Source organism: Lissotriton helveticus, chromosome 1_2 (assembly GCF_964261635.1).
Source record: "Lissotriton helveticus chromosome 1_2, aLisHel1.1, whole genome shotgun sequence".
Lineage (NCBI taxonomy): Eukaryota > Metazoa > Chordata > Amphibia > Caudata > Salamandridae > Lissotriton > Lissotriton helveticus.
Window position 1 is genome coordinate 380,174,131 of NC_136058.1, and position 72,089 is coordinate 380,246,219.

The 72,089-nt window shown below is 49.3% G+C and overlaps 1 long non-coding RNA gene across 1 annotated transcript; it reads left to right on the plus strand.

Moving 5' to 3' along the window:
- The first annotated feature begins 13,582 nt into the window (after nucleotides 1-13,582).
- Nucleotides 13,583-33,782, plus strand: LOC144807942 (uncharacterized). Its single transcript, XR_013606530.1, has 3 exons — nucleotides 13,583-13,717; nucleotides 30,541-30,810; nucleotides 32,634-33,782. It is a non-coding gene; the product is annotated as an uncharacterized LOC144807942 (long non-coding RNA).
- The last annotated feature ends 38,307 nt before the right edge of the window (nucleotides 33,783-72,089 follow it).

A 72,089-nucleotide genomic window follows, 5' to 3' on the forward strand; every position in this document is an offset into this window, starting at 1 on the left:
AGCACAGGGATGCCAGTCTACGGAGAGGTTGTGGGAAGTTAGCTACATAGCCTAATAATGCAATTTCGGGGGTGGGATGTAGTGTCATGCCCAGTATTTCACCCAAGACCCGGTGGACCTCTAGCCAATAGGCGTGTATCTTCGGGCATGTCCACGACAAGTGGGAAAAGTCAGCATGAGGAGAGGCGCACCTGGAGCAACTGTGTGGTCTGGTAGCGTCTATTCTATGGGCAAGCGCGGGGGTGTGATACATCCTCCGTAGAAACTTGAAATGGAGAAGTTTGTGCCTACTATTCATGGACACCGTTTTGGTAACAGCGCTGCATGCCTCCCACTGGTCATCAGTAATCTGGTGTCCCAAGTCCCTCTCCCACGCAGCGCGCACCGCGGTGTCAAAGGAGGGAAGAGATGTCATGCATAGCTTGTATAATCGCGACACTACGTGAGCGCTTGTTTGAGTCTGTATGATGAACGTGAGTGCCGGGTCCTCGGGCGGTGACAATGGGAACGTAGGGAATTCAGCGCGCAGCATGGATCGGAGCCTGGCCAGGGTGAACGCATCCATAAACGAGCGGTCTTCGAAGCGGGGGTCCTCCGTCAATGAAAAGGCATGTCCCTCAGGGAACAGGTCGCCAATAGTGTGCAGTTGAAACTTGGACAGCGTGCGGTCAACTATCGCCTCTCCAGTGATGGGGAGCCAGTGAGGGTTGGGGAGGGGGAGCGAAGGAGAGTACAACTTGTCCATGCGGAGTAGTCTCCGTAACTTATCCCAGGCCGAGCTAGTAGTGGAAACCGGCTGTATGTCCTGTGGATCACGGGGAAGTCCCTTGGGAAGTATGGAACAAAGCGGCACCGGAAGCGCCGTATCGGCCTCAGGTCGCAAGAAGGGAATCCTGGCATCCGGGTGGAACCAGGAGTGCGCGTATGAGCATTGCGCAACCAGGTAGTAAAGGTGAAAATCCGGCACCCCGAATCCTCCTCGTTCATAAGGTAATGTCAATGTGCGCCAAGCCACACGAGGGTTCTTGCCGCCCCATATCAGGCGCAGCAGGGCAGAGCGAAGTTGTATAAAGAAAACCTTAGTCAGAGGGATCGGAATATTGTTGAACAAGTATAAAAAACGAGGGAGGACAACCATTTTGACAATGGCAATCCTTCCAGCCATGGACAGAGGAAGACGGAGCCAACGCTCCGTATTCTCCTCCAAAAAATCCAGGGCGCGCCCATAATTCAGTCTCACAATGGATACCGCATCCAGCTGGATGTGTATTCCAAGGTATTTAACGGAGTCGGTGCACCACTCCAAAGGGAAGGGACAATCCCATTGCGCCGTGGAGGGCGTCAAGGGAAAAATGAGCGACTTGTGCCAATTAATCTTCAGGCCAGAGTATGAGCCGAATCGTGCGATCTCGTGGATCAAGGGCTCCAAGTTTGTACTAGGGGTGCGGACATACAGGACCGTGTCGTCCGCATATAAAGAGACAAGTAGAGGACCTGTGCGGAATTGTAGACCTCTGTGGAGGTGCTTCTCTTGAAAATGACGGACTAAAGGGTCCATTGCCAGAATATATAGGAGTGGGGACAGTGGACAGCCCTGCCTGGTACCTCGGGAAAGCGCAAAGTTTTCAGTTATGGTGCCGTTCAAACGGATACGTGCCGTAGGCGCAGTGTATAGCAATTCTACCGTGGCCACATACATTGCAGGCATTCCCATTCTGCGCATGATGGATAAAAAAAAGGGCCATTCCAGTGTATCGAACGCTTTCTCAGCGTCTAGGAAGACCGCAGCAGCAGGGACGGAGGGGTCAATTTTATGTAGAACCGAGAACAGCGTACGGAGGTTGAGGGAGGTGGACCTGTGTGGGACAAAGCCGGATTGAGCCGGCGCGACCAGGGAATCTACAAGAAGCGCCAAGCGAATAGCCAGGACCTTCGCTAGGATTTTATAGTCAAGGTTAAGGAGGGACAGAGGGCGGTAAGAGCTACAGAGGGAGGGATCACGGCCCGACTTGGGAAGCAGAACTATGACTGCCTCACGGAGGGTGGGGGGGAGCACGCCCGTCTCCAATGCCTCCGCATAGACCTCCATCAGGTGTGGCACCAGTTCGTCTTTGTACTCCTTATAAAAATCGGCAGTAAACCCATCCAGGCCAGGCGCAGAGGAGCTCTTCATCGAGTCTATAGCCTCAATTATGTTGTCTGGGGTGATGGGATCCGCCAGAAAGCCTTGCATATACTTCTCGAGGTAGACCATGGCTATTTCGTTAAGATAGGGCCCTGGGTCGCAGTTGGCATCATTTAGTGTCGAAGTGTAAAGACGGGTGTAGTAGGACAGAAAGGCATCGCAAACGTCGGGAGTGGAGTAGTGCCTAGTGCCCTGAGCGTCGTGGATGTCAGTTATGTATGCCGCTTGATGTGGCGGGCGGAGCATCTGCGCTAGCAACTTGCCCGGTCTCTCCCCCTCCCCATACTGCCGCACTGTGTAGTGCTTACCCAGGAATCGGAGCTCCCTATCCGCAGCGTCCCTAAACTCCAGCAGGAGTTCTAGGCGCCTGGCCTCCCGGTCTGGGGAGGGATCTCCAAGTATCTCCCTATCCAGTGCAGAGAGGTCGGCCTCTATGCGGGTTAGAGTGGTACGAGTGTCACGAAGGGCCCCAACGTGTTTGGCGATACAGACCCCTCGGATGGTAGCCTTAAAACCCTCCCACAGTGTGGCCCAGGAGGCCACCAAGCCCGTGTTGGTTTCGAAATAGTCATCAATGGCTGTGCGGACCTCTTCTGTAAAAGTCGGGTCAAGCAAGGCCTTGCCGGGGAAACGCCACTGCCTCTCATACCCTCCCAGTCTCGGGACTGCCAGTGTCAGCACTACCGGGGAGTGATCGGACAGAGTGCGCGGGGGCGTGGAAAGAGCGCGCATCCAACCAGCCACTCCTGGAGAGAGCAGCCAGTAGTCTATTCTGGTGCTGGTGTTATGGTAGCCCGAGTGGTGTGTGTACGCAGGGGATTGCGGGTGCGCCCTGGCCTCTACATCGATGAGGGAAAAGTGGGAGCAGATGTCTGCCATCACTGAGCGGGAAAGCGGTTTGCAATCCGGGGAAAGGGAGGTGCTGTCCCTGCCGGGGGTCATCAAGAGGTTAAAGTCACCCCCCATCGCCAGTAAGTCAACGTCAGAGCGAAGCAGCAGAAGCTGTATGTGTTGGAAAAAGGCAGGGGAGTCAACATTAGGGCCGTAGACACACACCATGGCTATTTTATACCCATGCAGCATTCCAGAGACAAGCACATACCTACCCTCTTCGTCAGTCTTGCTATCGAGCAACACAAAGGGAACACGATTATGTACCAGAATCGCCACCCCTCTTGCGTATCTACTATAACATGAAAACACTCTATGCGCACCCCATCCCTTAGCCAGAGAATGAGTGTCCGAAGGCATCAAATGGGTTTCCTGCAGGAACAGCACATCCACCCTGTGGCGCATAGCATAGTTCAGAACCTGTCTGCGCTTCCGCGTGGTGTTCAGACCACGAACATTCCAAGTCATCATCGTTAGCATGGAGGGGCCAGCCCTAAGACCTATCCCGGCCATAGCATCATATCATGAACAATCAAAGAAAGCTGCGTATCCGGCAAGCCCGGCCAGTGAGTCTCGCAATAAGATGCAACCAAAAAAAACCACAAAAACAACACACAACCGATCCCCCACCCGCCACCCAGCCTCCCGACATCCCCAGAGAGGCAGTCCCCTATCAAAGGGAAAAACATAGCAAAAGTTGACATGTATGAAAACCACAATTGCAGTAAGTATATATTCGAAACAAAAAACATCAAACCCTGAAAGAAGGTTAACAAGCAGGCGTACACCATGGGGGGTAGCAACGCCTCGCCACGCGGGCTATCCGGCAAAGCGAACACTATGGCAATGGTCGTGCAACAAACCAGAAAGGAAGAACCATTAATTCCATATCAGATAGCATACAAAGAGGAGAAGAGTCAGGCGAATCAGCCCCTGTCCGTATCGGCAAAAAGGTCGGCGCTGGACTGCGTGTCAGTGCGTGGCGGAGAATGCACGCCAGAGCCAGAGGGGGACGAGGAGTTTCGCCGCTTGTAGCCGGCACAAAAGTCCTGCGCCTCAGCCGGGGAGTCAAAAATGCGGAATCTGCCGTCTGCCTCCACCTTCAATCTCGCTGGATAGAGCATGGCGTACTTTAGGCCAAGGTTACGGAGAGCAGACTTGACGCTAGTGTACTTGCGACATGCCTCCTGCACCATGAGCGTGTGATCCGGGAAAAAAGACAACTTGCTGCCCTGCCACTGCACGTCTCCCGCCTCACGTGCAGCGCGGAGTGCGGCGTCACGATCGCGAAAGTTCATGATGCGAGCTATTATGGGCCTGGGTGGAAGACCTGTGCGGGGCCTGGGCCCCAGGGATCTGTGGGCTCGCTCAACGACAAAGCCAGCAGTGAAGGTGTCCTTTCCAAAGAGCTCTATGAGTAGGTGTTCCACAAAAGTGTCAAACCGGCCAGTAGCAGTCGTCTCCGCAATGCCCAAGATGCGAATATTATTGCGCCGGCTACGCGCTTCCAAGTCCTCATTTTTGATGGCTACGTTTTTAAGGATGGTTTCGACCCTCTCCAGCCGCTTCAGAGACTTCGCAGCCCCATCCTCAATGTCCGAAATTCTGGACTCCGCCAAATCAAGCCTACGGTCATGGGCCTGTACTGCAGTGTTCATGTCTGAAAGTCGCTGGTCCAGTGCGTCAAAGCGATTGTCCAGTGCCTTGAAGCCAGCGCGCATCTCCCCCATCAAGGCGGCCATCATCGCTGTCGCGTCCCCCGCCTCCGCTGTGCCAGCGGCCCCAGAGGCCGGTCCCGGCGGGGGATTTGTGTCGGGAAGAGGGGTCTTGTCAAAAGTGAGCTTCCGTTGGTTTGGGTCTTTCTTCACCATCTTCAAGACCGAGAGGGAGATGCGGTGGTAGCAGAAATCGACTGCAGTGCCAACACACAGGGCAGGCGGTAACAAGAGAGTGGCAGGCTCGAGCCTCGGTGAGCCCCAGAGGAGAGTGTAATGGTTGAGAGCGGCAAGTGAGGGCTACAGAGGGTCTGTCCTCAAAGATGGCGCCGTGGAGCCTGGCAGCAGTCAACAGCAGCGTGCAGGGAGCAGGAGAATTGCAGCGAAAGTCAGGAATCAGCAGCGTCGCATGTCAAACTCAGCGGCCTGCAGGGCAGGGAGCGACCCTCTCCTGAAGTGAGGTCAGGAGGAAGGGGGGGGGAACAGCCGTTCCGCCAGGCGCGAGTGGGGCAGGATCGCCGGAAGCTACCGGCGGGCGCCGCCGGTAATCACGGCCGCCTAGAGCCCCGAGTCCCACCGCCCCCAGTCAAGCGCTCCCGCCAGCCGCCCAAAGAACCCCCGCACCAGGCCACCAATCGAGGCCCCGGTCACAGCGCGCTCACAGGCCCAGGGCTCCGGAGCGCGACAGGAAGCAGGCGCCCCAACCGGGGAGAGGGCACGGAGGTAGGGGAGCTCGGCAGGAGGCCCAGCGGGTGCAGCAGAGATCACGAGGCCCGGCGGGCGAGACCCGAGCCGCGCCCTCCAAGAGTACCGGCCCCGAGGGGAAGATGGCGCCGAGGTCCGGAGGCCTCGTTTCCCCTTCGCCCCACTCACCGCCGAGGTCGCTCCCGACGAAGGTGTAAGGCTCCAAAGGCACCAGGCGGCATCAGGAGGCTCCGCAGGTAAGTTGCAGCAGGATAGGTGGGCGGATCATGCCGTGTTCTTCTCCGCCGGGAGCCCGCCTGGAGGAGCTTCACCAAAGAGCGGCCATTCCGCTCTCCGCCGTGGCCACGCCCCCAAACACTCCCCACCCTTTGTTGAGCTTTCACCACGACACTGCTGAGGTTGTTTCCTTTCGTTGCTGCAAACCCCCAACTCCCTTTCGAACAAACTAAAGCATCAAGGATTTGAACTCTCGAGTACTCCAATTTATCCACAAGGGAAAAGGGGAAGTGGAATGAGAAACAAAAAGATAAACACAGGAGCTCTTCTGATCCAGCGTTGTTTCTCAGATAAGTGTGCCGGACCTTCTAGACATTAACTGCAGTGAGAATTATGATAAATATCAATACAATTGCTTGTCACTTAACATTAGCCAGTTATTATAAATTATTCATGTTAAACATACCTTTTTTGTTTTCAGCCCTGGCTTACACTTTAACAACAATTATAAACTCTTCTTTTCTTGAAAAGCCTTAATTCAAAATAAACATTCATGAAGCATAGTTCCAATAATTGTTATTTGTATCTTCTAAAACTAGTGTATTAGTAATAACTTTCAACTGTTTTTCAACAACTTGCGATACCTGAATTGTTGTTGTTTTATTCTGGAATTGGGGGTCTGATCTGTAAGAAAATAAATAAAGAAAACAAACAAGAAAAATATCTTGCACCCTAAAGATGCCTAATCACTTCAATGACTCTTGTACTTATCAATGATTGCTGTTTATCTCACAACACTGATTCTTATTAGACGATATTGACATTCATTTCTTTAAATGTACCAATGCTTATTGTCCGTTTTTGCATAAACCAAACTTTAGCTTTCAAGGGTTAAGTCCAAGTCATTTTACCCTTCAGTCGTTTTTTAAAATGTCAAAAATGTCAAATGTTTTCCTCACTGTGAAATAACCTCTTTCTAGGTGAGCGATTCAAAGTTAACTATGTTCTTTTGTTTCCACAGGAGCTGAGGGGTAAAGGAAACCTTACTTGAATCAAGGCCGGAGATGACGCACTGGATTGCGAAGCGGAGATGAAGGAATTGGGAAGCGGAGATGACGCGCTCTGTGCAGGAAGATGAGCCGTCCAAGAATCACCGGGAAAGGCAGAAGCTAAAAACGCCGTCCGGAGTCTTCAAGAAATCAGGTAAGTTGTTAGGAAGGGAAGAGGGAGGCAGGAAACTGTTCTGGGAGGGATTTTCTGATACAGGAGCTCAGGCAGCAAGATGCGGCAGGATCCGGAGTTCAGGAACCAAGACGCAGGCAATAGATCTTCTCGGTGATGTTCGTGTTGACGCTCTGATGAAGCGAAGCGTCGTCTCGAACGCCGAGCCGGCTTTTATACCTGCTGATAAATAAAGAAGCACATGCTGCACGCGTAAAGCCCCTAAAAGTTTACACGTGTTGTAAACCAACGTGTTCTTATGAAACCTTCTTCTTACAATAGTTTCTTCAGCAAGCAAATCAACAAGCATTGGTAAATGCACAATTATAAATAATAAGAAACCACTGTATTTCTACAATTTTCATAAGACTGTAAACATTCATTAGTTTCATGATTTATACAAATTGTAGCCTTCATCTGTTCAAGCCTTCTGCTGCATACCATGAACCCCTAACCATACATTAACCCTTAACAGTTCTCCCTCCCAAAGGTCGTCTAATTGGTCTAGGTTTTTCAGGATGCAAAGCATGGAATCTTTTAATCAAACGTGAAGCATGAACATTTGCTTCAGGCTCCCAAGATCTTTCACTAGAATCATAACCCTTCCAATCAATCAGATAGTATAGTTTGCCTTTAATTCTTTTAGCATCTAATATCTTGTGTACTTCGTATTCCAAATGATCCCCAATTACAATTGGTGGAGGAGGATTATCTACTCTAGTGGATGGATTAAAGGGTTTTAAGAGGGAAACATGAAACACTGGATGAATAGCATATTCATCTGGAAGTCGCAATTTTACTGAAACTGGATTTAACACTTTTTCTATCGAGAAAGGTCCAATGAATCGTGGTTTCAATTTTCTGGGTCCATCTAATTGAATATTTTTTTGTGGAGAGCCAAACCTGATCTCCTTCCTTATAGGATGTACTAGGTAACCTATGCTTATCAGTGTTCTCTTTCATTTTACTTTTGTTCCTAGCCAAATTTTTCTTAACTTGTTCCTGAATAGATTGTAATTTGGCTAATCTTTCAGCTACTGCTGGCATTTCTTGCTCAATTCTAGGAATTATTTCGGGCAAAGAACGTGGATGTTGACCAGTCATGAAGAAAAAAGGTGAACAACCTAAAGCAGTGTGCAGGGTGTTATTATAAGAGAATTCTGCTAAAGGCAATTTTAATCCCAATTTGATGATACTGTATTAATTAAGCAACGCAGACTCTGTTCTACATGTTGATTTAGTCGTTCTGTTTGTCCGTCAGTTTGAGGATGGAAAGCTGACGAAACACCTAGTTCAATTCCTAAATAATTACTGAGTTTTTTCCAGAATTTAGATACAAATTGAGGTCCTCTGTCTGAAATAATTTTATCTGGTAAACCACGTAATTTTACTACTTGTTGTAAAAATACTTGACTAAATTCTTCTGCAGATGGTATTTTGCGTAATGGAATAAAATGTCCCATTTTAGATAATAAATCTACCACTACCAAGATTGTGGTAAATCCATTTGAGTTAGGCAAATCCGTGATAAAATCTAGACTAATAGTATGCCAAGGGTATGGTGGTATGGTCATTGGTTGTAAATATCCTCTTCTAGGAGCTGAGTGTAATGATTTCTGACGAGAACAAACTGGGCATGTGTCAATAAATTGTTGTACATCAACGAACATATTCTTCCACCAGAAATGTCTCTGACAAAGTTCCAGAGTCTTGTTAATTCCTGGATGTGCAGCTGTTCCTAAATCATGATTCCACTTAATTATTAATTGACGTAGTTCCTTATCTGGAAGAAACAATTTCCTTTTATGAAAGAATAAAGCATTGTCTATGGAATTGTGTTTTTGAGATAACCACTCTTTTTGATCAAGGAAATGCACTTTATTCTTTAAAAGTTCAAGAAAAGTATCAGAGGAAATTTCTGCACAGACTTTGTCCATTGGAATTATGCTCTGAGAGCTTTTGACTGAATCTTTTTGTTTATCACATACTAATCTGGAAAGAGTGTCTGAAAGTAATTGTTTCTCTCCAGGACGATATGTGATTATAAAATCAAATTCACTGAAGAATTGCAACCATCTCATCTGTCTTGGAGTGAAAGCCTTCACTATGGAATAGAATTGTAAATTCTTGTGGTCTGAATACATTGTCACAGTGTGTTTTGCTCCTAAAAGATGATGTCTCCATTCTTGTAAAACTGCTTTAACAGCTAGCAATTCCCGCTCAGCGATAGTATAATTTTGCTCAGCTGGTAATAATTTTCTTGAATAAAAGGCAATTGGATGTAAATGGCCTGTCTTATTATCTTTTTGCATTAGAACTCCCCCGATTGCTGTTTGGGAAGCATCCGCCTCAACAAAGAAAGGCTTATCTGGATCTGGATGAGCCAAAATGGGAGCTGAGTAAATGTCTTTTTTTAAATTAAAAAGGCTTCTTTAGCTTCCGGAGTCCAAAAGAAGGTTTTCCCTTTTCTTAACAAGGAAGTGATTGGTACCACAATTTCAGAAAATGTTGCAATAAAACGTCTATAAAAATTTGCAAATCCTAAAATGCGCTGAACATCTTTTACTGATTTTGGTGAAGGCCAATTAAGAATTGCTTCTACCTTTTTAGGGTCCATTGTGATACCTTCTGGAGATAACCAGTATCTCAAGAATTCCACTTTAGAGGAATTGAATACACATTTCTCTTGTTTAACAAACAGAGCATTGTCTCTGAGTTTTTTCAACACTAACCGTACATGTTCTGTATGTTCTTCTTGTTTTTTTTAGTAAATTAAAATATCATCAATATAGACTGTGACGCAGATGTCTAATAGTTCATGCAACACTTCGTTTATGAAATATTGAAACGCTGCGGGAGTGTTACACAAACCGAAGGGCATGACTGTATACTCAAAAAGCCCAAACTTGGTACGAAAAGCGGTTTTCCACTCGTTGCCCTCTTTTACGCGTATTAGGTGATAGGCACTGCGTAAGCCCAATTTAGTGTATATACTTGAACGTTTCACCTGATTTAGAAGTACAGGGATCAATGGCAAATGATATCAGTTTTTAATGGTTGCCTTGTTAATTGCGCGATAGTCAATGCAAGCGTGCAAATCACGCAATCAGTGCAATCTTTTTCGCCACGAAGAAAAGAGGTGACGAGACTGGTGAGGTAGAATGCCTAATGAAACCTAGTTCCAGTTATTCGTCTAAGTAAGTTCTTAAATACTGATTTTCTGGTTCCGTTAGTGCATATATTCTACTACATGGTAGTTTCGCCCCAGGGATCAGATCGATTCTACAATCGTAGATTCTATGAGGCGGAAGGGTAGTTGCCTTTTCTGGATCAAATACATCACTAAAGTCCTGATACTCAACTGGTAATTCAGGATTAGAGGATTTCAAAGCAGCACAACACAGTGGCATAATCGGATCTTTGGTGTCTTGATAACAGTGTAATCTACAGTGAGCAGAATCTAAAGTCACTGTTTGTTTAACCCAGTCTATCTTGGGGTTATGAAATTCCAACCAAGGAATGCCAAGGATGACTCCAAAAGATGGTGTGTCAATTAAATCAAACACTACATACTCAGAATGACCATTTTCACAACAAATTATAATGGTGTGGTGTTAAACCTTATCAGACCTGAAGACAAAGCCGATCCATCCACTGCCCTTGCCGGTTCTGGTTCTTTTTTAGGTATCTGAGGTAATTGCAGCGTTTTAACTAAGGTTATGTCAAAGAAATTTCCTGTAGCTCCTGAATCAATAAGCACAGGAATACTGTGTCTTTGTTGAGTAGTCAGAATAAGTAATAATCTTACAGTAAAATGTTTAGGAACTTGAGTTAATGCACAGGGTGCATATTGTGGGACCTGATTAAACCGTCTTCTCAAAGAATCGGTTTCAACATTCTCTGAGATGATTAGTTTTCCGATTCACAATCTGTATTGACAACAAGAGCCTTCTTTTTAACAGGCCTTACAGGACAGTCCTTTGCAAAATGACCAGCCTTTCCACAATATAAACAAAGATTTCCTTTCCTACGTCTTTCTTTTTCATCATTTGATAATGGTCTTTTTATTCCTCCAATTTACATTGGTTCTATGGAAGAGGATTTGTTATCTATTTCTTTTCTTTATGATTTAAAATGAAGATTCTTAATATCGTGCTTAGATTTTTTGCCTTTACGTTCACCTAGTCTGTGATCTAACTTGACTACAAACTCCTGAAAATGACTAAAATCATTTGGTAACTCAACGACATGGGCTAACGAATCTTTAATCTCATCTCTCAAACCCCTGTAGAAAAGTGACATTCTCTTGTCAACTGGCCAATGAGTCTCTGCAAGTAATCTGTTGAATGTTGTAATATAAGTAACTAAGGGCCAGATGTAGGTAAATTTCATTTACCGATTCATAAATAAAAAATTTTTACCGATTCGGATTTATGAATCGGTAAATAAGATGTAGGTAAAAATTCGGTATTTTTTACCGAATCGGTAAGATTCGGTATTTACCGATTCGGTAAATACCGAATCGGTATTTGCTATTGAATCCTATGGGCCTTGAAGCCCATAGGATTCAATAGCAAATACCGATTCGGTATTTACAGAATCGGTAAAAATACCGAATTGCAAAGGGGGACAGGGTGTCACTTTGACAGCCTGTTGCACGCCTGTAACTGGCTTGTGCGCCATGTGGCACACATACATGGCCTTAGGGCATGTCTGTGTGCCACATGGCACAGGTGTACATGCACAGATGTGCATGTACACAGGGATTCGGTATTTACCATGCAATTGTATTACATGGTAAATACCGAATCCTGAAAGGCCTGAAGCACTGTTCAAAGTGCTACCTACATCTGAAAATACAGAATCGGTAATTTTACCGATTCGTAAATTTACCAAATCGGTAAAATTTACAGAATCGGAAAATTTACCGATTCTGTAATTTTACCGATTCGGTAAAATTACTGATTCGGTAAAATTACAGATTCTGTATGTTTTTTGAGCCCCTACATCTCTATAGCCCAATACCGGTCGGAAACGGCCATAAATCGGTATTTTCGGCCGTTTCCGACCGGTATTGGGCTACCTATATCTGGCCCACAATCTTTTGATCCGTGTCGCAGGTTTAGTAACTCATTATCTGATGCTTGAAGGAAAACATGTTTAGCAAACAAATTAGTCATAGCTGTTTTGAAATTATTTAAATTATGCAAAAGAGGATCATCATTATCTACGAGGGGCATGGCCCAATCAGCAGCCACCCCACCCAAATATGAAATAATGAATGAAACCTTAGCGGTATCATTAATGAAAATCTGTGGCTTACACAAGAAATGCAGCTGACATTGGCTCATAAAGGTTGAAAACCTGTTTGAGTCTCCAGTGAACCGTTCTGGATTTGCCAAGGGATCTGGGGTGGGAGTTACCACTGTTAATTGTACTGGTTGATCAGAAACTGAAGCTGATTGATTACGAAATGTCTGGGAACCAAAAGCTGTTGTACCAAATTTAGGTGGTGTTAAAACAGGGCGGCGCCCTTCTTCTGTAGAATCTCTCAAAGACGTAAAACCAGATTTAGTCTTGTCTAATTCTTGTCGTAACAACTGATTCTCTGAACGCAATTCCTGAATTTCAGTATTTAACCTTTGCACTAACTGGGTTAATTGATTAACATCCATCTTTGAAAACCTTCTTAGTTTGCAGCAATCAAAGGAAACAGTGTTTGTGGCTTCGCTTTCTGTTGAGCTTTCACCACGACACTGCTGAGGTTGTTTCCTTTCGTTGCTGCAAACCCCCAACTCCCTTTCGAACAAACTAAAGCATCAAGGATTTGAAATCTCGAGTACTCCAATTTATCCGTAAGGGAAAAGGGGAAGTGGAATGAGAAACAAAAAGATAAACACAGGAGCTCTTCTGATTCAGCGTTGTTTCTCAGATAAGTGTGCCGGGTCTTCTAGACATTAACTGCAGTGCGAATTATGATAAATATCAATACAATTGCTTGTCACTTAACATTAGCCAGTTATTATAAATTATTCATGTTAAACATACCTTTTTTGTTTTCAGCCCTGGCTTACACTTCATCAACAATTATAAACTCTTTTTTCTTGAAAAGCCTTAAATTAGAATAAACATTCATGAAGCATAGTTCTAATAATTGTTATTTGTATCTTCTAAAACTAGTGTATTAGTAATAACTTTCAACTGTTTTTCAACAACTTGGCATACCTGAATTGTTGTTGTTTTATTCTGGAATTGGGGGTCTGATCTGTAAGAAAATAAAGAAAGAAAAGAAACAAGAAAAATATCTTGCACCCTAAAGATGCCTAATCACTTCAATGACTCTTGTACTTATCAATGCTTGTTGTTTATCTCACAACACTGATTCTTATTAGACGATATTGACATTCATTTCTTTAAATGTACCAATGCTTATTGTCCGTTTTTGCATAAACCAAACTTTAGCTTTCAAGGGTTAAGTCCAAGTCATTTTACCCTTCAGTCGTTTTTTAAAATGTCAAAAATGTCAAATGTTTTCCTCACCGTGAAATAACCTCTTTCCAGGTGAGCGACTCAAAGTTATCTATGTTCTTTTGTTTCCACAGGAGCTGAGGGGTTAAGGAAACCTTACTTGAATCAAGGCCGGAGATGACGCACTGGATCGGGAAGCGGAGATGAAGGAATCGGGAAGCGGAGATGACGCGCTCTGTGCAGGAAGATGAGCCGTCCAAGAATCACCGGGAAAGGCAGAAGCTGAAAACGCCGTCCGGAGTCTTCAAGAAATCAGGTAAGTTGTTAAGAAGGGAAGCGGGAGGCAGGAAACTGTTCTGGGAGGTATTTTCTGATACAGGAGCTCAGGCAGCAAGATGCGGCAGGACCCGGAGTTCAGGAACCAAGACGCAGGCAATAGATCTTCTCGGTGATGTTCGTGTTGACGCTCTGATGAAGCGAAGCGTCGTCTCGAACGCCGAGCCGGCGTTTATACCTGCTGATATGTAAATAAGCAAATGCTGCATGCGTAAAGCCCCTGACAGTTTACACGTGTTGTAAACCAACGTGTTCTTATGAAACCTTCTTCTTACAATAGTTTCTTCAGCAAGCAAATCAACAAGCATTGGTAAATACACATTTATAAATAATAAGAAACCACTGTATTTCTACAATTTCATAAGACTGTAATCATTCATTAGTTTCATGATTTATACAAATTGTAGCCTTCATCTGTTCAAGCCTTCTGCTGCATACCATGAAAACCTAACCACACATTAACCCTTAACACCCTTATCCCCTATTAACCCAACATCCCGCTCCTAAAAAAATTATAAAAATTCATAATTTTTAATTTAATTGTTAACAATATCATTTCAAAATTTTTAAAAAATGTACATATTTTATAAAATATTACTCATTATTTTAAAACACTCCCCACCCTTATCCCCTATTAACCCAACATCCCGTTCCTAAAAAATTTATAAAAATTCGAAATTTTATATTCAATTTCTAACAATATAATTTCGAAATTTAAAAAAAGTTATATATTTTATAAAATATTACTCATTATTTTAAAACACTCCCCACACTTATCCCCTATTAACCCAACATCCCATTCCTAAAACAAAATGTTAAAATACACAAATAATTAAATTAATAAATTCAAATAAAATAATTATAAATTAAACAAATTAACCAAAATAAGTACACATTTAACAACTAAAAATTATAAACATTATCTATTTAATTTTGATATTTTAAACATTCTGGGCCCGATTCCGATTTGGGATAAAAAACCGGCGTACGATTCGTATTCGCAGCCGTCTCCGTACGAATTAAAAAAGACCGTCCGAATTGCGTAGTACGATCCAAATCCCGAAATTAAGTCCGCATATCAGCGACCCGTACGAACCACAACCGAAGACCCGTACGAAATGTCATCGTAAGCCAAACCGTACGATTTGTAAACATGCCGTACGACCAAACAAGTATGATCCAGGGGCTTGAAGCATGATTCGTACGGAAAACATCGCGTATGAGCGAGCCGCACCAATAAATACGACCCGCACACCCCTCAATCAAGCGTATGCGTACCCCCACCCCAAAAACGGACCGTAACAGCCAGCCGCTCCAACAAATACGAGCCGCACAACACTCAATCAAGCGTACGCGAACCCCTACCCCGAAAACGGACCGTAACAGCCAGCTGCACCAAGAAATACGACCCGGACACCCCTCAATCAAGCGTACGCGAACCCCCACCCCGAAAACGGACCGTGACAGCCAGCCGCACCAACAAATACGAGCCGCACACCCCTCAATTAAGCATATGCGAACCCCCACCCCGAAAACGGATTGTAACAGCCAGCCACGCCAACAAATACGACCCGCACACCCCTCAGTCAAGCGTACACGAACCCCCACCCCGAAAACGGATTGTAACAGCCAGCCGCACCAACAAGTATGACCCGCACACCCCTCAATCAAGCGTACACGTACCCCCACCCCGATAACGGACTGTAACAGCCAGCCGTGCCAACAAATACAACCCGCACACCCCTCAATCAAGCGTACGCGAACCCCCACCCCGAAAACAGACTGTAACAGCCAGCCGTGTAAACAAATACGACCCGCACACCCCTCAATCAAGGGTACACGAACCCCCACCCCAAAAACGGACCGTAACAGCCAGCCGCGCCAACAAATTAGAACCGCACACCTAACAATGATAAAGCGCACGCAAACTCCGAAACCAGCACAAGGAGGGTGCAAACGAGTCGCACAACACCACTAAACATGTCTCCTGTGTACACACCATTGGAAAACAATGTCCTGGTCACATACAAACAGGCAAACAGAGGGCCCAATTCACACCCACCCCATATAACACATCCACTACAAATTCAAAATAAGCCACACCACAAATGGACCGATAAAAGTGTCCACACATACAACCCATCATCCTTTGCAACATACCTATTTGCGCAAAGACACTGACAGTACACCAACAACTGCACCAATTAACCTTCACACATATACCCTATCTCATCCACACCCACACTACCCCCTTCACAATCAGACCCACACACCCTCATCCATACACACCATCACCCCCTCAATCACATACACCCCACACCATGACCACACCAAAGAATCCAAAGTTCACTAACCTGGAGATGGAGATCCTTACAGATGAAGTCATCAGAGTTGAGCCACAGCTGTTTGGTGCATTGGTCAGACAGACCAGCATTGCAGAAAAAATACGCCCGTGGGAGAGGATCGTCGATAAGTTCAATGCTGTTGCCCCCATCAAGCGCACCAGGCAGGAATGCCAGGCCAGGTGGTACGATCTGCGGAGGATGGTCAAGAAGAAGATGGACCAAGACTACGCCAGTGCACACTACACGGGAGGTGGTGGTCCCCGCAGACCTCCACAATACCATCCCTGGGAGGAGAAAGTCATGGCCCTGCTACCACGGGTGGGAGTTTGCGGAATCGAAGGAGCCGTGGAGCCTGGTGAATACACAAACAACTCATGTAACATGGGGGGGACTCCCAGCAGTGCCCAACAGCATGGGGGTGGTGTGGGGGTGGTCTGGCCTTGACTCCCAGCAGTGCCCAACAGCTAAGGGGGTGTGGGGGTGGTATGGCCATGACTCCCAGCAGTGGTCAACAGTATGGGGTGGTGTGGCTATGACTCCCAGCAGTGCCCAACAGCATGGCGGTGGTATGGGGGTGGTGTGGCCTTGACTCCCAGCAGTGCCCAACAGTATGGGGGGTGTGGGGGTGTGTGGCCATGACTCCCAGTAGTGCCTAACAGTAGGGGGAATGGGGGGGTGGACATGACTCCCAGCAGTGCCTAACAGTATGGGTGGGTGGGGGTGTGTGGCCATGACTCCCAGCCGTGCCAAGCAGTATGGGGGGTGTGGGTGTGTGTAGTCATGACTCCCAGCAGTGCCTAACAGTATGGGGGGCGGGGGTGTGTGGCCATGACTCCCAGCAGTGCCTAACAGTAGGTGGGGTGTGGGGGGGTGTGGACATGACTCTCAGCAGTGCCTAACCGTATGGGGGTGTGGGGGTGTGTGGACATGACTCCCAGCAGTGGCCAACAGTACGGGGTGTGTGGCTATGACTCCCAGCAGTGCCTAACAGTATGGGGGGTGTGGGGGTGTGTGGCCGTGACTCCCAACAGTGCCTAACAGTATGGGGGTGTGGGGGGGTGTGGCCATGACTCCCAGCAGTGCCTAACAGTATGGGGGGTGCAGGGGGTATGGGGGTGTGTGGCCATGACTCCCAGCAGTGCCTAACAGTATGGGGGTGTGGGGGGGTGTGGCCATGACTCCCAGCAGTGCCCAACAGTAGGGGGGGTGTGGGGGTGTGTGGACACCCAGCAGTGCCTAACAATATGGTGGTGGGTGCAAGGGGAGTGCCAGAAGGCTGCAAGGGGGAGGGTGAGAGGGTGCAAGGTATAGCGTAGGAGGGGGCACTCAACCCATATGGCCCAGGTCCACACCCATGCACCATGCTCAATGCACATGGACTGTGAAAGTACTGACAAGATAGCTGACACTGGGCCCTGATTTGGCCACACAGAGCACAGCTGGATCTGTGTGGTGCTGGCGACACAAGCCTCAGCAATGGCACTGCCAGTCATCGTAAACAGTACCCAACATGTCAAGCAGCCCTTAGCACATGTCAATCTCATCCCACAACATACCCATACACAAGTGAACAATTACAACAATCCAAAGCAGGTGGAACAGTGCTAACGACAATGGATATCAAAATTGAAAGTTGCATGATAGTGCATTAACACAGGGGAACGTGTGGAAACTACCCCCAACCAGGGGGGAGATGGGTCCCAGTCCCAGGCTCAGCAGGACCCTGACCCCACCGACAGCGACGCCTCTCAACACACCGTGGTTGACCCCAACCAACCTGGCCCCTCTGGATTCCAAACCCATGCAGCAGCTGGATCAGAGACATCTGTGCCAACCACCACACCCATTCCCGCCACATCCCAGCAGACAGCTCGGAGCCCTGACCATAATCCACAACAGAGCCAGTCTGACAATGAGGGACAAGGTTCGCCGGGCACCCACGAGGTGGCAGATGACACCACCACTGCCAGCACTCATGGGTCCCGTCGACCTGATGTGCCCACAAACGCAGGCCAAGGTCGTGTGGCCAGGGGTGGTGGGAGTGGCGCAACGCGGAGGCGAGAACCTGGCCAGCCAGCTGCAGGGCCCAGTATGTCAGAACTCAGAGACATCATGGATGTATACCGGCGGGACACCAGGGAGTTCAGCCTGGTAGTGGAGGCCCTCAACAAAATGACAGATCAGCAGGCCCAGCTACATGCCAGTCAAGAACAACACCGGGGACGGATGGAGGCAAGACTGGATGAGCTCATGTCGGTGCATAGGTAAATTAACCAATCACTACGTCTGATCGCTGCCAACATGCAGCACCCTCCCTGTGTCCCAAGGCCAGAAACATCTAGGCAAAGAGCAACAACAGGCACAGGGAGGGAGGAGGAGGAGGAATTGTCAGACGGAGCATCCCACGCATCGTCAAGGCCTGCACGTGAGGGTCCCCCAAGGAAGGTGGGTCATCCATGGACAAGACGTTGAGAGGCATAGGGCCATGCACAACTCCCAGGTCACCTGGTCTGGCATCTTGCCTTCGTGTGCAACAGCATCACCTTATTGACTTACTGACTCTCCCACATGGACTTGCTGGTTGCAGTGTGCCCAATGATGCCAAGCACTGTGGCCTGGACTCTGTTGACTCAACCTGTAAGTCATCAAATCTCCAGCTGAGAACTTTGGATGCCCCCCTTTTTGTACAGCACCTACTCACTTTTCACGCACAAGATCAGAAAATAAATGTAAATAACATAATACGCAGTGGTGGAGACGTTTTGTACCCAGATGCAAAAACATATGTGTGAGGACAAGGAAAAAATGCCAGAGTATTGAACAAACTGCAGCCATCCACACACTGGGATCAGCGTCCGGTTGAGGACACACATAGGTCACAATATTCCAACAACTACATTCATGGATAGCAATACACACCTGTGATGGTTACTAAATGCAGAAGGGGGGTTTGGCTTGCAATACTGCAATTACAGACAGGTACAGAAGAGTCACTTGGAGGTGTACAGATCATGGGTAATATGTAGGTGTCCACGGAGGGAGTACCAGGATCTGTGTTCAGAGGTATGAGAACTCTCAGCCGCATGCAATTGTACTGTGGATGTCATGAATGGTTTCCAGGCCAAGGGTGGCAGGACGGACTGCGGGCAACGGCGTATTGGATGGAAGACGTCCATATTAGTGTATTGGCCTGGGCCTGTGGAGTGCCTACTGAGTGTGGCTGAGGATTATGAAGGTGAACCTGCATTTGACTGTGGGACTATTGTAGGTATCTCAGGTGGACGTTCATGTGGCAGTAGCAGGGGATGCTGAGGATGAGGTGTGTGCATGCACCCTGGAGTTGCACAAGTACTCCTGGAGTCTGGTACTTGTACCTGTGTAGAGGTTCTTGCTGTGGTTGGTCTGGCTGGTGTCATTGACGCAGACCAGGCTGAACACCACCTCATCAACAGACATCGCCATAGCCATCCCAGAAGGCCATAAGAACTCCTGCAGACAATGCACCAACAGAGTGTGAGGAGGAATCGCCATCATCCACATGAACACTCCCAGAGTCACTACCAACACCAACTACACACTCCACACCGCCTAGCACATGCACTAACAGATCCACACTGACGCCAACAACACCCTCAGAGGGACACTCATCGACAGACCACCTGGACCACGACCACGATCCATCAACTCCATCCCTGACCTCATCAGCACGCACACCCTTGGCTACACGGATTACATACTCCTTGGGGACATGAACTTCCAGCTTGAGAACAACAACAACGCAAACTCCACTGCCATGATCGACAACCTCGTCAACCTCCGATTAAAACTACTCATGACAACATCCACCCACATCGCTGGACACACACAGGACCCCATCTTCTTGGCAACTCAACACGTCTCCTTCAACCACACCACCAAACACCACTGGACAGACCACAGATGCCTCCACTCCATCTTCAGTAAACCAACCACACCACCCCGCACACAGTACATGCCACGCCACTGATGGTGCAAAGCCACCGTGGACTAACTGACCTCCACCCTCGCCCTGGGACCACCCGCCGACCACACCCATCCCGACTCTGCTGCCATCAACCTCAAACAGTGGATCAACAACTGCGCCAACACCCTCGCCACACTCAAGTCCTCCTCCACCTATCACAACAACAAGATAGCCGCATGGTTCACCAAAGACCTCAGGACCTCCGAGTGCACCTGTTGAAAGCTGTAGAGGAGCTGGCTCCGCAACCAAACACCATACAGCTACACCACACACAAGAGCGCCACATGCAGACACCACCAACTCATCTGAATCTACAACAGGACAGCCTAGACAGCAACGCACACAACAGCAAACAGCACATCAACATCGTGATTGAACTCACAACTCCCACCTACAACACCAATGACATAGCACCATCACAAGACTTGTGTGACTCACTGCCCACCTTATGAGCGTAAGATCATCGACATCCACAACAGCTTCCACTCTGCTACCCCCACACACAAACGAGTACATCCCCCTTAGACCAACACCCACAAAAATAACCTGACCGCCCGGTACTACGTCAGCGATGAAGACACCATCAGGACCATGGACTGTATCAACTCGGGATCCCCATCTGACACATGGCTTCTCAACATTTTCAACAAATCCAGCTAAGCCAGCGCACCTCTTCTTCCAAAAACAATCCACATCTCCTTTGAGACAGCTACCTTCAGTGGGAGCTGGGAGAATGCTGAGCTCAACGTCTTACTGAATATACAAAACGCAGACCACTAATCCCTCACGAACTTCCGGTCCATCTCCCCTTCACAGAAAAGGTCACATAGAAGATCGTCAACAGACTGCTGATCCGCTACCTCGAAGACAACAACATCATGGGACCATCCCAGTCTGGATTCCGCTGCAGCCACAGCACGGACGCCGCCCTCATCACCGCCAACAACGACATTAGCATCCTCATGGACAAAGGAGAAACAACCGCCCTCATCCTTCTGGACCTATCACCAGCCTTCCACACGGTCTGCCAAGACACCCTAACAGCACGCATCCATGACGCGGGAATCCTAGAGATTGCCCTTGCCTGGGCCACATCCTTCCTCTCCTGCAGGGCCCAGAGCGTCTGCCTCCCACACTTCCATTCCAAGACCACTGAGACCATCCACAGCGTCCCACAGGGATCATCCCTCAGCCTGACGTTGATCAATATCCACATAGCACCACTCACTCATGTTGCACTACAACATAACCTCAACATCATCTACTACGCTAATTACACACAGCTGATCATATCCCTCACCAAAGAAACACACACAGCCAAAGGAAACCTCCACAGAGGAATGAAGGCCGTTGCCAAATGGATGAAGGACAGCAGGCTGAAGCACAATTCTGACTAAACGGAGGACCTCATCCACGGCCCCACCACCTCAGCCTGTGACAACTCCTGGTGGCCAACATCGCTAGGGTCAGCCACAGAACCCACCACCCACGCACGCAACCTGGGGGTCATCCTCAAATCCTCCCTCACCATGAACAAGCAGGACAACGCCATCTCATCTTCCTGCTTCAACACCCTCTGAATGGCCCGCAGGATCTTCAAAAGGATCACCTCAAACACGTGAGAAAATGTCATCTGGCCCCTCTCCACAAGCTCACTGGATTACGGGAACGCCCCATATGCAGCTACAACAACCAAACTCATGAGATGGCTGCATTGCATCCAGAACACCTCGTCACGTATGATCGTCGATTTCCCCAACACGGCCACAGCACACCACACCTGAGAGGCCTGCACTGGCTCCCTGTCAACAACAGGATCACCTCCAGACTCATCACCCACACACACAAAGCTCCTAACCACGCCGGACAGCATACCATAACAACCGACTCGGCTTCTACACACCCACCCGCAGCCTCCGCTCTACAAACCTTGCACGTGCCACAGTCCCTCACTTTCAGGAAACCACCGTCAGTGACAGATCCTCCTCCTACCTTGCCCAAAGACCCGGAACACACTCCCTACAAGGCTGCAACTGACCCAGGACCTGCTGCCCTTCAGAAGACTTCACCAGACCTGGATTTTCGATCTGTAGAAGCCCCCCCAGCGCATTGAGACCCTCACGGGTTGGTAGGGCGCTCAAACTTTGAATCAATTGATTGTTTGATAGATGGCTCAGCCAATTTGTGTATTTTGGATTGGAGAGCTGTAGCTGATAGTTACAATGAGGCTGGTCAGGCTGTTGGTGTGATACCGGATGTGCAGATGTTTGACAATGCGGAGTGTGTCCTTGGTGTTGTATGTGACTCTGAGGGTGTACCTCGTCAAGTTGGAACAATCAGAATACTGGTTTTGGTGTGTGGTCCCTGTGGGTTTTGGACTATCCGTCTGTGATGGCTATGTAGAAGTAGTGTTCTGATGTTGCGTACTACCACGTTACAGTAATGAAGGCGATGTGTGGTGCTGTTGTGTTGACGAGGTAACACAGTACAATGTGGTGCTGCTGGAAGTTGTGTGTGTGCTGTACGAGGCCCATAACCTGGTTGTACGTAGATGCACTGTGATGTGGGGCTGCATAGTGTTGCCAGTATGAGTTGCACACACAGGCTGAGAAGCTGTCATGGGTGTGTTTGTGGTAGCGTGATACCAGGTGGATGATTGTCTGGTGTTCACTGTGTGGAGGGTGGCTGGAGCAAGAGTCTGTTGTGTCACATGAGTCGTGAAATGAGCTGAGCGTCTTGCAGTGTGCTTGTTGCCGGTGCTGACGGACTTGCCTTTGTCATGGAGGTTGTGGAACAGTGGCACAGACAAGCTGCGGCATGCTGTAAGAATAGATGGATGGAGGAGTATCTTGGAGGTGTGTGTGGTGCAGGACCTGGCCACTCGTTGCTGCGTTGTGGCTGGGGATGCAGCAGCAGGAATGAGTGAACACATGATGGCAGAAGGGGTGTGACAAGCACACAAATCCAAGGATTCTAGCAGGGCACAAAGTGACATGTGTATGTGAAGGCTTGAGTGTCTGGTCACCCATGGCTCACCGCAAGCTAAATGTGTTAACAGTCGTCAAAGATCTTGGGCACAGGATTAGGCAGCCTAAGGCCAAGCGGGGCACAGGACACACAGCGTCAGCAGGTGTAGCCTGCACGTCGTGTGTAGCAAGCTAAACAATGAAATCTAACAAGTAGACAAACTCCTTGTAAATAGGTGCGCGTGATTTATACATGAACCACAATGGGATTCTTCACATTTGTAGAATATATTTTATTGTTCAATATTCCTTTCGAGCGTTCACCATTACAGAAGGAGATCGGCTGATCCCAAACACCCCTGACGAAGGGTCAATTTGTTTATGACCCGAAATGCATTGGGTATGAAGATTGTGAACAACATGATGTAATTTCATTTTTGACATTTGGAATCACATGATTATGAAATGAAATAATCGAAGTTTATTCAGAAACAATGAACGTAATACAAAGGAATATTGAACAATAAAATATATTCTACAAATGTGAAGAATCCCATTGTGGTTCATGTATAAATCACGCGCACCTATTTACAAGGAGTTTGTCTACTTGTTAGATTTCACTGTTATTGAAGGCGCGGAAGGACGCCGCGCGACATAGGTGGCGCCAACCCAAAAAGAGAAACCATACATTGAATGTATCAAGCGAGTGCAAAGGGATAATACTTATTCAGTTGTTAGCAAGCTAAACAACACATATACAACCATGTACGTCAGGCACTATATGGTACATTTTCCATTTCCAACTGCATGCATGTTGTCGCTGTACACGTAATCACATATGAACAACCATCGTAAACAATGCCATATTGAACGCATGCAGACTGGCAGGAGATGTGTGTTGACAGCAATGAGGCACAATGTACTGTGTTAACCACACTTACTACACAATAGGATAACGTTGTTTGTGAGGCCATGCTGCATTAGCCAATGTACATGCCCAGTGGCATTGCTCAGAAGACAATAACAGTCATGCAATGATGTCACCTGTAATGTGGCTGAAGGCCCTCCACACGACTGCCAGGGACTGGCCGTACCTTTGATCATCAGAGTGGTGCGATGCTGAAAGGGTTCCATCTCCAAATAGCCCCCTGGTCTGAGTACAAATGACAGACACAAAAGGGAGATCAGGTGAGGGAAGGAGAGGATGGGAACTGCATGGAGGGAGATCTGAAACAAAGTAAAACAAGCATAAGGATTCAATACTTTTGTCACAGAATCACAGAATACCTTTGGACCTACACTGTACCAGTCACACCTGTGAAGTGTAACCACTGCCACTGTACCCAATGTGTGATCACAGATTTAGCAATGAGACTAGATCAGATACTAGAACACCAACAGATAAATAGGTAGTACAGTTTCTCACCTAAACAAAGCAAGTGGAACGTTCACAAGGCTGCTACTATGCAATTAGTTCCATGCGGCCATCAAATATTTCACAGTGTATGAATGAGGGTCCTAATCTCAGAAAATGTAATGTATAGCAGTGCTACTGACACAAAGCCAACAATCCGTATTTAGCCCTGTGAATCTGTAAGGGCCATGACAGGAAAGTAGACATCACCTGCAAGAGCCGATAGCAGCTCCTCCAATTATGAAGGAAATGACCTATACACAAGGAAGCCCCACAGGAGCCAGTCATTGGCTCTTGCAACTGTGCCCCACTATGCTAAACATGACAAGCAGGTGGGACCAAACTCAACAGCGAGTAATGAGGAACAAAGCCACAAAAACAACCCTACCGTGACCATGAGATGCTGCACAGCACAAGATAATCCTGTGAATTACCTCACTCGACTGGTGCCACGGAGATTTTACATTTGCTACAGCCCAATGTATTGATGACATCAGCGCAACATACCTGGCATCATGGGAATGGAAAGTTAACATCAACTCACCGAGAAGGCTAGCGAAGCAGTGTTCTCCACCGGCACTGAGGCAACAACATGACAGTGACATGACATACTGCCACAAGGGGCAATGCATCCATGCTAACAGACTCACAGGACAGTTGACAGAACATGTGGGACATACACTGACCCACACCGACACAACATGGTTCTTGAGAAATCAAACTGTACTGGCCAGCAAGGTTGAGTGGATGATTCGACACATCCTGCTGCACACAGTGAGGCTGCAATTCTCCACGGAGCCTGTGTTTGTGATGTCACACACAATGGCAACCCGTGGTATCCGCAATGTGTCAGGGTCAATGTTACCACACATCGATGCATTCACCAAAGTCAATACTCAACTACAGATGACTGTCAAGAAAGGTGAGTGTCTTGTCATGGGAGTGGCACAACATGAAATTTGATACATGGTAATGTGACATGTATGTATGGGCCTACTACATGCGCAAGAACAGTTCCCACACATTTACAAACCATACCAACAATAAACTGCCTGTTTGGAATCCTTACCCAAACTTACATTTCCACATGTCCGTGCAGGGAACGCAGATTCATCCGACGTTGCTATCATGAAGAGGAATTGCAGGAGGACCAAGATGACACGAACAGACAACAGGCAGGGCGACCTGGAAAGGACAGGCACACAAGGGGTCACGTACTGAATATATTAATGCAGACATGGTCATGTACAAAACACTAACAATGTAGTACACTTGTACATTCAAAGTCCACTCATTGCGCTCATGTGTGTGGCAAGACATCTGCACTTGTGTGACACTGCACCACAAACATCAAAGTGACATTGCAGACAGTCTGCTGGACACACAGTAAGCTAATCATGTCACTCTATGGTAGTAGCATGAACACTATTTTACAGGTACTCACCGTTATGAGAAGAAGTTGCGTATGAGCTGACTCCGGATATCATCCTCCTCCTCCTCATCGCTAGCATCCTGGCCAAGGCCTTCATCCTCAACGGGTGGATGTTCCTCATCATCAGGATCCAGGATGAGTGGCACGTCCTTCTCCACTGCCATGTTGTGCAGCATGCAGCACACAATTAAGATGTTACACACCTTGAGTGGGCGTATGGTAGGGATCCGCCTGTCTTGTCGAGATACCTGAACCGGCTCTTCAGGAGTCCAAACGTACGCTCTATCAAACGCCTGGTCTGCCCGTGTGCATTATTGTACCGCTGGTCTGCAGCAGTTCTGGGGTTGCGTAGTGGAGTCATGAGCCACGGCATGTTTGGATATCCGGGGTCTCCTACAACAATACATCAGGGCAATGAGTGTGTAATGAGAAGCCATGAGAGAGATAAATTATATTGAGACACACACGAGAAACAGTGTTTACCCACCTACAAGACATGCCCGATGGTTGCGCAGCTACAGCATCATCTGTGGTACCCTGCTCCGCCTCATGATGAATGCATCGTGGCACGATCCTGGAAAACGTGCACAAACATGGGAAATCATCATGTTAGCAAGACACACCACCAGGGCATTTATGGAGTGGTAATGTTTTCTGTTGCGGAAGGCCTGCTCCTGAGCCTGTGGTGGCACCAGTCCAACATGTGTCCCATCAATGGACCCAATTACATGTGGCATGTGTCCCAGGGCATAGAATTCACCCTTGACATTGGTCAACTCTTCTGGAGTAGGGAACTTAATGAATTCATCAATGTGCTCCAACATAGCAGCTAATACATCACGTAGTACCAGGCTGAACATGGTCTGGGACATCCCCCCACATCAGCTATGGTGAGTTGGAACGTACCTGTGGCAAAGAAATGTAGGGCTGCCATCACCTTTACCTTGGGTGTCAGCGCAGTTGGATACCTGTGTCGCGGTTGGAGATGTGGTTCCAGCCTGTCCGTCAACTTCTGAATCAACTCTCGAGTGAATCTGTAGCGGCAGATGCAATCACGTTCCCTCATGGCATCCAAGTCAGGCAACGGCCTTGGCAGAGGGGGTGCCCTGCACGACATGTTTGGGGAGAAAGGTGTACAACTATCAGCAAACAACAATTACAATGTATAATAGCACATTCAACACTGCTTCAGCACATCAAATGACAAATGATCCTGCCGTGGACTATACATCATGGACACTTATGCCGGCTAGTTGGCACTCCTACAACAAAACTGATTCACCTGTTGTCTGTGAAATGGACATGACATGCACACAAATGTTCATCTGGTCTGGTCTGAGTTAGCAGAACAATGTATGACGTCAGTGACACATGTCACGTGACATGCATGAGAAGGTAGTCAACACATCCAGACAGCTGACTGCAAGGAACACATCCACGTCACATGTGCTATTAATTTTACATTTCTGTGATATTGTGCCTGAGTTGTGCATTTTACAGAACTACACCACTGCCATCCTCAGAATGTAGACCTGTATGTCTGTGGACAAATGCTCTATGATGCCATCACACACATGAGCTGTAGTAATGCCCCTGTGGCATGGTGTGCGTACATGTGAGACACTTGCAATCACGACACAGACCCTTCATAGATGCACCTAAAGAGGATTACGTTTCCCAGATACAAACAGCATGTCCAATCTGTTACATGGCACACACATAACATTGTTACGCAGGGTCATGCTGAGCGTCAATTGGTCAACTGAGACAGTGCCCCTGTCCCTGGCATCATGTGACAGATGCCCGTACTGAAGATTGTGAAATCCCAGTGTTCATGTGAATGACAACATGTTCATGATGTTACTCATGTGACAAGTGTCAAGGGAATGTGAACCACATAGTGGACCATCACAAATGTCATGTCTCCACAGCCCATCACACATCAACTGTGCCACTAGTTCACATGCCCTCTCCTATATAAGTGTACGCCACACCTAGGGCCTGCTCATGTAAGTATGCCATGCCAACACATGCATGGACACCCACAGCCACATCCCTGCCATGTGTTTTCCTGTTATCACTATAGTAATGGTGCCATGCGTTAGCTTGTTGAACGAACTGTACACATGCATTCACTAGAGCGTGTGAAACGCCCAGTACCCCAATAGTACGTGCGTGTGTACGGGTTGCTTCACTGTTGCATTGTAGCCATATGCAAGCACAGCGTACCCCAATAGTACGTGCGTGAGTACGGGTCGTTTCACTGTTGCATTGTAGACATACGTGAGCACAGCGTACCCCAATAGTACGTGCGTGTGTATGGGTCGTTTCACTGTTGCATTATAGCCATACGCGAGCACAGCGTACCCCAATAGTACGTGCGTCTGTACGGGTCGTTTCACTGTTGCATTGTAGCCATACGTGAGCACAGCGTACCCCAATAGTACGTGCTTGAGTACAGGTTGTTTCACTGTTGCATTGTAGCCATACGCAAGCACAGCGTACCCCAATAGTACGTGCGTGTGTACGGATCGTTTCACTGTTGCATTGTAGCCATATGCGAGCACAGCGTACCCCAAAAGTACGTGCGTGTGTACGGGTCGTTTCACTGTTGCATTGTAGCCATACGCGAGCGGAACGTACCCAGCCATTGCGTGTGTGTGTGCGGGACGCTTCACTATTGAGTAAGTAGCATTCGCGACGGGAAACGCACCGTACTTGTGTGGGGATTCCGGAAAATACATAGGGAACATCTAGGGGACAAGTAGAATGCGCAGAATGCAGACTAGTTGTCAAGCAAACAGAGATTTGAGTGTGTTCTACAGGTGTTCATGAAAATTCAGTTGGGCTACGCCACACCTAGGACCTGCTCATGTAAGTATGCCATGCCAACACATGCATGGACATCCTCATTGTGACCCCACAGCCACATCCCTGCCATGTGTTTTCCTGTTATCACTATAGTAATGGGCCATGCGTTAGCTTGTTGAACGCAGTGTACACATGCATTCACTAGAGCGTGTGAAACGCCCAGTACCCCAATAGTACGTGCGTGTGCACGGGTTGTTTCACTGTTGCATTGTAGACATACGCGAGCACAGCGTACCCCAATAGTACGTACATGTACGGGTCGTTTCACTGTTGCATTGTAGCCCGAAGTCCGGTCGAGGGCAGATGCTGGTACACAGCGGGTGCCGAGCGTCGAGGGCGGTGTGCCAATTACGTTCCCACCCCCCTCCTGAGACCCATGGTGCGAATTCCTAACACCACGAAAGTGCAGAAACCCTTAAGCTGGAAACCTCCTAAACCAGGAGTAAATAGGAAGACATTCTTCTCTTCCTAATTTTTTTGGACTTTTTCACCTTTTTATTAATTTTCACTTTCACGTCCCTAGGTAAGGGTGGGCCTTAGCGCGTCCATTCCACCAGGGTTTAGCACATTGAAAGTCCTGATGAATGCCAGGTAAAATTACACCGTTTCGTGGCTGAAACATGTCGACTGATACTTAGGAAACTACCACTCAACTAATTGTGGACATAATTTCCAACACATAATTTTTAAATCCTTCCCTAGTGATCATCTAAATAAAGTTATTTTGACACACTACGGACTGTTTTTTAACCGTTCACCAGTCACTAGTTACTTTTCCTTTGCACAACACTGCCTGAACTCACCAACCCGCTCCGCAGTAAATCTGGCGTTGCAGCACACCAAAGAGACATTCGGACTCTTTGGTGGGGCCCGATGATGAAGCATGTCATCACTAGGTGGTGAGTGAGGGCTTTTTAAAAAAATGTCTTAAGTGAAGCCGTTTGTTTGCTCCTTCTTGTGGTCTTGCATAATCTAAAGCATTGGACACTCTTCTTTTGTTTATTGTTTACTGCTCACCTGCATTGTGCAAACTGTGACATTCAATGCAATGTGAATCACACTTTCTGCTGTGCCACACCTTGCATGTTTTTGTGTCATGATTTACTGAGGTGTAACAGTGTTCCCCCCAGAATGACAGATAATGTACTCACTGTTGATGATTGTTATTCATGACCTGTGTGAATGTTGGACAAATGCATGCTTTGAAGTCATGGACATTGAAGAGTGTGAATGTTCTTTGTCACCTGGCTAATTGTGTATGTGATGTTTAGTAACACTAATGCATGACGTATGCCACAGCTGTACCCATCTGATGTGACAAGTAAGCAGTGCCGTGTGCATGACTTGGACAGTTAGCATGAGGCCTGTGTCACATCTCCCTAAAGTGTGACATGTGCAAAGTGATGTTGTATACACTGTTGACAATGACAAGCAAATGATCTGTGCCAGGGTGTGGATGTGTGGTCTGCTGAGGGTTCTTAGGTGTAGTGGGATATGTGACAGCATGTCACTTGCTGGCCAACACCCTGAAGTAGCATATCTTGTTCAGTGTGTGCCATGCTCAGTGAGTGGTTTGCAGCCCTTATGGCATCTGTGGACTTTCAAAGGCATGTAGTGCATTGGTGGTTGTTCACAGGCCACATTCACATGGACAATGATGCAAGTCCGGTCAGCATCCTATGCCCTGTTGTCATCGTCAATGTGGTGCAAGTGTGTGTCTTTGGGACATGGACCAGGTGTACTAATTTTGTTTCACTTTATCTTCCTGACAGGTATCTGCCTATGAGAAGGGGGAGATCTGGCAGGACATAGCCAGGGCTGTCAGGAGTGAGGAGGGCCCTCGCCGGAGGATACGTAACATCCTCAAGAGGTGGCAGGACATCCGGTGCTGGACCCGCCGTATCGCCCGGGTCCAGCTGAAGCTTGAAGCTCCACGCCGGCATGGTGGCCCCGTCACCTCACCCCCCACATGCTCCGGGTCCTAGAAGTGGTTTTCCCAGACCTCCATAGGCAGTTGCAGGAGGGATAGCAGCAAGGAGGGGGTAGGTACATGTCTGTTTGTTGTCATGTGTGTCACATGCTACCTGCAGTGTTCCGAAGCCTGGTAAGACTCCCACAGTTGGGGTAGGGTGGTCAGACAGGCACTTTATGCATTGTCATTTCAATGCCCCATATTCAGCATATGCTCTTTTACATCCCTTCCCCTCCTCCACATATGACCCCAGCGTTGGGTCTTTAATTTTTTACGCATGTCCTTCTAGGGTGCAATGTATTAGTATGCATATTGATTATCACATCATCATGTTGGAGGGAGGTCTGTGACACGTGTTGGTACCTTACCTGTTGCACGACCTGTGCACTGTGTTTGCCCTTCATGATATTTTGGCACTGATCGTGAGCCTCAACTTGGAGTTCTGCACGGGTCTGCCTCAGTGGCCTTTGTCCCTGGTATACTTTGTACTTATCATGTGTTAGCTACATGTGCACACTGTCCATGTATACAAAATTTGGCTTGTGCATACTCACACTGGGCAGTGCGTGTGTGCATATTCACAAGAAATGTTGCAGGTTGTTTGGAAATAATATTGAGGGGCAGCCACACAATGTGACCTTGGCTTACTTGATATAGCTGCCCAATTATTGATACCCAGATTATGAGTTTTCAGTACTTGAGCTGTATCACTCACATTGACGGAGTGATTGGGGTGTGTTGTGCATGGGAGGTGTGATGGGCCTGCCTGTTTGGGCTTGTCAGTGGTGTGCTGTGTATGTTATTTCGGATGTGAACTTGTCACCATGCACTTATCCTGTGCTGCTGGACATTGCAGTCATTGTTGGATTTACAGGCGATGTTGTTGGCTTCCAGAGATGATTGTTCCACATCGTTTATTGGTACATGTATGGATTGGTGGTGCAACACAGTTTTATCTTGGTGTGCACACTACAGTATTCACATTTCCCATGTGGTTGCGGGTGTGTCAAGAATGCATCAATGTTTTTCACATTCACAATTGTAGGCACATTAGCTTTGTCTTTTTCTGGATTTTGGACATGTGTGCCACTTCAATTGACAGCCAGTGTGTGTTCTGTGCTAGCAACTGTATGGTGTGGTGATAGTTGCCCCTGTGAGGAGTGTGACTACAGTGTGTGGTGATGGAGGGAGCCTCTGTAACAATCATATACTCACACCCAGTCAACAGGTCAGGGTTTTATCCATCACCTCTCTATTGCCCACTCTGCCCCCCAAGTTCAAACATGGTCATGTACAAATCTGTCTGTCCATGTGGCTCATGGGAACAGTTCAGCCATAATTGTCAAGCCATGTCTTCCCTGGACAGGGAACAAGGTTCCTGGAAGCACTTTCTGGCATTACAGCCGTCTTCAGCCATGCTTGTTTGTATACACATCTGTGTTTCACACCGGCCTGGCTGTCGACAGCTGTGATGCCAGTGAGAGGTGATGGAGAACTTGTTTCAGGTCCAGGGATGGCATCACATGGCAGTTCGGGCAGGACTGTTCCCATGTGGCACAGGGTCAAACAGATTTGAACATGACCATGTCTGGACTTGGGTGGCAGAGTGGGCAACTGAACGGTGATTGATCAACACCTATCCTGTTGACAGGCAGTGGCTCATCATTATGACTCTCATACAAGTGGTGGCCTTGTCTGTTACTTGTATCTTTGTATACAATGAGCGTTGTGTCTATTACAATTGCGCATTACTAGACTGATATATGTGCTGAGTTATGTGGCATGTGACTCATGATGCATGCCAGGATTAGAAATGTCCACAAAAGATTTGTTGCTGATATGTCTGATGAGTACAGGCGACTGATATATTTGTGATTTTCTCCTTGCCAACAGCATCATCACCACAATCTGGAGGAGACACAGGCACAGACCAGACAGAGGGGCCCAGCAACAGTGCCACCAGCTTTGAGGAGTCGGAGGGAGGCAGTGGCACAGAGGGTGAGAGGAGTCAGGCGGCCGGACCTCATGAGCACGACACCTCTTACCATGCGGACGGCTCGGATTCTGACTCCCAGGAGGAGGGGGAATATGCAGCTATGCCATCTACAACAACTTTGCCTGTCCCCTCCTTCTACGGAACCATCTCCACCCTCCCAGTTGTTAGGGTCCCTAGGGTCCGTGCTACCCCCCGTGTCTCCTTTGTCCCCGTCACCGCAGCCCCTGCCCCTGTCTCCCCTGCTGCCCTCAGTGCTCAGTCTGTGGACCTGCACCGGCAGATCCAAGTTGGTCAGACATCGATGCTGACTGTCCTCCATGGCCAAACACACATCATGACACAATTGTTGTCATACATGGAGGGCATGTCATCAGCCATGTCTGGCCAAAGTCGGAGTTTGGCAGCCATAGAGTCTTCACTGACGGCAGCACTGTCCATCCTACAGCGTCAGCCCCCCCTAATCCTTCTGACCCATCCACATCACCCTCTCCCATACCTGTCCAACTTACACGCAGACGTCACAGGTCAGACACCACAACAGACACACCCAGCACACCCACACGGCAGTCAAAATGCAAATCTCCACTCAACCAATCTCAAGGGGATGTAGGCACGCCCACAGGGAGAGGGGACAGACGCCATCCACAGACACACGACACCTGACTCACAGCCCTCTACCTCCACCCCCATTGTGTCCCGGGTTCAGGTGGTAGTTTGTCTGAACTGGCAGAAGTGTGCAGCACTGAATATTTGTCATCCTTTGGTGCTGCACCGGACACTGTGGAGGAATCCACCCCACCTGCACCCACTACACCTGCCCTTCCCTCTCCTGTCCCTGCGGTGCCGGACAATTACCCCGATGATACCCCCCATGTGTCCACAGACATCTGATCTCCATGTGCAGGCAAGTTTGGGTGTGACAACATCCACTACGCCACCAATGTTGGGGACATTTATTTGAACTGGCTATTGGCCTTCTGTGAGCCTGGACTCATATTTTCATTTTTTAATTGTGGCGCTGAATAAAGCTTTTCATTTTTCATTCTGAACTTTTGCGTTTCAGGAAATTGCTTTGACTGCTGTGTGCCTACGAGTTGTTGTGATGTTCATATTTGGTTATTGTAACATATGTCTATTTCCTGATGGTAATGAGCTGGACCATGGTATGTTTGTGCTATACCAATTTTGCAGCAATCTATCTAGATTGGTGTGTCTGCAGTTTGCATTCAGACATTGTCCCACAGAGTGTCCCTTCCTCAGTGACACATGTGATGTTCACTACGGACAGTTACACAATTGCGGTGATGACGTTTCTGTTGATTCTCTATAGATTTGTACCTTCCCTTCAGCAATAGCCATACCTGCTCACAAATGAATTCAGATAATTGGTCAGTGCTATCCATGCTACTCACTGTGCTTGGGTTTGTAGTATGTAGTAATGCCTTCAGGGAGCCCATCATACTTTATCAGACTATGCATGACAATGTTATCAGCCTTGAAGTTATGATTCAGATTGTACATTTCTAATCTTTGAACACACAAATTAGATTTTGTTTCTTTGTATCTAGGGGATTTCTACCCTGTCACATCCATGAGGGAGTACATGTTGCACCACCTGGAAATTCACATCATGTCCGGGATGTACATGACACTTTATTATTACATTTGTGCTTCATTTGTTTGGTGGTCTGTTACATGACTACACACTGTTGAGTCATGATGGGGGGGGGGTGTGCAGCGAACTAGACGGGTGGATATAAATGTGGGATCTCCCAATACACCCACATGTGGTGTGTCACACAGTGTGTGACAGGATACCATTCTCCGTGGAGTAGGTCACTGCTGTGTGTGATGTGTTGCTATGCAACTATTATGAGTGTTCGCTGTTAGGGATGTACACATACAGGCATGTACTTAAGGTTTGCTGTTGGACATGCACACCCCTATGTCTGGGGACTGCTGGGGGTCCTGTACACACCCCTCTCCTATGTCTGGGCACTGCTGGGAGTCCTGTACACACCCCTCTCCTATGTCTGGGCACTGCTGGGAGTCATATCCACCCACCCCTGTCATGTCTGGGCACTGCTGGGAGTCATGTACACACCCCTCTCCTATGTCTGGGCACTGCTGGGAGTCATATCCACCCACCCCTGTCATGTCTGGGCACTGCTGGGAGTCATGTCCACCCACCCCTGTCATGTCTGGGCACTGCTGGGAGTCATATCCACCCACCCCTGTCATGTCTGGGCACTGCTGGGGATCCTGTGCACACCCCTCGCCTATGTCTGGGCACTGCTGGGAGTCATATCCACCCACCCCTGTCATGTCTGGGCACTGCTGGGGGTCCTGTGCACACCCCTCTCCTATGTCTGGGCACTGCTGGGAGTCATATCCACCCACCCCTGTCATGTCTGGGCACTGCTGGGAGTCCTGTACACACCCCTCTCCTATGTCTGGGCACTGCTGGGAGTCCTGTACACACCCTTCTCCTATGTCTGGGCACTGCTGGGAGTCATATCCACCCACCCCTGTCATGTCTGGGCACTGCTGGGAGTCATATCCACCCACCTCTGTCATGTCTGGACACTGCTGGGAGTCATATCCACCCACCCCTTTCATGTCTGGGCACTGCTGGGGTTCCTGTGCACACCCCTCTCCTATGTCTGGGCACTGCTGGGAGTCATATTCACCCACCCCTGTCATGTCTGGGCGCTGCTGGGGGTCCTGTGCACACCCCTCTCCTATTTATGGGCACTGCTGGGAGTCATATCCACCCACCCCTGTCATGTCTAGGCACTGCTGGGGGTCCTGTGCACACCCCTCTCCTATGTCTGGGCACTGCTGGGAGTCATATCCACCCACCCCTGTCATGTCTGGGCACTGCTGGGAGTCATATCCACCCACCCCTGTCATGTCTGGGCACTGCTTGGGGTCCTGTGCACACCCCTCTCCTATGTCTGGGCACTGCTGGGAGTCATATCCATCCACCCCTGTCATGTCTGGGCACTGCTGGGAGTCATGTCCACCCACCCCTGTCATGTCTGGGCACCGCTGGGAGTCCTGTGCACACCCCTCTCCTATGTCTGGGCACTGCTGGGAGTCATATCCACCCACCCCTGTCTTGTCTGGGCACTGCTGGGGGTCCTGTGCACACGCCTCTCCTATGTCTGGGCACTGCTGGGAGTCATATCCACCCACCCCTGTCATGGCTGGGCACTGCTGGGAGTCATATCCACCCACCCCTGTCATGTCTGGGCACTGCTGGGAGTCATGTCCACCCACCCCTGTCATGTCTGGGCACTGCTGGGGGTCCTGTGCACACCCCTCTCCTATGTCTGGGCACTGCTGGGAGTCATATCCACCCACCCCTGTCATGTCTGGCCACTGCTGGGAGTCATATCCACCCACCCCTGTCATGTCTGGGCACTGCTGGGAGTCATATCCACCCACCCCTGTCATGTCTGGGGACTGCTGGGGGTCCTGTGTACACCCCTCTCCTATGTCTGGGCACTGCTGGGAGTCATATCCACCCACCCCTGTCATATCTGGGCACTGCTGGGGGTCCAGTGCACACCCCTCTCCTATGTCTGGGCACTGCTGGGAGTCATATCCACCCACCCCTGTCATGTCTGGGCACTGCTGGGAGTCCTGTACACACCCCTCTCCTATGTCTGGGCACTTTTGGGAGTCCTGTATACACCCCTCTCCTATGTCTGGGCACTGCTGGGAGTCATATCCACTCACCCCTGTCATGTCTGTGCACTGCTGGGAGTCATATCCACCCACCCCTGTCATGTCTGGGCACTGCTGGGGGTCCTGTGCACACCCCTCTCCTATGTCTGGGCACTGCTGGGAGTCGTATCCACCCACCCCTGTCATTTCTGGGCACTGCTGGAGTGGCGCCGCGGCCAGGGCGACTGACGCTGGAATCTGGGGACCACGGTTCGATCCCCGGCTCCGGCGGCAGGTTAGCCCAGCACCATGTGACTCTGGGCAATAGCTTGCTTAATCTTCCCGACAGCCCCCAGCGCCTAGAGACCCTTACGGGTGATTGTGCGCTTTACAAATGTGGACTTTACTTTTATGTGGACTTTACCCCTGTCATGTCTGGGCACTGCTGGGGGTCCTGTGCACATCCCTCTCCTATGTCTGGGCACTGCTGGGAGTCATATCCACCCACCCCTGTCATGTCTGGGCCCTGCTGGGGGTCCTGTGCACACCCCTCTCCTATGTCTGGGCACTGCTGGGAGTCATATCCACCCACCTCTGTCATGTCTGGGCACTGCTGGGGGTCCTGTGCACACCTCTCTCCTATGTCTGGGCACTGCTGGGAGTCATATCCACCCACCCCTGTCATGTCTGGGCACTGCTAGGGGTCCTGTGCACACGCCTCTCCTATGTCTGGGCACTGCTGGGAGTCATATCCACCCACCCCTGTCATGTCTGGGCACTGCTGGGAGTCAAATCCACCCACCCCTGTCATGTCTGGGCCCTGCTGGGAGTCATGTCCACCCACCCCTGTCATGTCTGAGCACTGCTGCGGGTCCTGTGCACACCCCTCTCCTATGTCTGGGCACTGCTGGGAGTCATACCCACACACCCCTGTCATGTCTGGGCACTGCTGGGAGTCATATCCACCCACCCCTGTCCTGTCTCGGCACTGCTGGGAGTCATATCCACCCACCCCTGTCATGTCTGGGCACTGCTGGGGGTCCTGTGCACACCCCTCTCCTATTTCTGGGCACTGCTGGGAGTCATATCCACCCACCCCTGTCATGGCTGGGCACTGCTGGGAGTCCTGTACACACCTTTCTCCTATGTCTGGGCACTGCTTGGGGTCCTGTGCACACCCCTCTCCTATGTCTGGGCACTGCTGGGAGTCATATCCATCCACCCCTGTCATGTCTGGGCACTGCTGGGAGTCATGTCCACCCACCCCTGTCATGTCTGGGCACCGCTGGGAGTCCTGTGCACACCCCTCTCCTATGTCTGGGCACTGCTGGGAGTCATATCCACCCACCCCTGTCTTGTCTGGGCACTGCTGGGGGTCCTGTGCACACGCCTCTCCTATGTCTGGGCACTGCTGGGAGTCATATCCACCCACCCCTGTCATGGCTGGGCACTGCTGGGAGTCATATCCACCCACCCCTGTCATGTCTGGGCACTGCTGGGAGTCATGTCCACCCACCCCTGTCATGTCTGGGCACTGCTGGGGGTCCTGTGCACACCCCTCTCCTATGTCTGGGCACTGCTGGGAGTCATATCCACCCACCCCTGTCATGTCTGGCCACTGCTGGAAGTCATATCCACCCACCCCTGTCATGCCTGGGCACTGCTGGGAGTCATATCCACCCACCCCTGTCATGTCTGGGGACTGCTGGGGGTCCTGTGTACACCCCTCTCCTATGTCTGGGCACTGCTGGGAGTCATATCCACCCACCCCTGTCATATCTGGGCACTGCTGGGGGTCCTGTGCACACCCCTCTCCTATGTCTGGGCACTGCTGGGAGTCATATCCACCCACCCCTGTCATGTCTGGGCACTGCTGGGAGTCCTGTACACACCCCTCTCCTATGTCTGGGCACTTTTGGGAGTCCTGTATACACCCCTCTCCTATGTCTGGGCACTGCTGGGAGTCATATCCACTCACCCCTGTCATGTCTGGGCACTGCTGGGAGTCATATCCACCCACCCCTGTCATGTCTGGGCACTGCTGGGGGTCCTTTGCACACCCCTGTCATGTCTGGGCACTGCTGGGGGTCCTGTGCACACCCCTCTCCTATGTCTGGGCACTGCTGGGAGTCATATCCACCCACCCCTGTCATGTCTGGGCACTGCTGGGAGTCATATCCACCCACCCCTGTCATGTCTGGGCACTGCTGGGAGTCATGTCCACCCACCCCTGTCATGTCTGGGCACTGCTGGGGGTCCTGTGCACACCCCTCTCCTATGTCTGGGCACTGCTGGGAGTCATATCCACCCACCCCTGTCTTGTCTGGGCACTGCTGAGAGTCATATCCACCCACCCCCGTCATGTTTGGGCACTGCTGGGAGTCACATCCACCCACCCCTGTCATGTCTGGGCACTGCTGGGGGTCCTGTACACACCCCTCTCCTATGTCTGGGCACTGCTGGGCACTGCTGGGGGTCTTTGCCACCCACCACTCAGATGTGACGCACCGTACCCGACATTTCAGATTTGTGTGCTGCACGTATCACTATTGCAATAGTGATATGCGCTAGCGTGTGGCGCACCGTGCCCCCTCACACGTTGATGGCGTATGTGCGGCACGTATCACGATTGCAATGGTGATATGCGCTAGCGTGTGGTGCACCGTACCACGACGTTAATGGCGTATGTGTGGCACGTATCACTGTAGCAATGGTGATTTGCGCTAGCGTGTGGCGGACCGTACAGTTATACTTCCATTGTTGTGGTACGTTGTACTCACCGTCTGCGCCGTCGTCGGTTTCTATATACGAGGCCGTAGGAGTACAGGGCTGGGATGACACGCTCGAGGGGGTTCATGTCGTGTATGTCGCGTACCGGGGTGCAGTTCGGGCCGGACTCTGGTTTTACGGCTGTATACAGCTCTCGTAGCAAAAGGGCCGTACGGAGTGTCGTCAACACGGATCGTACTTCCTGGTTCGGAAATGGCTGCCTATTTACGTACGGACATAGCGTACAGCGTCACCCGGAGACAATCCGTAAGTAATTTATAGTTGTACGGTGTTTGGTACGAGTCTTACGGAGTGGCGCATTGGGTTCGGATCGTACTTGCTCGTTCGTACTGGGACGTTGAAGGTGTACGATTAGTACGGGATAAACGCTCCGTACAGCGAATCGGAGCGCTTTTTCACGATTCGGAAACAAGCCCTCTATATTAATTTTTTTTATATTTTCCACATTCTATATATTACATTTCGATATTTAACACAACACTAAAAAAACGATATTAAAGTACAACGATATTATTAACTCGATATTTTTAACAACGATATTTATTACTTAAAATACAAAACGATATTTCTAACTTCGATATTCTGACATTCAATATAACTGTAATCTCGATATTTTTACTTCGATATAATACACATTCGATATTTTACATTCGATATTATGTCCACTTACCGTGGCCATATAAGGAAGTACCTGCACTATCATGGTTACCCGTCTTATGGAAATAAACAAACAGAATCCACTCCTTGGGTTTTTGGTGTATCCTCCACAATGGGGAACAACCTTCTTGTTTTAGGTCCCCTCACACACCAACAGGCCCCTTGGTGTCATGCTTCATCATCGGGGTCATCGTACCTGTAAGAACTGGGACCGCCAGTTCTCCGGGGGGTAGCATGGCACGAGCAGGAAGGCGGCCAGGGGCTTATGTGTAAAGCAGCCACTTAACACACACATCCAATAAAACATACAGTGGCGCAATAATGGAGACCACACTAGGTGTTGTATTTGAAAAATCAAGATCTTTTATATAGGCTTTCAATCAGAGCGAGGCATTGGTAATTCATTAGCATTTCAAATAAGCATTTCATTAAGACATTTCATGTATCATGTGCAGATTGCATTTCTTTTGAAGAGTAGGCATTTCAGTAAGGCTTTGCATTAAAATTACAGCTAGTTCATCCATGCAATGAAACATTAAGTGACCCCGCCTGTCACATCAAACTCTTTGACAGGCAAAGGTGTAATGGTATAAACCTGGAGGATCCTACAAGAAACGACAAGTATAATGCATTTAAATAACACATCAAACCTCTCATGGTCGCATCTCCTGGAAAGAAATAAAACACATCAGCAAGTACTTTTCAGGTTTAACAAAGAACTTCAAAGAACACAGCCTTTAGTCATTTGTGACAAGCCTTTCTTCTTGTGAATGCGGGTCGGCTGCGACCCAGATCAGATCATCAGAATACTAAAGAGGCCCACCTCTGCAAGAAAATTCAGTACAGTGAAGTGAATCCCCCTTCCATTTCCGGCTTGTACATATGGTGCACTAGGAGCAAATCAGGCTTATAAATACGGTGCACACTAAACACTTCAGGCTTGTAAATACGATTCATGAAGAGTAATTCAGGCTGGTAATTATGCAGCACGTTGAATAATGCAGGCTGGTAAATTTGTAGGCAAAATGATTAAATGAGGCACATTCAGAACAGGGGGGCCAACAGGACCCAGTCACAATTAACCCCGGGGGAGGGGCGACCTCGGGCCTCTCTTGGCCTACCGCCCTCCTCCCCAGGGGGTTACCTCACTTCTTCGGCCCTCTGGGGCCCTTGCGCAGACTCAGGGGACCGGAGTAGGAGCTCCAGCGCGTCCGGGGCCTCACGCGTCCCTGTACGACGCGGGGGCAGTTCAGGAGCCCCGGCGCTGGGGCGAGGCTGGATTAGCATTTGGGGACAACCGGAGGGGGCTCTCAGGCTCCACGGCCCCCTCCGCGTCGATCTTGGGATTCCCTCGAAGGTAGGCAGGGGCGCGGGGCAGCAGCCAATCTCTGCCCGGCTTAGGCGGGGGCGCGGCCGATGACGCGGTCGCGTCTCCCGTCACGTGATGAGGGACCAAGGCGGCTTCAGGCCTAGCGCGGCCTGTCAGTTTCGATGCGGCGGCCCTCTTCTGGTATACGGGGGCCGCCGAGGGGATCAGGCCAGAGCGGCGCTCCAGCCGGAGGGTACTTCCAGGCCCAGCGCGGCCTATTGAGAATTCCGGCGGCCCTCTCCTGGCAAACAGGGGCCGCCGAGGGGGGATACACGCTCCCTCTGAGGAGATTCCTGCGGTGAGTTGGCCGGGCAAGTGGCGCTTCAGTGCACAGCGCGGTGACGGCGGGTAGCGCTTGGGAGCACTTCTCAGCGCTAGGTGCCGGCAGGGCAGGGAGGCAATTTCGATGATCCCTGACAGGGCAGGCAGCCTCAAACACAGCGCTGGGCAGAAGGGCAAATTACAGCGCTCCACAACTTAGTCAGTCAGAACTGTGGCAGGATGGGGCAAATTATAGCGCTTATCACACAGTTCAGTCAGGGGAAGACAGATAGGCCCAGCTGAAGGCAGGGGATGCGCAGGGCAGGTCAGTCCAGTACCTTGTCTCATGAAGTAGGTCTCTTGGCGCTTGGATGATTCTGCGCCCTTGGTTGCTTGTTGCTTGAAGTTGCAGAAGAGGGGGGGGAATGAGTTGAGGGCCTGAAGAATTTCTCCTCAGTCACTGCAGATGGGCCCTGGGGTTCCCTACCACTGGGCCAGATCAGGGGGATAGCTTTGGACACCTCACTGAGCTTAAGAGGCAGCACCTAAATCCTGTCACTCCCAGTAGCATAGGTTCCTCACTAGGCCCTCCCACCTAAAACTCCTGTGTGGGTTCCCCAGGTCAGTGATGCCCCAACTGACTAGAACGTTTCCCTCCTTTTCCTTATATAGTGTCAGTTGGCAGTTGGCACCTCCCCTATTCTGGAAGGTTCCAGGAGCTTCCCTCATTCTAGCTATGGACAGGGGCTGGGTGGCTGGTGTTGCAACAATGTATGGGGACCCAGCCCGCTCCTGGCAACTAGGGTGCTACACTAAAAAAACCACGCTGCAGTAGCAGGGGCCAGTGGCAGCCATGTTGAAAGTAGAGAGCACCTGCACCCTAACACAGGTTAGCTGTAAAAAGGTGCCCGAAGACCTAAGAACCAACAAAAAATAGGTGGAAAAAATGAGGCTAGGGCAAAAAGTCACAGGGAAAGATCACCCTAAGGCTGACAGGTCTAACAGTACCCCTCTACGGGGTACGGCGTGCTGCGACCTACGAATACGCGGGAGCACTTAGTAGACTATGTGTGGTGTGAATGAGTTTTTTTTTATATATATGTGAGTGTAAAGTGGGGTTTAGAAAATAGTGAAAGTTAAAAAGGACCTGGCTCGTGGGGTGACTAAAGAGTATTTAATAAGCCCCCGGGCTGGTGCTATTAAAATAAAGTGTGGGAGGTTACTACGCTGACAATGTGCGTTACCTCCTCTCTGTGTGCGTCAACATGTTTCGGTGTTAAACAACACCTTCTTCAGGACGGGGTGCACAAATCCCCACCTTACTCACGTTTCTCTAACTCGTATTAATATTTTTAATAAAAAGTGAGAAAATATACAGTGCAGGTAAAACAATGTAGCTAGCAAAAATGTTGTCCGTTGATCAACTGTTTTTGTGTTGCTGAAAAAGCTTCATGAGCCAAACGTCAAGATCTGGTGTGATACTGACAGTATCGCCAGAGCCACGAAGGGATCGACTGGGAGGAATTTCCTTGCAGAAATCGTGCTAGTTAGCACACCAGATCTTGACGTTTGGCTCATAAAGCTTTTTCAGCAACCCAAAAACAGTTGATCAACGGACAACATTTTTGCTAGGTACATTGTTTTACCTGCACTGTAGATTTTCTCACTTTTTATTAAAAATATTAATACGAGTTAGAGAAACGTGAGTAAGGTGGGGATTTGTGCACCCCGTCCTGAAGAAGGTGTTGTTTAACACCGAAACATGTTGACGCACACAGAGAGGAGGTAAAGCACATTGTCAGCGTAGTAACCTTCCACACTTTATTTTAATAGCACAAGCCCGGGGGCTTATTAAATACTCTTTAGTCACCCCACGAGCCAGGTCCTTTCTAACCTTCACTATTTTCTAAACGCCACTTTACACTCACATATATATAAAAAAAAACTCATTCACACCACACATAGTCTACTAAGTGCTCCCGCGTATTCGTAGGTCGCAGCACGCCGTACCCCGTAGAGGGGTACGATGACCCCGATGATGAAGCATGACACCAAGGGGCCTGTTGGTGTGTGAGGGGACCTAAAACAAGAAGGTTGTTCCCCATTGTGGAGGATACACCTAAAACCCAAGGAGTGGATTATGTTTGTTTATTTATATAGGCTTAGGGAGAACGAATCCCTTCTGATTTCTCTCTCTCCCCCCTTTATTTGTTAAAAATACCCGTCTTATGGTCCACTAAGCAATCCCTCACCCTGAGGGTATCAGAGGGTCTCCACCATAGGGAATCATTACCAGTGGTGTGTTTTGGCAAAGCAAAAGGCTGGTGCCAGGATGGAGTACTGACGTGAGGCCCTACTAAGGTTGGGCTCAGCTTCCTCCAATCATTATCCACCATGCATGCCTTTCTTTCCATGACTAAGTTGCACTGTGCTCTCAGGGTCAACCTCTGGCTGCCTACAGCTGGAGGCTGGGTCCCTTTGGTTGGACCACTGGAGGGACAGGTCAGCTTTGGGGCCACATGGTCCCAGGTTTACCTGTGCCCAACAGAGTCCATCTGGGGGAGGTTCCTACACAAGGGTAAGGGAGATCCCCCAGAGGGTTGAGGAATTTTCACCTGGCTAGGGCTACTGGACTGGGTGCCCCTAATCTGCTGATGGGGGGGTTCCTCTGGACAGGGGGCCCTTTGGGGTCCACTGGCCTCCCTGACCTCTATAGCCCTGGGCTAACTGAGGCAGGGTAGAGAGGGGCAGGTTACCTGTTCCTGACTGGGTACCACCTTGGAAGGTTCCACTGACATCAGGGGCTCTGCCAGGCCTGACTACCTCTGGGGCAGTGCATTCACAAGGGGTAGGGTCAGTTCTCTGAGGAGGCTGACCCTCACCTAAGGTCTGGTGGGAGGGACACTTCTCTTCCTCCCCAATGCTCTCTCTCTGAGTGGAGTGATCCATAGTTTCAGGCTTCACAACACTAAAATATGTCTGGGTTTGGGCTGTGACCATCACAGCCCTACCAACCTTTTCAGGAAGGCCTACCATTTTGGAATGGGTTTCTTTTTCTATCTCAGCCCAGGCTGAGAACTCAAGATCATTGCCCAGTAAACAATCTACAGGCAAGTTTGTAGACACTGCCACTCTCTTTGGTCCAGTGACACCTCACCAGCTGAAATGTATCACTACCATGGCATGATCCGACCTGACTCCATCAATATTGGTCACCTGGTATGTGAACCCAGGTAAACGCCGTTCTGAGGGGACTAGTCTCTCAGTCACCATAGTGATGCTAGCCCCTGTGTCCCAATAGGCCACAGCTTTCTGACCATTGATGTGGGGCTCCTGTCTGTACTTGCCCAAGGTATTTGGACAAGCAGCGAAGTTGGCAAACCCCATGCCACCATCACAGACTAGAGTTGCTGTAGTAGGGGACCTGGTTAGGCCAGAGTCCACCTGAGTTCCCCAAGTAAACCCAGCCAAAATGTTGGGGGCTGTCCCACCACCTGGGGGATTACTACTAGGAGGTGTTGGAGTAATATTTGGAGGAATATTTTCCTTATTGCTGGCTTTTGTGCAACTGCTGTCAGTTTTCCAGTTTCCAGGTTGCTTACATACATGGCAATAAGGTTTCTTGACAGTAGAGGAAGGAGTTTGGGACCCACCCCCCTCAGAGGACGTTTGGGGCCCTGTTGTGGATTTCTCTTTAGATTTATCCCCACCTTTCTCTTGTGGTTTGGTAGAATCTTTCTTCTGATCACCACCCTGATTTGTAGGCCTAACCCTGGTTCTGACCCATTTGTCTGCCTTCTTTCCCACTTCTTGGGGAGAGGTCAGATCAGAGTCCACCATGTGCTGGTGTAGAAGCTGGTTTTGTCAATTATTAAGGATCTGCTCCCTCATAATCAAATTATACAATCCTGTACAGTCACTTACTTTACTGCCCAGTAACCAGCCTTCCAGAGCCTTAGTAGCACAATCTACAAAGTCAGTCCGGTCCTGAGTCTGTGTCTTCTGGGTCTCTCTGAACAGCAACCTGTACTGGTCAGTGGTTAAGCCAAACCCATCTATTAGAACGCTCTTCAGGACATAGTAGTTGGCAGCATCCTCTTCTCTTACAGTGAGGAGCTTATCTTGGCCTTTGTCTGCAAAGGAGAGCCACACAATTGCTGCCAACTGACTCTGGGGTACCTGCTGTACTTTGCAGGCCCTCTCCAAAGTAGTTATCCACTTGTAGATGTCATCCCCAACCTGATAGGGAGGGGCAATTTTGTTCAGGTTTCTATGGTCATGAGACCTATCCCTACCACTAGGGATATTACTGCCACCAGTGGGCTCTAGCCCACACAATTTTCTCTCTCTCTCAAGATCTAGGGTCTCTTTGGCCAGGGCAACTTCTTGCCTTCTGATCCTAAGCTTGGCTTCTTCCATCCTTGCTTCATGTTCCCTCTTCTCTGTAGAAGTTCTCCTCCTTCTAGGGGAGTTTCTCCTTCTCCTATGCAAAGAGGCAGAGGACCTTATTGATGAACTGGAATGTTGAGACTCTCCTGATGAGGATCTTCCCCTTCTAGGTCCACCAGTAGGCCTACTTGAGTGAATAGAGGAAAGCCCATTGTGGCCCTCTCCACCACCAGGTAGTCCTGTATTTTCCAGGTCTTGGTTATCATCCTGGCCTACACCCTCATAATCATCCTCCTGTTGAGGCAACCCACTAGGGTCTTCTTCTGATGAAGGATGGCCCCCCGCCCTACTACCTTGATTCCCTGGGTCTGATGCTTTGGCTAAGTCATCTGCCACTAAAATCTCTATCAGGCATTGGGTGGTTGGACTCTGTACTTCCCTTAACTTTCTGGCCACACACAAGCTTCTCAGATCCTAAAAAGTGAATGTGTCATACTTAGTTGTCTGCACTAAACATGAATATAGGGGTGTGTTGTTGTCTTAGTTGTTACGGCCATGACTAGTGAGGTGTGGTGTGTGCACCTACCTACACTACTTGTTTTCCTACTAGAACCTCTCTAGGAGTTGTAGTCAGGGTGTGCTAGGCCCTTACCACCTACAACTGCTAAGGTCAGTAGAACTTATCTATTATAAGACTTGATTTATATGTACCTACAGGTACCTTGATATGATTTTTCAAATGATATTCTCAAGATTATTTGGTAAAACAATGCAAGCTCTTATCCCATCGCTGCGCACCAATGTGAGAAGTTAGCCTGGCATATGATGTCCACTAGTTCTAGGGGGCACCTTGCACGAGTCCAATTCGACCCTTATGGTGGTGGTTGTAAAGTCAACCTTATAGAAAGCTATCCTAGTGGTAGCATGGACTAGCAGTCATCAGGCTAAGACTTCAGAGGGTGCATTAAGCAAGTTGTTTTACCAATTGTAATCCCTTGAGTATCAAATGAAAGCACACCACACAAGGTATATATCAAATATACATGTATTTATTCTAAACACAACCCATCTGCACTCTTTATGAGGTCAGAGGTCAAAGTACATTACAAGAATCTCAATTAGCATATGATAAGTTGCACAGTATACGTTTTGCCCTTGGGGCCTCACACACCATATACTAAAATAGTGGTATAAGAACCACGTGAGGAATAGAAAGCAGGCCTAGGGCCTGGGGAATCGCTGGGGCTACTCTAAACAACCAAAGGTAAGGATGCAGGAGGCTCACTGGAGACGTGTGCAGTGTCTAAACACAGCTGCGGGTTACCATTGACTTTCTATGGGAAACGTAGAAGTTACAAAGTTACAGATTAAGGGCACAAAGGAGTGAACTACGATGGAGCCCTTTTAGACTAGGACACTAGGAGAGTCAATACCCATGGGAGCACTGGAGTACTTGAGTTACCTCACCCATGGAAGCCGGGTGCATAGGTGTCTTTTCGTTTCGGGTTTCGTTGTCAATTCCAATGGAGAGCTGCGAAGGAATATATGATTATTCAACGATTTCAAGTTCCACGCATGCCTTTACCACGCGAATTTTACTTCGCATGTGTCTTTTGCACGCAGCATTTGACAACGCATGTTTTTACTCCGCAATCATAACGTTACGAAACATCTGACTTCCCATTTACATTTACATAATGATACTGATAGGCTACATGCAGTACGAAGGAAAAGATCGATGTTTTAAACAATAATAAACAGATTCCCTTACATTATTATTTTTTTCATAATGCGCTTAATTAATACCCTAATTTACAAAATATTGATTCATATCTTACCCCTGTACGTCTTTCACCATCAGCCCTTTCTTCCACCGACCACGGAAACAAGCGTCAAAACACGTCTATTAAAACTGATAACGGACTTCTATTATGACGTGCTCTTTTCCTTCTGCGTTTTGAGGCATTGTAGAGCGTTTTTTTTTACGTTTTTGAAATTTTCTTCTTATTTATTTATTAATATCCGCTTGGTTTTTTTGGGGGGGGAGACCCCCCCAACCCCCCCTAGCCTCCCCCCAGTCCCCCCCCCAGCCCCCCAGCCCCTTAATCCCCCCCTCCCCCCAGCCCCCCAAAGCCAACGCAGATCGTACTTGCAGAACGACGACAGGAAGGAATACCACTCGCGTGGTAAAGACGGTCGTTGAAGGCTTACGCGTGGGAAAGACCTTTGCGTGGTGAGTGACGCGTGGTAAACGTTATGCGTGTTATTTGCTTCGTAGTAAATGATGTTTCCCGACCCGAAGAAGTGCTACAGGCGACCAGAGGAAAAGTGTCCGGATGGATCCAAGGGTGGATCAGAGAGCTGAAGAACCTGAAAGCAGAAGGGACAGAGTCTGGGTCACTAGCCAGTGACCAGTAAGGAACCAGGAAGGAACCAGGCCATGTCGGGTGATTCCAGGTGAAGAAGGTGAAGCTTGTCTCTGCAGCCACAAGGACCAGGAGGCATCGACGATGACCCGGAGCTGGATTTGAGCTGCCCCACGAAGGATCTAGTTGACTGCAGTGTCGGTATCTGGATTGGACCCAACAAGCATTGGCAAACGCAATCCATGCAGGAGATGAAGATTTGCTTCTGTGCAGACCAGCAAGGTCTGAGGAACTTCTCTTTTGGGGAGAAGTTGGAGCAAGCCTGGAGCAATCAGGAAAGTGAGTTAGTTTCAAAGAAAAGTCTTCCAGGGGCTAACTAGCCATTGGCTAAGAAACTAGGAAGACGCATCAGCTGAACTGCAGGAGCGGGCTCCACGGGACACTCGTGGAGTGTGGGGACCTGACCTTCGGTGCAAATGTGGTTTGGGCTGGGGCTTCAAGCACCCCAAAGCACAACTTCCAAATACCTCGGGAAGTAGATATAGCTTGCAACATGCAGGATGTCCAGGAGTTCCGGTCCCACGTCTCTCATGTCCGCCACGGGTCTCAGCTGTGCTGGTAACGTCGAGCAGCGTCAGAGATGTCTGGAAGTCCATGTCCTGTGTCGCAGAGCCTTCGGGATCCAGCGGGAGCCTTGACAATGCAGACCAGCAAAGTTGCTGTTGGTGCCTGTTTGAACCGGGTGGTCACTCCTTGACCACAAGGGAGATGTCTTCAGTCTTCCTGTCGGAATGGGACGTCGAAGGTCCAGAATATATGTTTCAAAGTTTCGTCCAGGGTAATCTAAAGTCCTAGGGACACAGCTCCTATACTTATACTAAGTGAAGGTGTTGGACTACCTGAAAGGTCCCTCCTATGGGTTGACCTGGGGAGGGGGTGGTTACACCCCTACCCCTTTTTCCAGTTTCACGCTAGAGCAGGGCTGGAGTGCTCCAGCAACTGGTTGGAACCAGGCTATGCCTGGAGCACCTTGTGTGCCCCAGGCAGTGTCTGGAAAAAGCATTCTGAATGCAGCCCTCCCAGCCCCAATACACTACAGCCTGTCTGGGGAGGTGCTGGCACCTCCCTGGACAGGAAACCTATTGTCCAAGCCTCCCCTGCCGGAGTTTCGTCCAGCAGGAGGAGGTCAGACTCGTGTCTGTGGCAGCAGCATCTATTTTGTGATGCTGAGGCTCTGTTTAACATCAACTGGGTATATCAGTAACTACATGTCTTCTCCCTCTAGAAGGGTGTCATGCTACCCCCGCCGCCAGGACTGGTGGGGGGGGGGGTAGTATTCCAAAGTGTTTGACACCTTACACGACATGTTTTGATAAATCCAAACCAAAGTTAGCATTAACCGCGAGGATTATAATGCACTTTACAGTATATGGTATGGCAATATCATAGAACAGCTATACGGAGATGGTTCCGAAAGCTGCAGAGGGGCTCAGCTCATGCTAGGGCACCCTCTCACATAAAACCAAGCACTCTGCCTCCAGGATTGTTAAGGCCTGCCATAGGAGTGACTTATAGGTTACTATGTGTCTATATATAGGGTCGATATAGATATACTATATCTAAGTAAGGGCTGATTACATTACCTTACCCAGGCTGTGTGAACAGACCTGTGGTGTCAGTTTGGAAGCCCAACCAGGGGAGGCACAATACATGCTGCAGCCCCTGGTAGGCCTTGGATGCACCTATGCCCTGGGTACCTATGGTACACTATACAGGGACTCACAAGGGTGACCTAGTAACCAATCTGGTATGTACCTAAAGTACATGGTATCAATTTAGAGAGAAAGCAGATAGTTTGGGGCCCTGAATAGCAGGGTCCCAGGCCAACTAAGTCGAAAACCAGCAAAACACTTACAAAAAGTGGGGGTAACCATATAGTCAGATATCCACCTTCCTACCTATATAATTTTCTGTTCTCTCTTTTTCTTATGGGCTCTTCTTTTTGGTCTTTGACACATGTAGACCATTCTGTACCTTTGGCGGTTAATATAACTGTGATGTTTCTAATACCAGGACTAGTCTTTACAAGAAATGTAATTGACTGTGTTGATGCACTTTTCTGTAAGTGTATTAGGTTATCAACATAATGCCTGAATGCACTTTTGTTATGCTTGCAGCCCTGAGGAAGCCCTATTCAGGGCGAAACGCGTTGACTGCACTCTGGGTGTACTATTCATATATGGTCCAAGAACCCATTAAAGGATCATGTTTAACAGCTTTTGAAGAGTCCAAATTGATTCATCGACTGTGCATTCGTGCATCTTGAGATGTTTATGTTGCCTATCTGTGCTTTTTCTTGTGTATTGTAACTGTGTGGTCTGTGGGCAGAAGACTAGTGAAGTGGGCAACTTTGACCGAGAAGGGAGTTTAAGACTTATGTATAACTAAGTGGTGCGGCTTTTAAGTATCCCTTTCTGCCTTTGCTCTTGCTAGTTTAATTTGTGTAAGGGGTTTGAGTGTTGTATTTGTTTCTGATCCTGCAAAAAGGTGTCAAGAAGACTCTTGAAAAACAAACAAACAAACAAACGGAAAATTGACATAGGCGTACTGGTTAAATATTTGTCTTTTCGCCCCAACCAGGATCCCTATCCTGGTAAGGTCCTTCCACTGGAAATGGCATGTCCTATAACATACCAAAGTACATGTTCGATTACAAGGACAAGGACATTCAGGTGCTATCATTGAATCTTGCTCAGTCCCGTTGGTAAACATCAGCCCTAAAAATTGTTTTGAAAGTGGCTTGTCTGATCTTTCCAATTTTAGCCATGACAGATTCACCCCATTCCAAAGGGTGAGGCAGCTGTAAGCATGACAAGCCCCTACTCTGGAGAAGAGGGGAGAGTGGGCGGTGGTTACCAGGTGGCAAGTCTCTCGTAAAAACATTTTTAAAATTAACTCCTGAAATGACGGCATTCTCACCTGGGCATGAATCTCCAAAGAATGAGAAAAATAGCAAAGCATCTTGTTATTCCTTTAGCAAAACTGAGGGAAAATGAAAACAGGCTCTGAGACAAGTGCTCATCGAGAGTTATAAAGCAGGGGTAGAAGCTGCACCCAAGGATCCCCCCTCCACCTGTGCTGCACTGGGGCTCTGCCTGTGATGAGGACCCTTTGTGGGTGAGTGGGTGCTGTACTGTTTGCATGTCTATGATGGGTGCGCTACGGGGTGAGTGAGGGTTGTACTGTGGCTCTGTCTCTGATGTTTTCCCTTCAGGGGTGAGTGTGGCACTGTGGCTCTGTCTCTGATGGGTGCCCTTCAGGGCTGAGTGGTTTTGTACTGTGGATGTGTCTCTGCTGGGTGCCCTTCATGGGTGAGTGAGTGTTTTACTGTGGCTGTGTCTCTGCTGGGTGCCCTTCAAGGGTGAGTGAGTGTTTTACTGTGGCTGTGTCTCTGCTGGGTACCCTTCAAGGGTGAGTGAGTTCTGTACTGTGGCTGTGTCTCTGCTGGGTGCCCTTCAAGGGTGAGTGAGTGCTGTACTGTGGCTGTGTCTCTGATGGGTGCCCTTCAACGGTGAGTGAGTGTTGTACTGTGGCTCTGTCTCTGATGGGATCTCTGTGTGGGTGAGTGTTTGCTGCACTGTTTGCATGTCTCTCATGGGTGCCCTTCAATGGTGAGTGAGTGTTGCACTGTGGCTGTGTCTCTGAGGGCTGCCTTTCCTGGGTGAGTGAGTGTTGTACTGTGGCTTTGTCTCTGATGGGTGCTCTATGGGGGTAAGTGAGTGTTATACTGTGGCTCTGGTTCTGATGGGTGCTCTTCAGTGGTTAGTGAGTGTTGTACTGTGGCTCTGGTAGACGCTCTGCAAAGGTGTGTGGGTGCTGTACTCTGGCTTTGTCTGTGGGGGTCACTAAGCAGGGTCGAGTGGGGTTGTACTGTGGCTCCATCTCTGGTGGGCGCTCGGCAGGGGTAAGTGGGGCTGTACTGTGGCTCTGTCTGTGGGGGGCACTCTGCCGGGGTGAGTGGGGCTGTACTGTAACTCTGTCTGTGGGGGGCACTCTGCCGGGGTGAGTGGGGCTGTACTGTAACTCTGTCTGTGGGGGACACTCTGCCGGGGTGAGTGGGGCTGTACTGTAACTCTATCTGTGGGGGACACTCTGCAGGGGTGAGTGGGGCTGTACTGTGGCCCTGTCTCTGGTGGGCGCTCTGCAGGGGTGAGTGGGGCTGTACTGTGGCTCTGTCTGTGGGGGGCACTCTGCCGGGGTGAGTGGGGCTGTACTGTAACTCTGTCTGTGGGGGACACTCTGCAGGGGTGAGTGGGGCTGTACTGTGGCCCTGTCTCTGGGGAGCACTCTGCAGGGGTGAGTGGGGCTGTACTGTGGCTCTGTCTGTGGGGGGCACTCTGCCGGGGTGAGTGGGGATGTACTGTAACTCTGTCTGTGGGGGACACTCTGCAGGGGTGAGTGGGGCTGTACTGTGGTCCTGTCTCTGGTGGGCGCTCTGCAGGGGTGAGTGGGCTGTACTGTGGCTCTGTCTGTGGGGGGCACTCTGCAGGGGTGAGTAGGGCTGTACTGTGGCTCTGTCTGTGGAGGGCACTCTGCAGGGGTGAGTGGGGCTGTACTGTGGCCCTGTCTCTGGTGGGCGCTCTGCAGGGGTGAGTGGGGCTGTACTGTGGCTCTGTCTGTGGGGGGCACTCTGCAGGGGTAAGTGGGGCTGTACTGTGGCTCTGTCTGTGGGGGGCACTCTGCAGGGGTGAGTGGGGCTGTACTGTGGCTCTGTCTGTGGGGGGCACTCTGCCGGGGTGAGTGGGGCTGTACTGTAACTCTGTCTGTGGGGGACACTCTGCAGGGGTGAGTGGGGCTGTACTGTGGCCCTGTCTCTGGTGGGCGCTCTGCAGGGGTGAGTGGGCTGTACTGTGGCTCTGTCTGTGGGAGGCACTCTGCAGGGGTAAGTGGGGCTGTACTGTGGCTCTGTCTCTGGTGGGCGCTCTGCAGGGGTGAGTGGGGTTGTACTGTGGCTCTGTCTGTGGGGGGCGCTCTGCAGGGGTGAGTGGGGCTGTACTGTGGTTCCATCTCTAGTGGGCGCTCTGCAGGGGTGAGTGGGGCTGTACTGTGGCTTTGTCCTTGGTGGGCGCTCTGCAGGGGTGAGTGGGTCTGTACTGTGGCTTTGTCTCTGGTAGGCACTTGACAGGGGTGTGTGGGTGCTGTACTGTGGCTGTCTTGGGTGGGCACACTGAAGGGGTGTGTGGGCGCTGTACTGTGGCTGTCTTGGGTGGACACTCTGTACGGGTGAGTGGGTGCTGTACTGTGTGTGTCTCGGGTGTGCCGCTGCCCAGGGGTGAGTGGTCACTGTACTGTGGCTCTTTCAGTGATGGACGCTCTGCAGGAGTGAATGGGTGCTGTACGGGTGAGTGGGCTCTGTACTGTGACTGTCTTGGGTGGGCGCTCCGCAAGAGTGAGTGGACTGTACTTTTGCCCTGTACTGTGTCTCTTCCAGTGATGGATGCTCTGCAGGGGTGAGTGGGCGCTGCACGGGTGAGTGGGCGCTGTTCTGTGGCTGTCTAGGTGGGTGCTCCACACGGGTGAGTGGGCGCTGTACTGTGGCTGTCTCGGGTGGGCGCTCCACACGGGTGAGTGGGCGCTGTACTGTGGCTGCCTCGGGTGGGCGCTGCCCAGGGGTGAGTGGTCACTGTGCTGTGTCTCTTCCAGTGATGGACGCTCTGCAGGGGTGAGTGGGCGCTGTACGGGTGAGTGGGCGCTGTACTGTGGTTCTGTACTGTGCCGCTTCTGGTGATGGGCGCTTTGCAGGAGTGAGTGGGCGCTGTACTGTGTCTGTCTCGGGTGGGCACTGCCTAGGGGTTAGTGGTCACTGTGCAGTGCCTCTTCCAGTGATGGACGCTCTGCAGGGGTTAGTAGGCGCTGTATGGGTGAGTGGGCGCTGTACTGTGTCTGTCTCGTTTGGGCGCTGTACAGGGGAGTGGGCGCTGTACTGTGGCTGTCTCGGGTGGGCGCTGCCCAGGGGTGAGTGGGCGCTGTACTGTGCCTCTGTTCCGTGTCTCTTCCAGTGATGGACGTTCTGCAGGGGTGAGTGGGCGCTGTACGGTGAGTGGGCGCTGTACTGTGTCGGTCGCGGGTGGGCTCTGCCCAGGAGTGAGTGGTCACTGTGCTGTGTCTCTTCCAGGGGTGAGCAGGGGTGAGCAGGATGGCAGGGGTGCAGCCAGCGCCTGCCTGGTGCCTGCTGGCGCTCCGTGTGACCCCCGGCGCACGTGTGCTCTTGGGCATGGCCGGCCTGCTGCTCCTTTCTACGGCAGCATCCGCGGCCCCGGGGGCCCCGGGCCCCAGCTGTGTTTTAAACATCGAAATGTCGTATGCGAATGAGAGAGAGGGGGACCTGATCCTGGGAGCAGTTATGCAGTATGGAAATACCTATTCCCGACTTGTTCCTAATTTTAAAAAGAGGCCCAACCTATTTGAATATCGCAGGTGAGTCTCTTTCCTTTACCTATCTTTATTTGGTTGATATAAGGGCTGTTTGTTGTCTGTATACATATTTGAGGTCTTGATATAGCGCAATAATGTCTTCTTGTGGTCACTTGGCGCTTTCTCAAGGAGGCTCTGTGCGTGTGAGAGTCTGACTGATGGGGGCGTTCAGGATGAGCAATAGATGGAGGGAACCTAAGGCCAGGACCCAGGACCCCTCTCAGAGCGGGCGGGGGCTGGGGGGCCACACCTGCCTCAGTCAGAGTGGGGGCGGGGGCTGGGGGCCCCCATAGCTCTCTCCGGTAGATGCTCATGAGCCAGCCTGAATGCCGCGGATGGAGACACGTTTCAGCCAGAACAGACTGGGAGACTGTAATGTAGAATGCGCACTTGCGGGTGGGTTGCACTATATTCTCCTACAGCCCCCTACACCCCCCCATGCCCACTCCCAGATGGAGAGGGGTCTGGCTGCGGGTCGCATCTCAGGGTTGGTGCTGCTTGGAGCTGGCCAGAGACACCTTTCCAGGGCAGTTTTGGGATCCATCCTCTTCAGCCGTGAAGGCAGCTCCGGCTCTTCCGGCCTCTCACCCCTCGCTGAAAACTAGTCTGGCGTGTCATAAATTGGGGGTCAGTGCGGAGCTGGGGGCGGAGCTTACTGGTGAAGAGCTGCGAGAAGTGATCTTTTCCCTCTCTAACGGCAAGGCGCCGGGCCCGGACGGGCTTCCGGCCGAATTTTACAAGGCCTATTCCTTGTTACTAATACCCGAACTGTTAAGGGTGTACAAGGCGGCAATTGAGGATGCTGAACTTCCGGCGTCCCTGAACGAGGCCAATGTGGTCTCCCTGCTGAAACCAGGCAGGGAAGCATGCAAGCTAGGATCGTACAGGCCATTGGCGCTCCTTAACACGGACTATAAGATCTTGGCGGCGACACTGGCTCGGAGACTTGCACCCCTGGTTCCCACACTGGTGCACTCAGACCAGAATGGCTTTGTGCCCACCCGCAGCACGTCTTACAACATACGCCGCTTCTTCAGAGTCCAACACTATGCGTCCTCCACCTGGCCACACTCAGGGTGCATAATACTTGATCTTGAAAAGGCGTTTGACTCGGTGGAGTGGCCCTTTCTCCTCCAAGTGCTCGAAAAGTATGAGCTGGGCGATGCCTATATTCAGATGGTGGGGCTCCTCTACCAGGCGCCAGAGGTGCGAGTCCGGACTGGACTGCTATTCTCTGACAGAATAAGGATTGGGAGAGGCACCAGGCAGGGATGTCCCCTCTCTCCCCTGATATTCGCGCTCGTGATGGAGCCATTGGCGGAACTGCTCCGGACCTCCGGTGCCGCCTGGGGTATCCCGCTGACGGATGGAACCCACTCGGTGTCTCTGTATGCCGATGACTTACTCTTATATGTCAGGGACCTCACCCATATACCTACAACACTCACGGACATCTTTCGGGTGTTCGGGGACATGTCAGGGCTCCGCGTTAACTGGTCGAAATCAGGGGTCTATGCGTTCAGTGACACTATGCCACAATGTGTGGTGCGAATGATGGGAGAGAAGCTTCGATGGCACCCGACGGTATTCCGGTACTTGGGGATCCTCATATATCGGGACCCCGTTGATCTCCTAGAGGGCAACCTTGTGAGAGCCATCTCCTCGCTGTCAGCCCAGGTCACGTTCTGGAACTCCCTCCCATTGAATGTGCCGGCCCGAGTGGCACTGACGAAGATGATAATGCTCCCCCGGCTCCTCTACTTTTATGCTAACCTTCCGGTGTATGTGCCGACGCGCATATTCAAGGGATTGGAAACCCTCACCAGACGCCTTATCTGGAATAAAGGACGCCCCCGGGTGGCATTGAGGACCTTATACGCGGCCGCGGAATCTGGAGGCCTAGCGGTTCCCAATCAGGAACTATATTACCTGGCGGCCCAGTTGCAGTGGGTTGCCTATTGGCTGAGTGGTAAGAACCTGATGGACACGGCCACGGAGGACACTACCTTGTCCCCTACTCAGGTGCTGACGCTCTTCCACCCTCTGACACGGGGCCGGCCCCCCAACCAGATCCATTTAGCTGTCGCGAGGCAGTGCTTTATGCGAAGCCTCAGACTCACCAAAAGCACGGTACCATATGCCCCGAACCTGCCACTGCTGGGGACCCCCTGGGGAAATGGCGTGCTGTCTTCAACCGTGCTCCGCAGTTGGACAGCGGCAGACTTGGACGGACTGGGTGACTTGTATAGTGATGGGGGGCTACTGTCCCTCGAGACTCTGACCGCCGACACCGGTCTGCCAGCAGGACAGTTTCTGACATACGCGAGACTTCTCCGAGTGCTGACAGAGGCATGGGGAGACCTGACTCACGAGCCGACCACACACATGCTCATACAGTACCTACATGTGATGGGTGATGGCTCTCATCTGGTGCACTGGCTGGCTCAGGCGCTGAACTATCATACTCAATTCTCCTCCCAACGACTGACAGAGAAATGGACAGCCAACCGGGGTAGTGAATGGACGGACAAACAGTGGGCCGCAGTACTCGCTGGCGCAAGGAACATTCCTCGCAATGCGAGATTTAGGATCATCCAATATTACATAATACACTGTGCGTATTTATCCCCGGACAAACTGAACCGCTACTTTGGCCTCGCCTCTTCGGCATGTCCCAGGTGCGGACTCCTGCACTCGGACCTGCTACACGCACTCTGGAGCTGCACTCACCTCACTGTGTACTGGTCGGCGGTCACGGACACGTTAGCGGCGGCCACGGGCGATGCCCTCCCCAAGACGTGGGAAGTATGCCTGCTGGGACTCTACAAGAGAACCAAGCAGTCCAAGCTGCAGGCACGCTTCTGGGATCTGGGGCTCATTACGGCTAAGCGTCTCATCACGAAACGCTGGAAAAATAATGCCCCCCCGCGACCTGCAGACTGGCGTCGCTCATTTGCCAACTGGGCTAGCGCTGAGAGTGTGTCTTTGCACAGGGAGGAGACAGCGGGCCTTCGTATGTACCCAATTGCCCAAGAGTGGGACACTACCCTAACTGCATACCACCGGGCTTGTACCCAGGCTGGCATTACATGACCGCCTTGTCATGGAGTAGTGATAGACCAGCCATCCTCCGCCCCGGCACGCCGCTTTCTCCCCGTTCCCCCCCCCCAACCGTTGTGGTAACGCCCAGCGAACTCCATTAGCTATCCTTCCCCCCCACCGCCCTCTAGCCGCAGCGGCTCTCAATCCACGACCACTCCTGGCCCCCGCACAGTCCACATATGGCGTCACATACACCGCTAAGGTCACTGATTCACTACGGTACATGCTAGCACTAGTCCAATCGTTGTTGAAGTGTTTTCTCTCCTATTTTTCTTTACTTCCCTATAGTTTCTCATGATGGGCTTGTTTCTGCTGAGCTCACGATGATGTTAATCTTCCCCACACCGTTTGCTCTTCCTGCTGTGTTTATTGAATACTGCCACGATCACAAGACTATAGCCCAGTGCATTATATGGCAAAGTGGGACATGATTCCTGTCTCTGACTTCATCAGTGCCAACCAGGGAACGCTGCCTAGGATGAACATTGTTTGCTGTTATGACCACCTTGGTCTCTCTGCAGTGATGAACGCTGCAGGCACTGCAACCCATGATTTCTCCTGGAACTGATAATTGTGGACTAATGCATATTCTCTGGCTACTGTTTATTTTCACATATATGTGACCAACATGTCGAAAGTATCGCTGACTGGGTAATGCTTGAAGTTTATATGACATTGTATGATCTATTGGTTTATTACTTGTGAACTTAAATAAAATATGGGACCGTTGGTCTCAAAAAAAAAAAAAAAAAAAAATTGGGGGTCAGTGGGGGTCAGCGAGAAGGGACTGGGGTCTTGAAGGACAGGGTCCCGGGGAGGGGAGTCTGGGAGTCAATGTATGCATTTTTTGATGATCAGCCCCAAAGAAATGGTCTGCAAGGGCAAATGTGACAGTAAATCTATTCTGGATTGTTTAGTTAGACACAAAGATATGTTATTATTTACAGCACCTAAGAGAACTCTGGTGGTTAATGCACTTGCTAGAAACATGTTTATGCATGATAGTCACAGCACAAAGGGTTAATGCGCCTGCTGCAAAGCATGATTTGTAAGATTAAGGCCGTGCCTAATTTGAGCCAGTGGTTGCCAGTGCTGGCCACCGGCACTTATTTTCTGCATTAGACCATAACTAAGAGCAAGAGAGAAAAAAGACGTTCAAAAGCGTCACAAAGGGACAAAGCAGGAACCAGGATGAGTGGGATAAAGGGGCAGGGAGTGTCTGGTGGTGGATTAAAGGGGCATGAGGTGGATTTAAGACTATGCAGCCTTGGTATTCGATGCACTGGTATCCTCATGTAACTCAACTGGTACTCGTGTAAAGCGCTCTGATACCTGATACCCTCGGCCTTGGGTCAAGTTTGCGCTATTTAAAACTCCGTAAAAATAATAAGAAATTGCACCTGCCACAGGTTTCTGCGCTTTGGGCCCGGCACGTATTCGTTTACAAATTAAGCACTGCATTCAGGTCATATATTTGTATTTTATGTAGTCAGCCCTGGGGGTTACTGCCTCACTGCCAAGATGTGTATGTTAACCTGCAGGTCACAAGTTAAAATCCTTGTGATATAGCTCAGTGAGTTGTTCTTTTTCTAAGAGCAGGTTCTGTAAATTGTTTGTATGAACATCTAGTTGTTCAATGACCACCCAGGTCATGTTGTTGGTCGTGTGTCCTGCAGTAAGAAAGTGATCAGTCATTTTTGTGGTGTTTTACTTACACCGGATATTGCTCCTGTGTTGGCATTTCCTGGTCTTTATCTTTCGGCTAGTCATACCCACGTATCGCAGATTGCATGGGCACGTAATAAGGTATACCACATTGGCTGAATTGCATTTTGAGTGTCTTTTGATGTGCTATGTTTTTCCTTGTTCCAGGTTTAAAGTTTTTGTGGCTTTGGTGAGGTAGCCACACTGCAGTTGCCACAGGGAAAGTGTCCAGTGATATTTGGTAGGCCCCATGCTTTTAGAACTGTGTTGTTTGTGGTGGTTTGTTGCTTGGAGCATGTGGATACCAAACTGTCTCTTAGGTTTTGTGCTCTTTTGTAGGAGAATAGTGGCTTCTCCCATTGTAGTTTGCCAGATGTTACTATTCGCCAGTTGCTCTGGATAATTTTGGTAACTTTGTTCGAAATAGAGTTATAAGTAGTTACACAGGTGAGTGGGATAGCAGATGCAGTTTTGTCGACATTCTCTAGTAGATTCTCTCGGCTCTGGTTTCTGGCTCTTTTTTGGGCTTTGTTGATAACTTTGTCAGGATAGCCTCTGTTCTTCAGTTTTTTGGTTAATGAATCTGACTGGGATTTGAAGTCCTTGACTTCACTACAATTGCGTCTCAATCTGAGGTATAGGCCATAGGTATTACCCTGATATTACCTGCCTGCCACCAGCACCTCTTTGCATGCCCCCAGTCTCTATTGACTAACATTGGACCCAGTGACGAATTGACCTCTGCACCCAGCTGCCCCAGTGCCACTGGTGGTGCAGTCTCCTCGCTTATCTGACCCTTGCCCAGTGCTGGTCCTAAAACCAGAAAACTGAATTTGTAAATCGTGTACTTACCTGTGAAATTGGTCTAAAGTGGTCATTTCTCTGTGTTGTGTTATACAAATCATGCAATTATTACAGAACTTAAGTGGTCTCAAGTATTTTGATGTCTTCAGGGTTAAGGTCATGTGACATCACTTCCTGGGAACATTTATTATCAAAGGTCATATGTCGCTTCCTGTGATGTCATTAGGGTTAAATCGGTATGTCACTTCCGCTACCCCAGGCATTTTGGTGAATCAACGTCCATGTATGTTTGGTTTTTAATTTGGGGTACCACTATTATGGAGATCCCACATGGCCATTGCTGAACACCCTCCATCAATACAATTGTGGCCCAGTAACCCCTGGATGCCCGTGAATGCCCCGACGAGCACCGGAAAGGGAAGGTCAGGCTGCATTTGAAGCATAATATGAATGAGAAGCCATTGCAAAGCAGCTCAAGCACTGGGCACAGAGTGCATCCACCGACAGCAGGCACAGGACAGGGCCCATGGTTAACATGCTGCTGGAATAGTGTGTGCTCTTTCCAAACTGTGCTAGAGGCGGTTCAGTATGTGTCCTGACAGATGAGAAAAAGTCAATATCATGCCTAACCACAGAAAGGATGCCCCAGCCTGAAAGCTGGAACTGCTGATGGCTAACTTATTATTTTTGAACAACTCTTGTTTTCCATTAATTTTAATTAAAAGTTTTGGGATTGGCTGTATTCTTCTCTCTTGCCGTGCTGGTTTTCTCTCTCTCACTCAATTTCTCTCAGCGAGGCTTGGTGTAAGTTTGTGGCTGTACTTCAACATCTCAAGAAATCAAATTTAAAAATAAATAAAATATAGGGGTTATTTTCAAGAAAAGCACAAAGCTTTAGAGCTCTTGAGCCCCAGTTATGTATTCTTCACAGGCAGGGCCGTGTCTGTTCGAATGAAAAACAGTCTTTAATGTGCAATAAATGACAGCACCCAGGCAAGTCTGCTGGATGCACTACGGATCGCCGACAGAATACCTGAACGAAAAATATCCCGTGGACACAATATTGTGTCAAAAATCTCAAGGATCCCTGACCTACAAGAAGATCCCACATAATACAGCAGGCACCCTGACCCAGTTGAAAGGAAACTAGAACCAGGAGATAGGAGGCTTTGATGAGAGTGGGAGGGGGCCCTGGTAAGCCAGAGGGAGGTAGCCATAAGATCAGGGCTCCGACTCATCCAGCTGTGAATTCTACATCGGTCCCACTCCACTCGAACCACCGTGGTAAAGATGGGACTAGCTGAAGATGCGCAGTGCCTATGCGATTGCGACCAAACTGGCGCATTCTTAGATGTACTATGGGGCTGCACAGTGGTGCAACGCTACAGGACCGCAGTAGTAAATTACCTAAAAGAGGTGGGTGGAGGGGGTGTAAGACTCTCTGTGAAACAGTGTCACAGAAAATTTGGGGAGGCACCGGAGCCACGAGAGCCCAGCCACTCTGGATGACAATGGGAGTCGTTGTGGCCAAAAGAAGTGTTGCTAGGTTATGGGGAGCTAGCCAAACCATAGACTTAGAAGCCTGGAAACAGGAAATGGATTGATTCATGATGGCTGAGCGGGTGGTTTACGAGGGCAGAGGCTGCCCCCAAAAGTGGGGGGAAAATCTGGAGCACATGGAATGCCTACAGGGGCAATATTTGTGGGGCCTGCACAGGCTGAAAGGAGACGAGGACTAGCCAGAGACACTCTGCAGGGTCCTAACATTCGGCATTAGGGTACGGGAGTGGGGCGGGGGAATTGGCAGTTCAATGATGTTACACTGTGTATGCCACTGCCACTTGTGATTCTGCAGACTGTGGACATGACTCTGTTGTTAATAAAAATAATTGAGATAAAAAAATGTCAAGGATCAAAATATTGAGAAGGAAGTGGAAATAGAGATAAGAATAGGTTTACTATTCTTAACTTCACATCTACGTACCTTGAATTAATCAATCAGGACATTTTTAAGCGCGCTACTCACCCGTGAGGGTGTCAAGGCGCTGGGGGTGGGGGAGCAGTTCCGGTCAGTCAAAAAGCCATGTCTAGAGGGTCTGCCTGAAGATGTGCAGGGTGGGGGCGCACCTAATGTTGATTAGGAGCTCGTTCCAGGTCTTAGCTGCAAGGTAGGAGAATGTTCTTCCGCCCTTTTTTGCTGTGCGGATGCACGTGGGTTTGGCGAGGGCAAGGTCAGTGGATCAGGGGTTCCTCTTGGGTACATGGAAGGAGATCCTGTTGTTGAGATAATGGGGTTCAGTGTTGTAGAGGCATTTGTAGGCGTGGGTGAGTATCTTGAATGTTACTCTCTTCTCAACGGGGAGCCAGTGGAGGTTACGTAGGTCTTGGGTGATGTGTTTGTGCCGAGGGATGCCGAGGACGAGTCTGGCTGCTGTGTTCTGTATAGTCTGGAGTTTGCGGAGCATAGACTTGTTGATCTCGGCTTTGAGGGCGTTTCTGTAGTCCAATATGCTGGTTAGGATTGCGTGGGCGACGGTGTTCCATCATTCGGGGGGGATCCATTTGAAGGTCTTTCGGAGGATGCAGAGGGTGTTGAAGCCGGTGGAGGTGACGGTGTTAACCTGTCAAGTCATGGAGAGGGAGGAGTTGAGTACGATGCAGAGGTTTCGGCGTGGCCCATGGGGGTGGAGGGTGCCGAGGGCAGTGGGCCACCAGGTGTAGTCCCATGCAGAGAGTGAGGATCCGAGGATGAGTACCTCTGTCTTCTCGGAGTTGAGATTCAGGCAGCTGCAGCTCATCCAGGATGCAACGTTTTTCATTCCTTCCTGGAAGTTGATTCTGGTGGTGATGGGGTCCTTGGTGAGGGACAGGATGAGCTGGGTGTCATCGGCGTAGAATATTATGCTGAGTCTGTGATGTCTAACGATGGAGGTGAGGGGGCCCATGAAGATGTTGAAGAGCGTGGGGCTGAGAGAGGATCTTTGGGGTACTCCGCAGTTGATCTCAGTGGGTTTGGAGAGGAAGGGTGGCAGGCTGAGTCTTTGGATTCTGCGGTCAGGAAGGAGCAGAGCCAGTCGAGTGCGGTTCCCTGTATGCTGATGTCTGGAGTCTGGCGGTCAGTGTGTGGTGGGAGACGGTGTCGAAAGCTGCAGCGAGGTCGAGGAGGATCAGGGCCGCAGTGTGTCCTTGGTCGAGGAGGGTGAGGATGTTATCTGTGGCGTCGAGTAGAGCGATCTTGGTGATGTGGTTGCTGTGGAATCCGGATTGGGACAGGTCGAGGATGGAATTTTCTTCAATGAATTTTGTTAGTTGGACTTTGACGGTCTTCTCTCTGACGTTGTCCACATAGGGGGGAGGGAGATGGCTCAGTAGTTCTTTAGGTCCATGGGATCTACTGAGGGCATCTTGAGTAGGGGTCTCACCTCTGTGTGTTTCCAGTCTTTGGGAAATATGCCAGTTTCAAAGGTAGCATTGATGGTGTGCCAGAGTGCCAAGGACGATGGCGGCGGTGGCTCTGTGGAAGATGTGTGGGGGGTGGGGGGGCAGGGGTCTGTGGAGGCCCCAGAGTGGATGCCTTTCATGGTCGATGCGGTGTCTTTGGGGGTGACTGGGGTCCAGGAGGAGATAGTGGGCTGGCTGGTGTTGCTGGGGGAGGGAGTGGTTTTGGAGTCAGGGGTACAGTCGTTGAATTTGTCATAGAGGCCATTGATTTTCAGATGGAAGTAGGAGCCGAGCTTGGTGCAGAGGTCATGGGAAGGGTTTCACTGGGGGTTTGGTGAATTCCTGGATGATGCTGAAAAGTTCCCTGGACCTGCTGGAGTTGGCGAGGATCTTGTTCTGGATGAAGGTCCTTTTGGTGGAACTGAAGTCTTTGTGGTGTTTCGTCATGGCGTTCTTGTAGGTGGTTATAAGCGTAGTAGTTAATGGCGTGGCGCACAGATATTTTTGGGGGAATTTCATGTGCGTTTTGGTGGTTTTAGTTTGGTTATGGGTGCTCCATCAAGTGACGTAACCGTCCTTGTACGTCGTTGTGAATTACTGGTTGAGTGCGTTACAGGGAGTGTAAACGCATCCTTGAAACAGGGCACACCAATCAGTTTCGTCGTAAAAAGACAGACTCCATTCTATGATAATCAATTGTTTATTCAAAAGAGTTTTCGTTTCATTGATTTGCAGATGTTCAAAATCAAATTTTCAAATGTACTTTGTTCGACCATATGAGGATCATTATCATTATTGGTGATCTCAAAAACGTGCTCCGATGCATTTCGGGCAGAGGATTGCCCTTTGTCAAGGAGCTCTGTAAACACAATAGAACGCTTTTACCATGCGGAACATAACTCAAAAACAGAATAACAAATAAGTCGATTGCATTTACCTATATATACGGAGACATGCGGGGATACATGCGATGGTGTTTGGTGCCGTGGTGTTTGAGATACCTTATAAACCAGTGTGAATGACGTGAAAAACGGGAAAGTGGAAAAAGAAGAAGGCACTTACATTCCTGGGTCGTGGAAAGTATTTTGGTCTCTAAGAACGGGAAAGTAAACAAACGTGTAAGGGGTAATTACAGACCCAGAATTAACAGGTTAAGTGGGTCTATGTCGACGCTTCGACTTACTTGGGGTGTAGAAGAGATTGGTTCAGGAAACCGCAGCGGAGTTGCTCGTGGCTGGCGGAATGGAGCCGGAGTGCGGCGAAGTTAATAGGAAAGACACCTCACGGAGTGGCGATCACGTGGTTGGGTGGTAACATCGGAAAAGAGACTGAAGGAAGGGATAGGTGACTGAAAGGGGATGGTGAATGGGACGGCCATATTGTGATGTTGTGAAGTGGTGAAAATAGCTGGTTCAGGGGAAGTGGGATGTGCGAGACATACTATGCAATCTGAGTGCTCAAGCTGTATATACAAAAGATATAATGTGGAAACATAAGTACCACACAGGGTACTACAGGAAGCAACTAAGTTAAATTTGGTGATTAAGACCGTATGGCTTCATCGCCTGAAGTCTGTAAATCAAAGCTGTCTCACGTTGAAGGAGTATTTTGTTGTTGTCTTTTCCTTCCGATTTGCAGATGATTTCTAGCACCAGGAATTTCAACTGGGCCACATTGTGGTGGAATTCATTGAAGTGCATTGCAATGCTTGATTTTTGATTTCTGGTTCGGATATTTGATTTATGGTCATTTAGGCGAACTTTTATTTTTCTGGTTGTCTTGCCCACATATATCATGCCACATGGGCATTTCAATAGATATATCAAGTTAGTAGAATCGCATGTAGCATCCACATGCAGTTTGATTTGAAATCCTCTCATGGGATGGTTTATGCTGTTTCCCTTAATGACGTTGTTGCAACTGTTGCAATTGTGGCAAGGGCGTGTGCCAGTATGAGAAACTTGTTCAGTGTTTTTTTTTATAGGATTTCTTTCAGATTTTCAGACCTAGTATATGCAAAAATCGGTGGATTTTCAAAGAGGTTGCCAAAGTCTGGTTCAGAGGACAGTATGCGCCAGTGCCTAAGGATGATGCTCTTATATGTAGTGCTAGAGGTGGGGTATCTGGAAACCAATACTGTTCTCTTTTCTTCTTTTTTCAGGCGTCCTTTGAGGGCTTCCTGACGTGAGATGGTAGATGTTTTTTGCATAGCTTCAGTTATGGTCTCTTGTGGATAACCTCTGTTAAGGAACCTAGTGGCCATTTTTTCCATTTGATTTGTACATGTTTCAGGGTCTGATACAATCCGTTTTATCCGTAACATCTGACTGAATGGCAAGTTTCTTTTGAGGGAGTTTTGGTGGAAACTAGTGTGGTGTACTGTATTGTTTCGGTCTGTTGTTTTACGGAAAAGGTCCGTTTCCAACCCTTTTTCTGTGATTTTGACCAAAACATCAAGAAAAGTCATTTTGTGTTTATCAATGTTCCATGTAAGGATGATGCGGTTGTCTTTGGTGTTTAAGTCAGTCAAGGCTGCCTCGAGATTCTCGCGTGTATCTTTCCAGGTAAAAAATAAGTTGTCGATGTAACGAACATACAGCTTGAGGTTATCTGTCCAATTTGGGTTAGAGTAGATGTGAGTGGACTCAAATTCAGCCATATAGATGTTGGCATATGTCGGTGCTGCGCAGTTGCCCATTGACATACCGGACATTTGGAGGTACCACTTTTGATCATATGTGAAATAGCTGTGATACAGTGTGAATATCATGAGTTCCATGAGAAAAGTTTGTAAGGAAATTGTGATGTTGCTGTTCAGTAAAGCTTTTTCTATTGCTTCGATGCCACCTCCATGTGGAATAGATGTATACAGGCTTTTAACATCAGCGGTACAAAGGATTAAATGTTCTTCAGTGTTAATATCGATATTGGAAAGTCTTTTAAGAAATTCTGTGGTGTCTTTGATGTAACTTTTTAGGTTCATTACTATCGGCTGCAGGTGTCGGTCTAAGAATTTACCTGTGGGCTCATGGAGGAATCCTCTGGTTGACACAATGGGTCGAAACGGGGGGTCCTTCAAGTCTTTATGAATTTTAGGGAGCATAGTTATAGTCGGGCTTCTTGGATGTTCCACAATGAGATATTTTTTGGTGCGGTCATCGATGATGCCGTCCTCGTGTGCTCTTGTGACAAGATCTGTTAGTTCAGATTTGTATTGCTCGGTTCGATTACCACGTAGTTGCAGATATGTGTCAGAATCAGCAATGTGTTCCTTGATTTTGAACTCATACATGCTGGTGTTAAGGACGACTAAGGCGCCGCCTTTGTCAGCTTTAAGGCATTTGATGGTGTTGTTACTAGCGATCTTTTTAAGGGTGTCTTTATCCTTCATGGTGATATTTTGCTTCCTTTTTTTTGAGAAATTTATTTTAGATATGTCTTGTTTGACGAGTGTCTCAAAAGTATCGATACTTTTGTGGCTGCACGGTGGCATATAAGTGCTGGTTGTTTTTAAACCACATAATTGATCAGGTTTTGTGTCAGTAGCTGGTGGTAGTACATTTTCAAAAAAGTGCCTGAGGCGTAGTTTCCGGGTGAGTTTGAAAGTGCTTACTTCAAGTTCTAGGAGGTTGGTGGAACTGGTAGGTATAAACGATGTACCTTTCTGCAGTAGTTTAATTTCCTGTGTGGATAGCACCGTATCAGAAATGTTTATTACTAGCGATTCCTCTTGACCTTGGGTTTCTTCACATTCTTGTTTTGAGGTTGGATTTCTTCCAACGTTCTTTCCGGATCTTTTTCTCCGCCGGGGTCGTCTATTTCGTCTGGTCCTACCTCTAAAAAAGGAACTGATGTTGAGGGTGTGTTGTTGTTTTGGCCAGGTTTTTGTCTAGGATCACGGGTTTCACCTGATGTTGATGGTTCAGAATCTGCACAGTTGGTGATCCATCAGTGGAGTTCTTTGGCTGCAATGTTGGCATCGGTCGAGGTGGTAGGGGCATCACGGTTGAGGGTGGAGTTGAGCTGCTCCTCGTGACTTTGCTCCAGTTTCTTCATGGAGGGCAGGGTGCAGGTTTGGGCTGCGTGAGGTTGTTGACAAGGTAGTGTATGCAGTGGTGGTCTGTCCATGGGGGTTGCGTGGTGTGGATGAGGCGGATATTGTTCCCACCTGCAAAGATGGGGCCGAGGGTGGGTCCTGCCTTTTAGGTGGGGGTGGTGACGAGCTGTTTGAGACAGATGTTGGTGAGGTTGTCCAGGAGGGTGGTGGAGTTGGAGCCACTGGGGTTGTCGAGGTGGAAGTTCAGGTTTCCGATGAGCATGTAGTCCATGGAGGTGATGGAGTGGGGTGCGATGAAATCAGCGATGGTGGTGGCAAAAGAAGCGCAAGGTCCAGGCGATCTGTAGGCAAGGGTGCCACGAAGTGTGGTTCTATGGCTGGTTTGGATCAGTAAGTGAAGGTATTGGGTTGTGGAGAATGAGTCGCTCATGGTGGAGGTGGAGAGTCAAAGGGAGCTCTTGTGTGCGATGGTCAATACTTCCCCTGGATGGTTGGGGCGGTCCTTCCACTGTATCTTGTATCCGTTAGGGATGGCGGTGGCGATGTTGGGGTGGAGGAGACGTTGGTACAGGATTCTGTAAGAAGGCGACATCTGGTGAGGTGGTATTGAGGAGGTCTCAGATCTCTATGGTGTGTCTGTGTAGGGAGCGTAAGTTGAGGAGGATACACTTCAGGCGTCTGAAGTGGGGGGCAGCCCTGATGATGCTGAGGGGGAAGGTTCAGCGGCAGTTACAGCAGTAGAACTGGCCGTGGTAGTGCTTGACGTGGCACAGCTGGCAGTTCTTGTTCCTTCCGGGGTTGACTGCGAGGAGGGCAGCTGAGTCGTAGCGGTGGGTGGTCAGAGGTCCAGGGTCCCTGGAGCTGGTCGCGGACTGGCGCAGACAGGCTTGCCTTTGGCGCACCTTCGGCATGCCGAAGGTGCGCCCGTGCAGCGGCTGCCGTTAAATAGGGAAGGGGGGAGGGAGTCGCAGCTGGGAGGTGGGAAAGGGAATCGGCAGGAAAGGGAATGAGCAGAAAATGAACAATGGGGCAGAGAATGGCACAAAACCTAAAAATACAGAGAATGGAACAATAACTAAAATACAGAGAATAGCACATTAACTAAAATACAGAGAATGGCACATTAAGTAAAATACAGAGAATTGCACAATTACAGTGGAACAGAAAACGGGCACAACCCAATCCAACAGTGGTGTGAACACTAACCTGCGCTGAGCACTGCACAGGGCAGCGGCAGTGGCACAGCAGCGGAGCTGTAGAGGGAGAGAGCAGGTCCCTGGCCAGAAAGATATATACATTGTCACGGTAAATATATGTGCAGTTATATATAGTAAAGCTCTGCTTGCCTACAGAAACTAACCTTTGCAGTGTTTTTATCCTTGATATTCTTGACGCAATATTTTGTCTGACTGAAACTGATCTTGGAGCTGGACATGTGGAATGAAGAAACTCTCTCTGCAAACTTAAGGGCGTTTTCAGGGCTTGAAGGAGCGGGAGGAAGACCCTAAAATGACGCTCCTCGTACCCAAGCAAACCTTTGGTTTTCCTGCTCTATTTTGGGTCAGGGAAACTACTGGGTGACTGCTGGTGGTAACCTTGACCCAGAGACCCTTCTACCACAGTATCGCTGTATCATAGGGATGGTAAACTTGAAAAATGTTACTAATTTTCCTTGCTCGCATGGGAAATGATAAATGGCTCCATTGGAAAGTGAAAACGCTCTCCATTTGTAGAGAAAATAATGAAGTAGACAATTTGCACTCGAATGTTCTCAATTTATAGAAAAAGTATTCAGGTTGGTGGTGTAGGTGGGTAAATCCTCCTGAGTGCGAGGTTGAAAACTACGACAAAAAGCATTTCTCTTGGTGAAGAGACGTCTCCCACTGGCACTCGGAATTTCCGAGTGCAAGTGGGAGACCTCTCTTCTCCAAGAGAGACACTTTTCCTCCATGTGTAGAGGCCATTTGTTTTTAGTTTTCATGAAACAAGCTCCTGCTTTGGGAGAATGTTTCTTTATAACAAAAATGTTGTCAAACAAACACTTAAAGCAAGGCGCTCAGTCTGAAAATTTCAGTACTGCCTCAGGAGCCATTGTGGCAGTGGTGGCTTCTCTGCTATGTCGGAGGAGCTTTGCCCCACTGCTCTCAAGCAGTGCGAAGAAGAAGCATAAAATGATAATTACTTTGCATTCAATGATAATAACGTTAAGTTATTCATCATCATCACCATCAAAGCTTTATTTCGATATAAATATACCTTTAAAGCATTTTACAGATTATATAAAAGAAGCACCATTTATAATAATTGCACAGAGAAATCAGGTTAAAATATCTTAAAAGACAACTCTCAAAGGATGCAAATTACTTTACAGAACAGTGGAATACCTATTCTGAGTTTAGGACAATTCGTAAGTTACGTTCCTGAGAAATTCATTTGTCACAAACATTCCATCAATAATTAACAGCTCAAAAGGATAAAAACGTTAAGTTATTATAATTTTATGCTTCATGCTGCTTTGTGAGCGAGACTGCTCTGCTTTTAGAGCAGGGGAGGAGTGGTTTGCCCACTCCTAAGTTCGCAAAGAATGTTTGGTCGGCCCCCTCGAGCCGCCAAAAAAACCCAGACATGCACACTTTCCCCATTCTCCATGCAGGCTGCAATACAACCTGCATGGAGAACAACCCCAGATTCCCATTCCCTGGTTGAGCATCCAATCAGGACGCTCAAAACCAATCACAACGTGATTGGTCAGGGGAGCCTGGGTGTCTAACAATCACAACGCTGCATTGCAGTTCTGTGATTGGTCAGTGGGGCCTGGCTGTGCTTCCGTCCGAGATGTAGAAGAGCAGCAGGGGGTACGCGGGACCCAGTGCAGTGGTAAGTTTATTTAAATAATTTTTTAAAAATATGTGCAACCCCTGCACAACCCCACCCCGTGCCACCCGCGACTCGCCGACCACACCACCCGCGAGGTATGCCGGCCGCCGCTGCATTGTGGCTGTGTCTTCTTTCACATCAGCGACATCCCCGCCAGGCAGGCGGGTGTCTTTAAGTGTAGGGAGGCCACCCTCTGCCAGGGGGATGGAGAACATGACCTCTGTCCGCCTGGCATGATGGTGGGCTTCCCAGCAGGGCTAAATACGATCCTTAACATTAGCATGATACAGAAATACCAGCCAGTGTGCCAGGAGTTCTCTACCAGTATCTGGGCCCACATCATTAGAGGGCAAGAAACTCTTGTGCTCCACGGTTGCGGTTGGTCACTGCTAGCTCCTATTTCCCCCTTTCGTGAACAAAACCTGGGAATTCTGAAAGCTGCCAGGAGGACCTGCCTTGGGCATGCCTTGAGGGAAGACTCCGATAGCCTGCAGAGGTGTGTTAACGGTGCCATGGACGAAGCATGGAGAAAGAAGCAGACGTAGCTTAATGGACAGAGACGCTGGATGTCGGAACTGATGAAACAGGTTCAAGTGCCGGCGATGGCTCACATTCTTGTGATTCTGGGCAATTTACTCTCGGTGTTTCAGAAAAAGAACTGACCTTGTGTAATGTAACCTGGTGCTCCCGTAAAGTGCTCTGACGCCTTTAGGCCGTGTTTGCACTACATAAACAAGCTGTTAAAAAACAAAAAGACGCTGCCTGGAAGAGGTTAACTAGAGGGAGCTGAAGGACGGGGCGAACCCAGCTCACAGTAGCCAGGGACGTTGCCATCATTGATGCAGCAGGTGCAGTGGCACTGGGGCCAAATGTTTGCTGTCTTCTGTTACTCCTTCCCATGCTTCCATTTGGGCCATGGCACCCATGATACATCACTGGCTGCAACCAGGGCAGAGTCTGCATTGCCAGTCTGCCTGAACCTGAGCCCTTGAGCCAGTCCCACAAGACGAAGCACCTTGAGTTTAAAGCCATGACTCAGACAGGCCCTCTCCATCTACAAAATAAAGTCTTTTCATATGTTCTCGACCATCCTTGTTTATGTAATGAATTTAGCGGCTATTCCACGTGTAAAGTTGCTGAGACAAGTAGGTGCTCTTTGAGGTATTTGGAGCCTAAACTGTGGAATGCGTTTCCCTCCAGGTCAATACTCTCCTTCCATACACAGCGTTCGGAAACTTTAAAACTTTTTGTGGGTTGTAGCTCATCCTCCTGTTTTTTGCAGTTTGTGTTTTGCACACTTCTGTCATTGGGCTACATGTGTGCTACATTTGGGTGATATTTGTGCTACATTTGGGCTCTTTAGTCTCTGGTGGCCATCTTGGGAGATTTA